We start from the raw sequence: 72,089 nt of genomic DNA on the forward strand, positions 1-72,089 counted from the left end.
AATCCACAGCTTAATTTAAATCTGTCTGTTGAGCTGAATGAAGTGGTTTATAAATCATGGTAGATTCAGCAACAGGCCCCTAGATTTGGACCTGATCTATGCATCCTCCAGTTGCTCCCCTGCTTTTCTTCTCTGATAGCAAGTGATACAACTGAGTTTACAGTCGCTCTGGGCTTGAGCTGAACCAGGAAACTGGGGATTCAAAGAGTCCTAGCTGTTTGCTACTTTTTCAAACAAAGCTTTTGAAACATCCTTCCTCTCTGACTCCCTGCTTACATACCTACTCCAGGCCAGAGGACCTGCTGGCTTATTTCTCTAATTCACATTATAGAACTCTAAACAATTCCGCAGCCTTCCTGCTTGCCGTTAAAGTCAGCTCCGGGTTATTTGTTCAGATTCTGTTTTCTCAGCATGCTTGATAGGACACGCACAGATGATGTCAGTGGGCTTGTTGAATCCTCTGCTGGGGATACCCAATTCTCCTCCCCCCAGAAGCACTGTACATAACTAGGAATGAAATTAAATTACTCTTCCAGTGTGTAAAGGCACTAGGAATCCCAAGGGGGAAAGTTGGGGTAAGATGGAATGTTTCTGCATGTTATGCGCACCGGAAGAGATAGGTCTCACCTTTCCTGTTCCCTGTCGAAATAATAGAAAATTCTATTTTCTCACCGATTGTTCTCCAGTCTTCTGTCTCTTTGACTCCTCTAGGCTCCTCTCAAGATGAGCAGAAGTAGTCTCACAACCATAGGATGTTTGTGTGAGGAGCAGAGAGAGCCTTCATTCTGAGTCTAAGCCGCCGTGACTAGGGAAGTGGTCACGTGGTGGATGTTTTAGAATGACTCTCTTCTTGCTGCACGAAAGGGTTCCTGGGCTAACTTACCTGTCAAATCTAGGCACTTTTAATTGACTCCAACTGGAAAAAGAAACTAGATAAACAGAGCTCATAAGCACCTGTATGCCCTTGGCCTAGATTCATCAATAAGCATGTTTCTAATTAGTTCTTACTAGTTGTGTGTGTGTGTGTGTGTGTGTGTGTGTGTGTGTGTGTGTGTGTGTGTGTATGTGTGTGTGTGTGGTTTTTGTGTATATGTATATGTATGTGTTTTTGTATGTGTGTGTGTGTGTGTGTGTGTGTGTGTGTGTATGTCTATAACTCATTTGAATAAATTACAGTCATCATGAGCTTTGCTCAGAAACACTGTAGAGGTGTCACATAAGAACAAAAACATTCTTGTGAGCACAGATTACAGTACCAAAAAGTTTTTACAGAGATACAATACTGTGATTTGACTTATTTATTCCATCTTTAAATTTCTTCAACTTGTTTTTTTTTCTGATTCATGATTCATTAACAAATTATGAATTGTCATGTCTTGGTTGTCATGTATCTTTCATGACATGAAAATTTCTTTCAAGAAGCTGAGAAAAATGCCATGTACAACAATTCATCGAATTGTTTTCTTTGGGTTAGATCCCATAGTTTTCCTGAAATACATTGTCCTCTACTTCCCATTATGCTGTCTTGCAAGTATAGGCTGCCAGTCATTTCATGATTGATGGGATATTGACTTTGGTCATGTGGTGTTAGGCCATGTCTGCCAGAGCTTTCCATAGGAAAAGAGGCTTTCTTTCTTCATAATTAGTAAATAATCTGTGGACTGATGCTATGAGGATTTGTGAATATTGTTTCCTGTCAATAACATGCTCACTGATTTCAGTATCCATTGATGATCATTGTCTTGGCTAATTATTAAATTAAGATAGGCACTTTCCAATTGTATCATCCTTGCCATAGATTCATAAGCTGATTTTCTTTGGTTAGATATTTTTCTCTTTTTCCATATGATGATGAATACAAGAATCCTCTTAAATTTAATAGATTTTTATAACTGAATGTATATGAAAAATGACTGTAGAACATATTTTATTAAAATGACAAATTCGGAACCTGTATAGATTCTTTTTTTAAGTCACTGTTCAGAATCACCAGTGTAGCTTCCTAAAATATGTGTCCCTTACTTCTGTCATTGCAAGCTTTTCAAAACCAATGTGAAGAAAAATGAGATTTTTGTTTCTTGGAACTTAGGACACTGATCAGATGGCCAGTTGGTTATGGAAATTTTCACTTATGGAGAAAACAGAACTAAGCATAGAGTTTGGCAGTTTAGACCATGACAGTCCTTCTGCATTTTTTGGGAAAACAAAAGTGTTCCATATTGGGAAGTTGAGTTCTTTGGAAAGATAAAATAAGAAATTGATTAGCTAAAATAAAGAAAGGGAGGGAAATCCAAAGAAACAGCCAACACACTAATAAAAGCAACCAAGCAGCAATCACAACATGTAATTGACTTGTATAGGCTCAGGGGAGGGCTGCTGGTGAGCAGTGCGTGCTTAATAAGTAAACCAGATGTGACATACATTGTATCCAATTCTCCTTTCATGTTCTTGACTTGCTTCAGTTATATAGGTCCAAGGCCAAGCCTCCTATATCAATATGGCAGCCTTCTCTCAGAAATGTTAGCTAACCCTTAAAGAGTAAAAAGGCTTTAAAAAAATGATTGCTTAACATTTATTACAGAATCAAGTAAAATTTCACAGAAAAGTTCATTTACTTTTAGAATCCAACACATTTCCCAAAGAATGTTTATTTCGCTTAAAACGATGACAGTTTAAAAGGGATGTCCCTGGTTATTACCATTTTCACCTCAGTTTTTATTTCCCAGAAGTTGTTTTAGCTTTTTCTTACTGTGAAGTGGTATTTAATGAACACATTTTTTTCTTTAAAACAAATAGTACTAAGAATAAAGGAAAAAAGAGCTAAACAAAGAACAGAATAGGATAAACAGGGAGGGTAGAAGAAGGAGGGATAAAGAAATAGTGAGAAAGGAAATCTTATGGTACCAATGAAATCAAGTGAAAATTGAAAGACCACAAATGCCTTGATTAGATTTTACTTACTCCAAATACTATGTAACATTGCACATGTGCAGAAACTATGTTTCTTTTTTTTCTGCTTCCACATTGGACAAATGGTAGGTTAATTTATAAAAAGCACAGAGAGAACAAGGAAGGAATATTTAAATATGCCCTAGGTAAGCAGATCCAACAAGAGCTCTCTCTATAACGCTAAATGAGTAGAGACTGTTAAAAGGAACTAACGGAGGAACGCTAAATGAAAAGGGGATTAACCTTTTCAAACCACTAAGAATTAGAAGAATAATTAACTCAATAACAAGGAAAGCTTTTAATTTTCTGGATGCATCCGTACTCCAGCACTTTACATGGCTATCTCACATTTATTCTCCACCACAGTTGTATACTATAGATGTTCTTCTACTTGTATACTTTCGGGTGCCTTTATTTGCCTGACTTTCTAGATGATGCATGAGGCCCACAGAAAGTATTTTCTTCTCAGAGGAATATTCTCCTTGTGAGTAATTTGAACTCAGCTATCTCCACCAACTTAAGAGTACACATAGGTGGCAGGCAAACAGGGTTCCATCCGGAGATGGTGCCAAGGAAGGGAACTTCACAGTGTAAGCTGCCCATCTGCAAGATTAGCAATGCGTGGTTATTTGTGTGCTCAGCTGGCTTCCTGAGACAATGCAAGCTACTGTCCTGAAATGAGACTCCAGAGCAGAGTCTTTAAAATTGCCTTCTATATGTGTATTTTATAAATAGTCCTAATGCACCTTAGGAGAGGCCAAATGGCATGTAATACAGTTCAAATACAGTTGTCAGTGAGAGCACTATATGATCAGTTCCTTTTGGAGATGCTTTGACATTGTACATTCTCATTACTAGCTTCTTTCCTGGGCTCTAACTGCAGTGTCCTTGTTTGAACAAATAGCAATGAATGCCATGCATTCAGGGAAATGTTTGCACTGAATTAGGGTTTAGGATTGTTCTTTGCATTGGTCCCATTCCAGGAAGTAACTGACTCGTTTTATAATGGAACCATCCTAAAAGGATAAATCAGGGTGACCCACTTGGAGTCTTTTAAAACAATGGCTACATCTGCATTTCTAAAAAAACGAAAGAAAACGGCCGGGAACGTCCCAAATCAGAACCATGCCCAGAAACAAAAATATCCTTCTCAGGAAAAAAAAAAAAAAGGAAAGAAAGAAAAAGTAAAACCAGGGAGGCATTTTAGTTCCCTGTCACGTCAAGCTGATCATAATTGGCTTTAACTGGCACTCCAGCCAGGCCCATCTTTCACGCACTTGTTAGGCTAAAGCTACCCATTTCTTGCAAGTTCACTTGAGAAGCCCTTATTGTTTTGTCCTAGCACCTCAATTTGAATTCACATTCTCTTCTTCCTACAAAATGGATGCTTTCAGACGGAATTACTGCTGGCGGACTCGCTATGAAAGTAGTAGTCTTAGAGAACTTAGGCTAGCATCTGGCTTGGCATTTTAGGGTACAGCAGTGTCTTCAAATAGTTTGAGGGGATTCCATATCATTGCCCACAGGAACAAAAAGGGCATTTAAGATGCAAAACAGTGTGAGTATGCCTCCAGTCATGACTTGTTACTGTTATCCCAGATTTTAAAAAAATAATAATAATTCAATGTTTTTTTTTCTTTTTAGAATTTATCATATCAAGGCTGCAATACACTTTGCTCCACAGGGCAATGAAAGTGTTTACCAAGTTTGAGTTGTTTTTGTGTCCATAACATGCAGTGGAAATCTGAACTCTGCCTCCTTTTCAGAGCATGGCTATCAAGTAGCCTCTGTGTAAGTCCACATGTTTGGAAAAGAACAGTGAGCTATTTAGACACAGAGCTCCTGGACACAGTTTTAACAACTGGGAAGCCTGTGTGGTAGAAAAGACTGCTGTATATGATGCTTCATGGTGACTCTGTGTCTACTCCAAGATGGGGAAGCTAAATCACAGCCCTTGTAGGCACACTCTACCAGGCACTAAAGTGATCATCACACTGGCTACCTCCTGCTGAACACATGCTGTGTGCAATGGGGTTTGCAGAGCCCCAACTGATACATTTCTTTCAATGGAGGCATACAGTTATTCCACTTTTTTGAAAGGAGAGGGATGAGTTAACCAAAGCTGTAACCCCTATGAGTTAGAAAATGATTTCAGACGTATTTACGTGTGACTGGGAATATCCTTTGTGGTATGCTAGAGTATTGTCTGACTGTTTGTGGGTGTGAACTTTCTGTTCTCCAAACAGACTTAATGGAGAAAGGTGAGGAGAGAATAGAGAAAGGGGTTTGGGATAAAAGTGGCTGCAGGCTGCAGCATATGGAGAATCACAGAAGGCCCCCAGCACGGCCAAGTCTCTGCAGGCAATCATGAGGCAGATACAGAGTGTGAGCAGGAGCAGACTAAAGGTTTATTGTTTTGTTTTTTTCTTTTTCTTTTCTTTTCTTTCTTTCTTTTATTTTGTAGTGTGCATGATTACTGTGAAGGTTCATAACTAGTCAAAGTGCTGAGGATAAATTACTGTTGAGTACTGAGTCCTAAATGGAGCCTCTACATTATCTCCTCCAAGGTTCAGGGAGCATCTTGGGGACAGAAAGAATGTAAGAGCTAGGTGTTGTGGAATGCTGTCCTCTGGGCATGGCATGGCCATTGTGTGCTTGAACTCACGGCAGCTATTGCTGCTCTCATAGATCCTGCACAGAATTGTAGTCATCACTGTTCCGTGAAGGATTAGGGAGGAACTCATGCAGCCCCACCCCGTGCTGGAGAACTGTAGATAGTTCCTGGTTCCTGGGAGAGGAAGAGTTATTTGCTTCCATGATGTAATCACTTGTAAGTTGCCCTCACATGTACTCTTTTAAGCAATGCTAATTAAATTAATTGGGTCACAGAGACATAGAGAGAGAGAGAGAGAGAGAGAGAGAGAGAGAGACAGAGAGACAGAGAGAGAGACAGAGAGAGGAGGAGGAGGAAAAGAAGGAAGAAAAAGAGATGAAAGTAGGAGGGAACTGTATAGGAAGAGAAAGGAGGTAAGTGGGAGCGAATGGGACATGAGAGGGGAATGGGGAGTCAATGCAATCAATCATGTATACATGGATGAAAACATCAGAATAACACCCATTATTGTATATAATTAGTACATGCTAATAAACTTTGGAAAAGTCCCATCAGTTGATGAGATTGCAGCAGAATATGCAGGAAGAGAATGCTCAGGGCAGCATCTTGACAACTCAGTGAGTTACTGTGATATGTGAAGGGGTTGTTTTTGTTCACAAACTACAGGCCAGAGCTAGCCATATGACATTGCCCAGTTATCAGAAATTGGTTAGAAAACTCTTCCCCACGTCAGGAAGAATTACAGATGTGCTAGAGAAAACTTTACTTCTCAATCTGTAAGCCTTTTTTTTTAATGAATTCACTATATTTACTTAAATAAAGGTAGTTAAAAAGGAACTTGGTCAATTCTTAATAAAAAATATTTGATTAATAATTATATTTCTTTAAAACATGGGAGAAAATCAAAATAATTTTAAGACTAATAGTTTATATGTCACTCAAATAATACCCCCATGGACCAACTTGGGAAATCCTATTCTAATGTAAAGCAGTTCATTTTTTTTAAAATGACCTGGTATTTATCTGCAACATTCACAGCATTTTATGTGATTTTTTTGTTTGTTTGTTTCGTTTTTCGAGACAGGGTTTCTTTGTGTGGTCCTGGCTGTCCTGTAACTATCTCTGTAGTTCCGTAGACCAGGCTGGACTGGAACTCGGAGATCCACATGCTTCTGCTTCCCGAGTGCTGGGATGAAAGGCATGCACCACTACCATGTCCAGCTCATGCGCTTGGTTCCTGATGCTGCCGATTGCCCAGGGTTAGGGACCTGGTGGCGGAGGCAGAGCAAGAACGCTGGTGCCCGGATTGCAATGAAGTTGTTTCCACTTGCTCTCCTTGGTTTGTTGAGGAGCTGGAGGGCGATGGCTACCCCCGCTACTTAGGGCGCTCTGCGCATTTATGAACTGGATTCATCGTTTCATGCTGAGTGGACTAAATATTTTAACGCTAACATGATGGTAAAACAATGGCTTTCGTTGACTTCAGAATTAAGTAAGGGATTACCAGGGCCTATAGACGGAAGTAGGGTCAAGTCAGGTGAAGGGGTTAGAAGTGGTGAGGTACACTTTATAACCATTTGTTGTTACTGAGTTCCTTTTATATATGATAGCAGTGGTCTCCATTTCATTGTGGTGACAGTTGTGCAATTCAGTCGCAATGAGAATGGTTGGGTGAGAAGCTTTAAGTGCCCGGAGAGAATATGAACTGAGTTGTATTTTAATAAAGATGTTCTAAAAGCGAGGGGCAATGGATACAAAACATATAATATTCAAAACATGTTGCCCATAAGATTTAAGTCTAGTTAAGTCAAATAATTGTGCTCCTCTCTTGATCTTAAGAGACTGTTGAGGTCTGTCTCGTGTCCCTTAGCTAATGCCTCTCTAGAAGCCATCTGGCCTGTCACTGCTCACACATAGAAAGGTCAGATCCTGATGCCCTGTGCCCTTTGGCACCCTCCCTTGGCACTGTAGACATTTTCATTCCATAGCAGAAGACTTGGCTGCATCTTGGAAAAAATGACCTGTATTCCACAGAACACCACACCACCAACTGCTCAGTTTTTCTAGAAAGTACCCAGTGCCAATCTATTATTTTAGCTTGTAAAAACAGACAAAGCATAAGCAAATGTCTAATCACTTAGCTTTTTATCAGTCTCAGAGTAAAATAGTTAAATTATTTAATACCAATTTGAAGGGGAGTTTTTTTGGTTTTGTTTTAAACTAATAGCATAAAGATCATTTGTATGGGTTTTTTTGGAAAGTCTATTTGGAACTAGGAAGGTGTTTAATATTAGGCAGGAGTATTAAATATTGGCTCATATAATCTCCTGAAGCACCCTGGGATGTGTTTAGTGCGGTGGACTGCTGTGTGTGCATGATTGTCACTGAAAGTCTGCCCAAAAGTGCACAGTAGGAGAGATCACTCTGATGTAACCAGTGTGGAGTAGTGGCCATGTGTCAGGGTGGGCTCATCAACTGTAATAAATGGACCCCTTGACTAGAAGTGACACTAACGGCAAAGGTTACATGTGTGTGGGTGTACACGAGACATTCCAGTTTTGCTGTAAACCTAAAACTCCTCTCAAAACTGTCAATTAAAATATCAGAGAGAGCATCACCTAAGCAGAGACCCCATGCTTATTTTTCTTAGTTTACAACAGCCTTCGTTTATTTATCTTTCTGTGAAAAGATTGCCTCTTTCAGTCACAGATGTGGGGTTTTGTTGGAAGGTCCTCAAATTTTATATTTAAGATTTATATAAAAATCATTTCTTTCCTTAGCAACTAGCAATGTTGAAAAGAGCCAGCCGTCTTCTGGCTTGGATCCATATTACCCATTTGAGAACATCAATGTGTGAAGCAATGGCAGTATTTGAGCATATGCAATTAGACTGAGTTCACAGCCTTCTTTCATTTCTCATGCTAGCCAGTTCAGTATGAGCTTCATCGCTATATTAAAAAAAACACCATACTTATACACACACACACACACACACACACACACACACACACACGCGCACAAGCATGCACACTCACACAAGCATGCACACTCACACATGCACACACACACACACACACACACACACACACACACACACACACACATGCACACATACCAATCTAGCTAAAAACCAGAAAAGAAATGAAGTACTATTCTTTTTTTTTTTTTTTTTGGTTTTTCGAGACAGGGTTTCTCTGTGTAGCTTTGCGCCTTTCCTGGGACTCACTTGGTAGCCCAGGCTGGCCTCGAACTCACAGAGATCCGCCTGGCTCTGCCTCCCGAGTGCTGGGATGAAGTACTATTCTTAATATAGTGTATGTTAAAGGAGGATTCTCGTACACATCTAAAATTTTAAAGGTAAATCTGGTCTTTCCAGACAGGAGTCTTTCTAAAATAGTTCCCTTTTTTTTGATGATGGTCTTCTCTTGAATGTGTTGTGAAACATTCCTGTGTCCAGAATGCCATCCGTACACAGAGTGATAAAAGTTACCCTCCCGTGTCCGGTAGAGTTTCCTTTAGCAACCAAGTACACGAGCCGCCAGGAACAACTGCTTCTTTCTAGCTATTCAGTTTCATCACCATCTTCTTTTCACTCTTAGCGAGGTCTCAAGTGTACCCGATGGTTCTCTGCCATAACACATAAGAGAGGAGCAGTTGGCCTTCCATTTTCTTCATTCTGTTCTTACCATACTTTGGTGATCACATCATAATTTTAGCTATCATTAGCTTATGTTTTGAGTGCACAGACTGAGATTTTGCTTGCTCTTTCCCTAGAGTTGTTCATCTACATTAGACATCTAAATATGTTTAAAACAAGTCTAATAAATCCTTAAAGTATCAAATTGGAACCAATACAGACAAATCTGGGGAAATTATGTAGGTGTGGTTCGTGTCTAACCTACCATCATTATGTTAAATCGTGATGTCTGAGGCAGCTGGTTGAATTTATATATTAAACATAAATTTTCTAAGTGACACTTTTACTAATACAGCATGATTTCACTTTTCTGAACTTCCAGTCTTATTTCATTAGAATGACTCAAATAGCTACACTAGAAACTCAAAAAAAATTTCATCGGATTTAAGGTTTATGGAACATGTCACCTAAAAGATGTAAAAGCTACATAGCTCTCATTTCTTTCTTTTTTTATGCTGTTATTTCAAACTCAAAAGACTTACAATGAATGGAAATGGGGCTCAGAACTGAATGGGAATATATTAAAAATCCAAATTTGGACAAAAAACATTTTATATTCTGTGTGCATAACTATAGTTTTTTTTAATTTATTATTAAACTGTTGAGAGGGATCAGTGTACTCCAGGATTTTAATGAGTCTGTGAATAAAAAAATTATTTCCACATTTTCTTTCTGAGCTAATATTAATTCAGATGATAGATGATGTATATAATTTTCCCTATGATCCTGCAAGGGAATGACCAGATTTTAACCAGCCATGACAGTGGACATGTTGGGCAGTTGCACAGTGGAATAGACAGGGCAATGGCTATGGAAAGTACAGAATGGACATACCCACAGTCGAGTGATCACTATGACTGTCATTATTTGACTTATTTAGTGGTGTATTTTTTTGTGGTTCTAACTGCCTTCCATGGATTTGTTTTAATACAGTCTTCTCAAAGCTAAATACCTGAACATGCGCCTTGCACACGACGCTACAAAAGTGGGAACGAGAAGAAAAGAATGATCCACTTAGTAGGGAAAGTCACAGCTTCGCATGGCTCCAGAATTACTGCCAATCCTACGAAATCTGTATAAATGTCGTAGCAATCAATGGCTGTGTGGCACAGACTGCTGATGGAGTGGACTGCAAGATCCAGACTGGATGTAGGATGATATAGGATATAAAGGCAAAAGAAGCTTTGTATCCCCCATTAAGAAGAAGAATGTGAGAAATGTCAAGGATCGTGAATGGGGTGGAGGTTAAAACCATATCTTCTCCAGAGTTTTTAAGGGTGGGAACTATAACTAGCATAGGAGGAATTTACAAAAGGACTCAGCTTTGACTGGTTTTGTCTGCATTGCAAACTTCAGCCTCTTGTATAAATAATCACTCTGCATTTCTTAAGTGAATAGTTCTTATTTGATTGAACTGTACAATCACTATCATAAACTAAAAGGTAACCGGCAACCTTTCCTTCCTTCCCTTTACCCTCTTTCTGCCCTTCTCCGACTTGCCATTTACTCTCTAGTCTCAAGCATGTAACTATGTCTTGACCAGTTCTCTGGGTGAAAAATTAAAAGTTCATGCCACCATGGGCTGACTATATTATAATTTAAAATAGGAAGAGTGTAGTGGTTTGAAAAACATAAAATATTTTTAGACATTTATCATTAACACAATTCTGCAGACAATGGGACCTCCATTTAATCATCCACCTCTCTGGGCTGCCAGAGTCCTTTGGGTCCACTCCCAACATCAATACTGAAAGGATCAGGCAGGCTGTTTAAATCAGTGGAGATTTAAAGCAATGTGGAAGGAAGCTGGAAAAGGAAACTCAAACCTCCACACCCGCCCACCTGTGTTTCAGCTGCAAAGCTTCCAAGAAGAAAATTAACAGAGAAAAAAAAAGAGAGACCAGGAGTGGAATGGAGAGTGAAGAGAGCAGTCAATGGAATTGCTCCCTGAATCAGAAATGGAATACCCCCTCGACTCAAGGTCAAGGTTCTGTTGCAGAGTTAGACTGTTTCCTGGTGCAGCTTTCTTCGGTGAATCAGACTGCAAAAATCCTAAGGGAAAAAAAAAAATAAGGCCAGGGAAAATGAATCAAAGACTTAAGGATTCTGTTCCATAAGGAAGAAACTGCCGATATCCAGATGAATCCATTCATAGCTTCTACCCCTCAGTAGAATCGATTGTTTAACACACGAGTTCTGTCGATTCAGTGCACTTTCTCATCTGCTGGGTTGTACACCTCTTCGAAATGAATCATAATAAAACAATAGCAAGGGGGAAAAGCACTAACATTTCAGCAATGCAATTTCTTGGGCCAGATGGGAAACCACTTGAGCTTAAAATGGACTGAAATGAACAAGGGAAGAAAATATAAAACCTTGTGTATATTTAGTTCATAACCAAAATTTCCTGATGTATGCTTCCTTATAATGTTTCCGAGTTTCAGGTTTGGCTTATGAAACATATTGGAGTCGAACTGTGGAGACTTCCATTAACCTACATACAAATGCACAGTGTGAAGTTATTTCTGGAATCTTCCACGTGACTGAACAGAACGCTCCGAGTGAACTCTGCGGCTCCCTAAAAAACAAGCCTCTGTCCTTCACGGCAGCTGATGACGTACCCTGTCCTTCAGGTTCCTCAGGGACAGCAATGTCACAAGCTCTTAATCACCTGTTTAGTTCACTGCCAACGATACTTTCTTTTGCACTTTTATGCCTTAGATTAGGCTGTCCCCCCAACCTTCCTTAAGTGACTGGCAGCCTGGAAGAATATGTTCTGGGGTTTATAAGTTGTCTGCTCATATCTATTTTTTTCATGTGAATGCTAACTGCTTTTGAAGATAATGAGATAATTTTAGACCTAAAGAGGCTTGTCAGAACAGAAAATTTCCACATACCTTTTATAATTTAATTGAACTTTAATGGCTTTCCATGAATATTCCTTTTCTCTTCTACAGTCTAATCCAAGACTCCACACTACATGTGACTGTCTTGTCCTCCCTCCATGCTTGCTCCCTTCTTCTTATCGCCCCCTCATCTCCCTCCTCTCTTCCTCCTTCTTTTGCTTCCTTCTTTCTAGTCCTCCTCTACTGCCTAGTATCCTAAGATGTTCCAAGATTATCCCAGATCTAGAATTAACCAGTTCTCCGAGTAACACACGTTTCTTTATTTGAGAATGGTATTGACAAACCAAGATTTGGACGTTAGGTATGCCTTACCGCTTCTGGTTATTGCTAATTCTCATTCCTCCTATGGATAGAGCTAGGGCCCCATTTGTTACTAATTCCAGCCTACCCAAACAAATTCACAACTCCAACCCAGAACCATGGGGCTCCTGTTAGCATTTACCTTTCCTTATCCCTCAAAATGTGTGACTTGTGCTCCCCCATCTAAACATACTCATCTTCTTGATATGCATGTAGGCATATTTTGTCCAGCAGAAAAGCACACACTTTTGACAAATGTTCAAAGTCACATCACCAGTTGCAGAGTTCTGCAGCAAACACTTCATTGCCACAAATTTGGCTCAAACTGGTCCTCTCTACAGTGTTAGTTTCCAAGTATTGTGTGAATGCAATCTCATATTCTGTAGCCTTCCAAATCTTACTTCTTTCACTTACCAATAGGCATTTGAGTCCATCCTGTTCCTGTATGCCTCAGTAAATAGTCTGTTTCTCTTCATTCTTGAATGGTGCTCCATTTTACAAATGTCCCACAAGTTTTCCCCCTCATTCACACTGTCAAGACACTTGCATTGTTTCCTGCATATAATTAAAAACACTGTAAATAAAACTGTAGTATATATAGACATTGAAGTTTTTGTGTGAGTATAACTTTCATTTCCAAGGAGCAGATGCACATAGGAACAATGTTTACAAATATTTGATAAGAATATTTAATTTAACTTTATAAGAAATTGATAGACAATTTTTGCATGTCTGTATCACCTTTATATTTCTACCAGTAATAAACATATGACCATACTACTGCTTTGTTGCCTTGCCTATACTTAGTATTATTCTCAAATCCTCTACCCTCAGGCCATTCAAATAGAGTCATTTTTAGTGTTCTTCAATACTCTGTAATAATTTTGTATCATATCTTCTTTTAGTCTTGATGTTGTTCATTCTGTCTTCTCTGATTTTTTGAGCTTTTTTATTTGATTGATTTGCCTACTGAGTCCATTGGTTCCTGAAAGTAGCACTAAAAGCTTTTGTTCCTAATATCTCATTCAAGTTTTGTGCCCTCTCTGTCTATTCCTTTTAAGATTTTGTTGTTCACACATCAGATATGCACTTTAGTTCACATATCACACATACAGATATACACCTGGATATTATTACATATTGTTGGGAAACTGATACACTTTCACTGCGTGTCTTTCTTCGTAATAACATTCCTTCTTCTGAAGACTTCATTGCTCCCATGTCACCCTGGTCCAAGAGTTTTCTTTTGGTCAAACAAAACTCATGTTTGGGATTTTCTTTGAGCCTTTACAAGTCTCCTGTTCTACTTTTTCCATCAAAGACAAAAGACAGCTGAGACTTGCTTTCTCATCTTGACAGTCTTTACCTTCAAGCTATTTATTTTATAAAATTATATTCCTGAATTTGTTTCTTGTGATCCTTTCCTACCCCCTGTTTTTTGTTTGTTCTTTACTTTATTTCTTTGTCAGTTGAACATTTCCTTCAGTTCTATGGGGTTTTTTTTGTATTAGTTTATTTTTAATATTCTTTAAATATTTTAATCTAGCCTCATAGAAGGAGTTTGGTAATGTTCCTTCTGTTTCTATCGTGTGGAACAATTTAGAGAGCATTGGTATTAACTCTTCTTTGAAGATCTGGTAAAATTCTGCGCTGAAACCATCTGGTCCTGGGCTTTTTTTGCTTGGGAGACTTTTAATGACTGTTTCTATTTCCTTAGGGGTTACTGGACTATTTAAATAGTTTATCTGGTCTCGATTTAACTTAGGTATGTGGTACCTATCCAGAAAATTATCCATTTCTTTTAGATTTTCCAGTTTTGTGGAGTAGAGGTTTTTGAAGTATGACCTGATGATTCTCTGGATTTCCTCAATGTCTGTTGTTATGTCCCCCTTTTCATTTCTGATTTTGTTGATTTGGATGCTCTCTCTGTGTCTTTGGTTAGTTTGGATAAGGGCTTGTCTATCTTGTTGATAGACATCTTCAACTAATCAAACTTACGATATTTTGCATATATCAAGATGTTTCCAATTCCTGTCTAGCATTGTTTCTGTAAACTTAATGGTACACATGCTTCAATCAAACTTCCTTGATAATATTTTTTCTATCTTCAATGGTTTCTACACCAATTAAAGATAGATAACAGCATTTTACTTTACCCTCATAAGGTTCTTTTCCAGCATTTTCTTTCATTGTTTAGACTGTAGTTTCAGACTGATGAAGTTCGTCACCATGAAGAAATACCTTTGACCTTTCTTGGAGACTATGCCCTTTTGTAGTAGATGGCCACACAGGGAGTTTGGGGGCAGCTTGGGCTACATGAGACCCTGTTTCAAACAAAGGAACAAACTAAAAGGAATGTCTGAGAATTGGCAGTCGGGGTGGGAGGTGGGTGGGAGAGGACCTAGGAGACCAGAGAAGGAAAACCAGATGCAGGTGGTGATTTGATGTTTGTTGATTTTTTTGAAGGGTCTTGGGTTTTGTTTGTCTGAGATAATGCCTGATTTTCTTCAGTTTTGAAAGATAATTTTATGGGTTACTGAATTCAAACTTAATTTTCATTTTCTTTTATCACCTTAAATGTGTTACTCCATTGTAACCTCAGTTGAAGTCTACCATAATTCTTTCTGTTGTATATGCTATATTTCCTTGCTTTCTGTCTGCTTTCAATTTTGTTTTCTGTTATTTGTTCTTGACAATTTGCATATGATATAACTATACATTTCCGTCTTTTCCTTTTCAGATGTCTTACTATTATTTTTTTTAGAAAATCTCCGCTACTATTTTCAGATATTTCTTCTTCATCCACTCTCTTCTCATTCTGGAATTCAAGTTACTCATGTATTAGAATATTGAAAATGATAGCAATTTGGAGAATCTGGGCTGTTTCCATTTCTCTGACTCTATTGTCTCTATATTTGGGCAGTTTCAGCTTCACCTTCTATTTTCCTTTGGCTGTGTCAACTAAAGATGATCTCATAAAAGGGGCACATCACAGTGGGTGATGTGCTTACTGCAATGTCAGGAGGACAGGTCCTCAAAATCCATACAGCTGGATGGTGGTGCATTTGTGAGCCAGTAGTCCTGGGAGGCAAAGATAGGTGAACCCCGAGACATTCTTGAGCCAGGTAGCCTGGCATACATCTGAACACACACACACTCACACACACACACACACACACACACACACACACACACACACACGTTTTAAAAGATGATTCCCCAGAAGGTGCTCTTCAGCTTTGATTTTTTTCCTTTTCACATTGCCATGTGATTCTTTTTCTTTTTGTACTTTCTATCTCTTCCAAAATTACCCACCTTGATATCGTGAGTCCTTCACATTTTATTTATAGTCATTTAAAATTTCAAATCTTTACCTTATCTCAATCTGGTCTTACTGGTCTCAATTTGGGGGATGTTTTTATTCAGCTGCCCTTTTTTGATGACTTACGACTTTTCTGAACATTTGCTGTCTTGTAAAGAGCGTTAGAGGATGACATGGGCAGATGTAGTTCCTGAGGACGTATATACCTTTCCATATGCAATATCTTCAGTGTGTGGGTTTGGGTTAATAATGAAGATTATTGTTGTTGGATGCTCCACTGCACAAAATTCCTGTAACGACCAAGCACTCTCAGGGGGCACTGGTTTGTAAGTGCAATGCCTGCTGTCCACTTTGCTCAGTCTCCCCTTAACACTGTGCCTTGTTGTCTTCACATGCTTGTGCTGCTTTCCTGTTTCATTCCCAGAAGCACCCCACTGTCCTTTGTTATCTGAAGTATATTAGTTTGGTGGGCTAGGGAGGGGATGAGGAAGGAAAAGAGGAAGGTACTCTACCCCATGTCTCATACATGTGACCTTTGCAGTTCATCCTCTTCAGCACCACAGTTCTGAGCTCAACACTTGTTCTCTGTTCTCCGGGAAGATGATGGGTTTTTTTCTGCTCATTTTCTTCTGCTTTCCTGAATTTTTACCAGTGCCTAAGGGAGAGATGGTTTGTTGTTTTTCTCTTTGCAGGATAGGTATATTTGTTTCGTGAGATGGAAGAAAAGTGTCCTATGGCGTTTCTCGAATGCCTTGTATGACTGCTGTTATCCTCCTTAATTTTGCACCACAACAATATAAAAAAAAAATTTCTTATGGATGTTTTTAATTTTTTTTCTCCTAGCACCCTGTAGATAGAATTATAAAGAACCTTCAAGAAGGCATGGCCATTGCTAATGTCTGAAGTACACAGAGGACCCGTACTATGTCTCAGTCCACACCCGTCTTTGTCACATGTCTGATCAAGGAACTATGTGCAAGGCACTATCTCCGGGATTTGGCCTGCTTGTTGGCTTGAACCTCAGCTCTCAGTCTCAAAAACATGGAAAAATATACAGCTGATCTGACGGTTACACGTTTTTAAATTGAGAAATAGCTCTCTCTGTTCTAGCGCTATCTCCAAAGACATGCCTGCATTTTCTCTTAGACAACTACATATTAATATACTTCTAGGAGATTTTCCCTTAATTAGAAAAACTCATCCCCATTGATTGTTTAACTTTAAGAAAGTATATACTGAAATTTTAAAAAGGAAAAGAAAACGGTTTCTCTTGTGAAAGCCGATGAAGCTCGGGAAATGCACATGTAGAAGAAGAAAATGATTTAGTTTCTTCTGGGCTGAATTGCCATTGACACATACTGCAAGGTTAAAGGAATAGTTTCTGTGGCAGAGCTGGAGCTGAGGATTGGATAAGGACAATATGTGAGGAGAGGGTTGTTTGTCCGATGTGTGAGGTGAAGACAGAACTTTCAACAGCTTCTTGGTCTCTACTACTTTCTTTGTTCCATGGGAGGCCTGGGGATAGCAAGACATTCTATTATTCCCAAGTATATTCTCCTTTCTCTTCAGGGGAGCAAACGTTTTCCAGATCATGAATTCATCTATTTTTTTTTTCTTTTCTGAACTTTTGTTTCCTATCTAATGGCACATACTTGGTTAAAAGTTGGGAATATATAGTAAAAAGAACTTCTTAAAGCAGTTCATAGACTAGGCTACAAAAGAAGATACATACTGTACCTGGTAAGTTACACATCAGTGTGTACAGAAGTTTCATTATGGCCAGAGAACGACACATCTTGGCTGTTAAGAGAGAAGGTTTTGCTTTGGGGGCCTTTCATTTGCGGAGTGTGTAACTTGACCAACTTCACTAACCTCTTTACTGCACCATCATAAAGTGAGACTAACAAAGATATCTCCTGATACAGATGTCAAATCTAATTATGTTAGCAGCAGAGTAAACTGTGTGAAATATTCAAGAATCAGCTCTTGATCACTGTGTTAATCAGCTCACTTGACTGTGACAAAACACCGCATGCAGGGTGACAGCAGCGTTCAGAAGGCAGAGAATGGGGGCACAAGTCCAAAGACAGACCAGGCTATATAGCAAAGTCCTGCAAGCAAAAAAAAAAAAAAAAAAAAAAAAAAAAAAACTAATTAAATAAATAAGCAAACAACAACAAAATGGAACAACCCTGGGTTATTAACTTGTCAAAAGGAAAGATTCGTTGTAGCTTTGCGGCTTTGGTGATGTAATCTAAGAGTGAGGAGCCTTGGTGGGTCTTCTGGAGAACAACGAAACAAAAGGCAGTTAGGTAGGGGTCACAGTCCCTTTTAAGAGCCGAACACCAACGGTCTAAAGACCTCCCTCTATGCCTTATTTCCTAAAGGTTGAACCACCTCCTACTAGGCCATCCCAGGAACAAAGGGTTTAAGACTCAAGCTTGGTGGGGCATTCAACACCCAGTCTGTTGAAGTGACACACAAAGAAGATGATTTCATACAGCTCAATTTTAGGTGCTGTGAGTGCTCAGCATAATGCCAAAAGTTAGTATCAGAAGTTGTACCACCTGCTTTACTCTAAAATGTGGAATCCCAACCTTCCGTGCCTGTAGACATGACTATCTGGAAACAAGGTCCTTGCCATGATATTCCACTGAGATAAGCCTATCATGGGTGAGCATAAACCGTAAGTGCCAAGATAAATGTCAATATTTATTTATTTATTTATTTAGGTTTTTCAAGACAGGGTTTCTCTGTGTAGTTTTGGTGCCTGTCCTGGATCTCGCTCTGTAGACCAGGCTAGCCTTCAACTCACAGAGATCCACCTGGCTCTGCCTCCTGAGTGCTGGGATTAAAAGCATGCTGGAATTTTTTTTAAAGATTTATTTATTATGTATTATGCCTACATGCCGGAAGAGGGTACCAGATCTCATTACAGATGGTTGTGAGCTACCATGTGGTTGCTGGGAATTGAACTCAGGACCTCCTGAAGAGCAGGCAGCACTCTTAACCCCTGAGCCATCTCTCCAGCCGATAAATGTCTTTATAAGTGTATAGAGACGGAGACTTGGATACAGGTCTCAGCGGAGGCACACAGACATAGGGCCATGTGGCAGTGAAAGCAGATATTAAGACCATGCCTGCAAGCCTAGGGATATCAACGGTGTTCAGCATCTAGGAAGAGGCAAGGAGGCTGATACACTAGAGTCAGCCTTGAGGAGAGGCACCACTATATTCTGGACACTTGACTTCTGAATTCTTCCCTCTGTAACCGTGAGATAATACTTTGTCTTTATTTTAGGCTATCAAATCTGTGAAAAATGTGTTGCAGCAGCTGAAGGAAATGAATGCTAGTGGTAAATGCTCAATAAATTACATCTATAATGATTGATTGAAAGTCAGAAGGAAAATAATTCATTTTGTCTGAGTAAGAACTGTTAGAGAAAGGCACCAGTGGTTATCATTTAGGGAAAAATAAAAGGCATGCCAGATGAGCGGGTACAAGAACCCAATATATTAGAAAAATGTAGCCCTGCACATGTGGTCTGTCAGGAAATTTCTTTCTGTACTAATAGGAGGTTGTAAGTAGAATCCCCAGAACCCAGACAAAACAACGAAGCGTGGTGGTACGTACTTGTAATGTCAACACTGGGGAGGTGGAGACAGGGTGATTCCTGAAATGCTCTGACCAGCCTAACCAAGTCAGCAAGCACCAGGACAATAAGAGACCTTGTCTTAAAAGAGAAGGTGGACAGCTCCTGAGAAATGATACCCCAGGTGATCTCATATGCACAGCTACACGAACCTGCACAAGCATGTACCCCAAACACACACATCACAGAGAGAGAGCGAGCGAGAGAGAGAGAGAGAGAGAGAGAGAGAGAGAGAGAGAGAGAGAGAGAGAGGAAGAGAGATTCTTGCTATTAAAACTAAAGGACCAGAAGTTCTTTTAGTCAAATCTTAATTTCTCATCTTAATTTTCAGATCATATCATACACATCACTCAGTAAATATATTTATGTAACAGAGTGTCTATAAAGGGCTGAGGGGACACAGCAGAGTTCCAGAGGTTTCAAAGAGACCTGAGAAGCAGAAGCAAAGCCATAGTGGTGAAGAGAGAGTCTTCATTGGACTCAGATAACTAAGCCTGCTAGGGGTCTGCTGGAGGTACAGCTGTAAAGTCAAAAGTGAACTGCAGAAGTGACATGTGATAGAGGCCAGAGAGGGGGAGGGCAGGAATAGGTGTGTAGACAAATGGCCAAGTAGATGGACAGAGCAGGTCCAGACAGGTGAAGGAGCAAGTATGCAGAGGACAATTTGAGCAGCCCATGTCTACAGTGGGGACAGGCTGGTGGGAGCTATTGCCATCACAATATTAGGTGTTTTCCTCTTTAGGAGAGAGTCAGACCCTTTCCTCCATCTGACATGTCTAATAAATTCTCAGGGCTAATTTTCCCAATATTACTTTAGTATGCAAATGTGTTCCTACAGTCTTAATTTATTTTGATGAATTTATGTACTAGCACCCTTGTGAGTAGTGTTAGACAGATGATGTGGTCTGTCCATGCACCTTGGTGCAGAGTAATATGGCACTTCTCAGGGCACACTAACTTTTGGCATGAAAATGTCTGAAAAGCCATTGTTTTATGCAGTATTGAATACCTTGAGCTAGTACCCAGCCTCTTCATAGCATAGGCCAATTGAAGGTTACGTTATGACTTGGTCTTTAGTGACCCCTGACCTAAAGAAAGGGTGTGGTTATCAAGTCACTGACTGTTCCCATTTCCCATTCACAGTGGCATGTTACTTTCATTCACAAACCACCAAAGCCACACATAATATCTAACATGTAAATAGCAAGTATATTTAAAATATGACAAAAGATAATTGTATCACATACCTCGGAACAAAGCACTGTTTCTAGAAAAACTCCTAATGTCGAACACCTGCATCAAGAAAATAAGATTGAGAAAAAACCGAGGGTACTGATTCCTGGCTGTCATTTCAGCACTTGAGTGGCAGAGGTAAATCTTCAGTTTAAGGTTTACCTCGGCTGCAGAGTGAGACCATGTCTTAAAGCAAATCAAAAGTGAAAATAATTGCAAAAATTAAAAAAAAAAGAAGAAAGTTCCCACATTTAAGTATTTGGAAGAACCACTCCAAGAAATAAGAGAAGTTGCGGATGAGATAAAAGCCAATAAATTGCTGGATGAGACAGAAGGCATTGGGAGATGGGCACATCCGTTTCTAGTGGAACAAGGCAACATGCTGTCAGTGTTTTCCTTGGGCATTCTCAGTGCATATTTCAGAAAAAATAAATGAGGCAGGAAGTGGTGGGATTGACTCAGGCTTGCACTTGAGCCAGAATGAGGTCACTCACCCAGGGAAGTAAGTCTATCTGTGACAAAATAAGACAAGTTCTCTTTTGTCAAAGCAAATTGTGATGAAAAACTGACACACAAAGGAATAAGTTGACCTGAGAAATAGGGAGAGGCAAAGGAATTAGGGGTCATGATGATGTTGATGTGAGGGTCAAGTGGTCATAAAAGATCAAGAAAAATACAAATTTCTTATAGCTTTCACAAGTTGAGAGGCAGGTTACAGATCTTCCAAAGGCACAAGAAGGAGAAGATAGCTATATTAAAAGTAAATGAGGAACTTTATAGCTAGTCTTTGGCTTCATTTGAGCACTTCTCTTCTGTTTTAGATCCTGGGTTTAGTTTCCATTTAGAATTTGTGCTCAACTGTACCATCAAACTTCAGTAAAATAAATGTGTTTGAATCTGAGACATTCAGGCTTTGGGACAAAAGGCCTGACTTAAATCCCGCTCTAACATTGAGTGATCATAGGTAAGTAATTTTACCTCTCTGACCTCAGTTTCTTCATGTATAAATATACAATTGGTCCAACAAATACAGATTGCTCATATGCTTAATACTGTGTATTTATAAAATAACTATCATGCTAGGCATTTTACTTAGTCTCAAAATCTGAACTTGCAAATATAATACTCTTGTCTTTCATCATGAAGCCCCAGATGAAAAGCTGAATCCTTAGACCTCTTATAATATGACACAACAAAACAATCTTCAATCTGTACAGAATTCCTGTTGTTTTAAAGGCATTCATGACCATCAGACTCAGAAACTGAACCAGGATTGATGTCAACCAGTGTTGTCAATTTGGTCCTCTTTATCACAGGTAGCTCCAAAGACAGCAGAAGGGCACAGTGCAGGCCAATGAGATGCAATTAGCATCATCTAGAAGGCTTCTAGAAATCCTTTCCCCAATGAAAAGAAAAATCCAGGGCCTGGGGACATAGTTCAGTGACCTAGCTTTAATTCCTAGATCCACAGGGAAAATTTAGAAGACTATGAGAATTGAGTTTTATTTCCCCCTCTGCTTCTTTTTTTTTACTTATTTTAGGCTCTGCCACAGGAAATCATGATGTCAGCTATATCAGCCATCTTGAAATTATAACAAAAAGCCACAAAAAAAGAAGGGGTATCTGTTGACTTTTCTAATGTTAATGAATGGTTGTATTATACATTCACAGCCAGATTTTTCCATTTGTAAAATAACTGAGTGCCTTTCAGATTTAGAGAATTAAGATTGGTACACTGATGTTCAAAATCAAGTGATGTAAAATGATAAATAATGATAATTAATTTTGCTCTCTTTGACATTTTATTTAGCTATTTATTAACTTGCCTTTACCATTGTTATCTGTGTTTTCTCAATAGAGAATGTACATTACTCTTGACTATTTCTTGTTTTCCTACAAGAAAAGAAGCCCCTCACTCTCTCACTTCATAAAATGATCTCCATCCACCCAGATCTGCAAGTCTAAACCTTCATTATCATTCTGAATTATTCAGATCCCTCCTAGTCACATTCAGTCTACATCCAAGACCTATAAGTCCTATTTCTCGGATGTGTCTATAATCCATTGGAGTTGGAGTTTTCCTGTGTCTTGCCTGGCTTTCTGCGGCAAGATAAAGTTGGACACTCTCAAAGGTAAGAATGGGCCATGGCTGTTGTGGACAAAAGTACCTTTCATGACTTTAATATGTCATTGCCCAAGTATGGTATTAATTTATTTGACTGATCTATAGGGTGATACTTTATTTAATTTGTGGGAATAAGCTATTTATAATGCTGAGCCTTGTGATAGAACTAGACAGATGGAGTTGCTCATGTGTTCAAGGTACAGAGTCATCCTGCCTTTGTATTTCTACTCAAAATGAAGCCAGAGGCTACTTGTAAAATAGAATCACTCAGAGCAAGACAGTGCCCCAAATTCTATGGTTTTACACAATATGAAGTAGCTTAGATCAGGGTCTTATCTTAATGTATACAAAATAGTAAACTATTTTCACATTACCAGGACATAATCCTCTTAAACATTTGAAATCATCTCTAGATTACTGGGAACACCTAATGAGCTAAATGCTTTGTGAATAGTTGCTGAACTTTATCAGTGTATAGGTCGGTCTGCACATTTTCAATAGATACAACTTTCCCCCCACATGTCTGTTTTTTATAGGTGGTTGACTCTGTAGATACAGAACCAATGGATATGGAGAGATCACTGTACATCCATCTCATCCAAGTAAAATAATAGTTTCACAAAAGCAAGTCTTTTTCTATCTGGTCAGTTGCATTGTATCCTAGCATTTGAAACAGTCCTCAGTACACAGTAACTGTTTTTCAATTCACTTTTGTTCTCCTTGTCCATCCCAATGTTCAAAACAGAGAATTAGGCTTTCTGGCTGCTCAATAAGTATTCATTTGTTCAAGATATTTTGAATTAGTATGGGTGGGGGTTGATTTTTTTTCTATTTCATTATCAGCAAAGTAGTTCTGACCAATTACATAATTTTCTCTAAAGAATCTTTGTATTGGTACCTAAAGTAGCAAATCTTACCATAAAAAGAGTATTCATCTTCACCTGTTGCCACTTTCCTTGTTAAAAGACAGTGTTTTTATATGAAGAGCTTTCTGTAGAGCACCAAGTCTACCCTGGTGGCAAAGAAATAATTAAAAGCCTGTTTTCCTTCCAGCTATGTGGCAAAATATTCAGGGAATCCCTGTCCACCCTTGGTGTGTTGAGAGGTCCTGGTTTCTGCTGTTTTCCAAGGTATGAATATAGTTGAAATCCAAAAGAGCTTGGATTTTTATGCTTAAAATGCATGTACTTTCATTTTTTTTTAATGTCAAATGAATCACCACAATTTCAGCACTTGATGGTCCTTATTATCGTGAAATACTCTGCAATTAACGAAAATATTTAGACAACATTCATTTGTAGAATCATAATATAAAGTATTCTCTGTTTTAAGATGAAATTTTGCCTGAGGCTAGTTCTTACAGGAGTTCTGTGCTTTCACACTACACATGCGTTAATAGTTTGTCTGAACTCGGCAATGAGTTTTAATCCTTGGCAATGCAAATGTTTCTCTTCCATTCATGAATCTCAATGATCTTCTCTAGCTGTTGATCTCACGTCCACAGCCTCTCATCTCCTTTTAACACTGCTTTCTGTTCTAACTCCTGTTAGCTCCTTATTTCCAAGAGAATCCTTTTTTTGTTTGTTGGTTTGGTTTGGTTTTGACTAACTGTTCTCCTTCAATGCTGATCATCTTCCTCAGAGAAAATCAGAGATGTGATGTGAAACAGGGAGTGCTTCCCACTGACCTCAAATAATCTAGAGGCTGCCATCTTAACAGAACAGAGGACAGAACTCAAAAATACGAAAATGAAAGAAAATTTCATTTTGTTACTCTTTTTAAAATTTATCTGTAACAGTACACCCTATATAGAATATACATGCAGAAATCACACTATGACTCTGACATACTTCCCACGAGTGTGTCTCTTGTATATTTCTTGCCCCATTGATGTTGAGCTTAGCCATGAGACATCTTTGGTCAACTGAATGTTAGTGAGTGGGTGAGACCCAGATATAAATATGCTTGTGTGATTTGGCTTGATCTTTTGTGTTACAAAAACACAAATAAGTAATCACTCCCCTTTATCCAGATCAGAGAATAAGACACAAGGGCTGGGCATGATCCTATGAAACTTACACTCCAGTTTGGCGCAGATACAGCAAGCCTGTGACAGCCAAATTATAACTGCCCTGCAGGACTGTGAGCACATAAGTTGATGTTTGTGGTAAACAGCTGAAATTCTGAAATAGTTTGTTACATGCAGAATTTGACTTCAGCTTATTTAAAACTCCTCCATGAAGAATTTTGTGTTCTTTTATAATGTGTTCCCATGGTATTTTGAATCTACATCTATTACAGTGTCTCTAAATTGGTAAACTCTCTTATTCAAATGTGTTTATTTCTTAAACACTAAGTAACTGCCATAAGACCATGTCTCAATGCATGTCTTTTTTAACTCTCTTGTCCTCAAGCTGGCACATGAAGTGGCTGAGAGTAGCTCCAGTTCCTTTGAGTATTTAAAGGTAAGAGTATACAACAGACTTAGAAACAATCCCAATATATGAGGTGATAGAGAATGCATATTCTACTCACATAGTGCTTTATTTCAGGGTTTTAAAAACATCTCCATCTGAAGAATAGGAAAGGAGGATAAACATTATGGTTACATGTTTGTGTCACTACAACAACATTCATAGGTTGAAATCTCAGTCTTCATCAAATGTGGCTGTTGGAAGAGAATTGGGTCATGAAGACAGTGCCCAATGGGGTGACATGTTATATAAAAGGGACCACAGAAAACTCTTTTGCTCTTACTCCATCACAGTAAGTACAAGTCATGAACCCTCTTCAGCTCAAAACAGGGCCCTTTGCAGAAACACAACCTTGTGATATACGACTCATCCATTAAGCTTCCTGCTGTGAGGAAGAAATTGCTATTGTCCTTGTCTCTTCATTACCCAATCTTTGGCACTTGGATATACAGACCTAAGAAACTGAGTCTTGAAGTTATGATTAAAATATGATACATACATTCTCATGTATATATACACGAGAATTTGATTTACAGCAAAGCAAATATGCTAAAATTCACAAAACATTCAGACCCTGCCTTGTCAGGGAGGATAATTTGCATTTTTAAACCTGTGTCCATTAGACTATCAGGCATGAATCTCATCTTACAAGAATTGAAAGACAATGTAGTATCTGTTGTCACAGGACATTCAAACCCACTGTCAATGAAATAATACTGTTAACTTTCCATAAATGGTGGGAGGCACTTCTCCGCTGAGCACACTGCCCCTTTAGGATTGTGTAATGTGCTTCTGGGTATTTTCTTCAACTGAAGGAGACATCCTCATTCAGCTGTAAGCTGCCCTTCTCTGTGTCAGCTGCAATGAGCCTCTCCTGTGGGTGTGTAAAATTAAAGACCCACGCCCAAAGAAAGCTGTTCTTTCTAGGGATCCTGTGTTTGCATTGCCCATGCATTCATAGCTGTCAGAACTTGGAAACAAATTTTCATCCTTATAATACAAGGGCATCTCTTTTTTATTATTTTTGGAATTAGTATAATTAAATCATATGCCTCTTCCATTTCATCTTTCCCATCACTCCCATGTATCCCTCCTATGACATCAGGCCTGGTCACTTCGTATTGAATAATCAATTGCAGGGGTTGGGGTGGGGTTCTTCCCTAAGTAAGACTGTTTCTCTCCCTGTCAACAAGGGATTCTTTTGCATTCAGGAAACTCAATGAACTTTTATGGTTGCTTAAGTCCATAGCTTCTCATCTTGTAAATGCGTCTTTTCATTTTAATTTCACTGGGAAAACTCTATTAGGCTACTTCACCTCTGTATCTTCATTGAGGTAAGCTGAGACTTCCGCTAAGCTTGAACTAAAACTCAATTTGTCCCTACAATAGTCCTTCTCCCCTCTACCATATAAGCTAATCCTTGGAGATTTCCTAATAAAGTACCTTTGTATGACTCTGTATCTCAATTTTTCTGTTTTGTGGTAACCTTCCCTAAAACACAAAGAATGTCCAATTAATGTGAATTACAACATAGTCAACTTTAATTTAACTAGGTACTTGGAGAAGCACAAAGACAAAAGAATGGGGTCTTGTCCTACAAGGGTTCTAAAAAGGAAGCAACCTATGAACATATGGTTAACATATAATAGAAACATAGTGAGGAAAGATTCATTGGTTGCAACCCCCTCTTGTAATTGTAATTTGTAGAAGTACCATTGACTCTCCATATTTTCTCTCTCCCCTTATAGTTATTCAAGAATACAAGACAAGCTCTAGTCAATGCAGCGAAAGGAGAGTAGGAAGGATGTTTAAGCTGAAAGTCATTGCTTTTCTTTTCTATTACAACAAAGTAAAAGTCTCAAGTCATTTAAGCAATATGAAAAAGTAGTAGTCATCACAGTCACCAGATGTACCCCACAATGGCCTTTTCAAAAGGAAGAAAAATTCTTATGTATAAATCTGTAAGGTAAGAGATTTGATTGTATGACACCCCCTAGCCCATCCAGATTACCATATGACTTTTATCTGTACCAATTTCAAAATACAGGTGAGAATTTGTGATGATTTGAATAATAATAGACCCATAGGCTAATTGATTTGAGTACTTGGTCACCAAGGAGTGGTACTATTTGAAAGAATTAGGAGATGTGGCCTTATTGGAGGAGGTGTGTCACTGGGGCTGGGCTTTGAGGTTTCCAAAAATCCCATTCCAAGCCCAAAATCTCTCTATTCCTGCTGCCAGTGGATCCGGATGTAGAACTCCCAGCTAATTTTCCAGTGCCTGTCTGCCTGTATGCCGCCATGTTCCCCATCATAACGCAATAGGCTAAGCTTCTGCAAACGCAAGTAAGCCCCAGTTACACGCTTTCCTTTATAGAGTTACCATGGTTATGGTGTCCCTTCCCAAATATAGAACACTGACTAAGACAGACTTGTAGAAAATATTTCAGATCTGTGACGTTTAAACTGAAAACTGAATGACTGTGGATTTGTTCCTATGCAGGGAAGAGAATAAGCCTTTATTAGGAAGTGGAAATGGACAAAGAACTCATCAAACCTGGTGAGTCAGAAGAATTAAGCTGTGATAATGCATAGATTTTGTGTAAGGGTAAACGTTCCTAGGAAGGGGATCACTGAGAAGGTTGAACACAATTCACATGAGATGGAAATAATGGAAGTGTGAAAAGAGAAAGATGGATGTAGCATGTACAGAGTGTTGTCCCTTATGTAGAATATTCAGTGTGACTATAAAAACAGTACCATGAAATTTCTTCTTAGTTCATTTTCTTTGTTTACTGTTTAGCCCAACATAACAAAGGTGCCTCATACCCTATGGGTATAGCCCAATGTCTATAATGCGGACCTTAAGGTGTTCTCGAGTTTTCTACCTTGTTCAGCTACAATATATTAGTATTTAAACCTTCAAGAACATAAATATTCTTGTGCTACAAATTGTTAGTGGTGTCATTATCATCTATAAACTAAGGGTAATAGCACCACTTACATGGAACATTTCCTAGGAAGATGAAACAAAGAAATACATACAAACTATTTGTACCTCAAAAAGTACTGACTAGGTTTCCAATACCGATTTCTTCATTGGTGACCAGGCCTTAATTCCAATTTGAGAGCTCTTGGTTACCACCAAGATATGCATGCCATTAGTACACCATTTAGGGTTATTGTACCTTGCTGTCCTTGCTGTGATTCATAGGAATTATACCTGAGTAGGACTGTTAGGTGCTTCCCTTCAATGGAAGCTTGCATGGTACCTTCTAACACTATGAAAGATAGTCTCTGGGGAGGAAGCTTTCAGGTCAGTGAACCAGCAACCAGGGGCTAATGAAGTCACAGATCTTAGGAGAGAACCTACCACCACCATTGAACAGCATAATCCCTAACTATACTCTTAACTATTTGTCCTTATACCCACAGATAAGTGTAGTCCTCCCCACTCATCAATGAAACTTTGGAACAGATAAGGAACGTTAAAAAAAAACCCACAATTGATCAAAAGTCATAGTTGTAGAGTCTAGTCCCAGTGGATCCATCTACAAAACACTCATAAACCTAAGACTCAGAGAACATTGTGGAAGAAGCAGCAGAAAATGGTAAGGGCCCAAGGAACCAGGAGTTTGCTGTGAGATAGTGTCTCCTGGAAACGTCAGAAGCTACACCCATGAAGTCTCACCCATGTGACTTCCTAAACATGAGCTGAACAAGGATGACACCAATAGACATTCTAACTTGGACAAGAGGAAGACTCAACCCCACCCAAAGAACTACAAGCAAATAAGGAAGGCTGAGAAATGATCTTTCCCAGGGGAAGAGGGCTTACACACTGACCATGACATATGTGAGATAGAGATAAGACAAGCCACACTTCTCTTCTTCCATCATGGGGCCTCAGGGATGAAACTCAAGTCCTCGGGCTTGGTCACAGGTACCTTTATCCACCGAGTCATCTTAATAGGTCTTGTATTTTTTTATAGGACAAATACCATGATATGACTGACCCAAAAGACAGAAAAAAATCAATAAGGCTGACCATGAAAGTGATAAATATAAAAAGGCAATAAGATCAGGCTCTAAAATCAGTGTCTGGAATTTAGGCAGAAGGATGGATACTTGGCTTCTGCTAACACTCCAGAGGCCAAATCTGGGGCACAAGACTGGCTGACAAGAGAGTGTGGTAGGAATTCAGGAAAGTCTTCCTCTTTGCTTTCAGAGTCTTTGTGAAATAAGAGAGGAAAAAACCCTAGACTGTCAGAGTTGGTGTCTAGGCCCCAGCAGCTGAAGTAAGTACACAGCTGACCATCAACTGCCATTTAATTAGGAGAGAGCTTATGCAGCACAATTAGTACTGTTACATTAGTTTCAAAATGAAAAATGCCCCAACTTGTGTTATGCTTTGTAGTATGACATCCCCGCATCTCCTGGCACATTTATGATTTCTATAAGAACAAATGCAGAAACTGTCTTGAAGATTGACACAGCCCATCTGCTTGAAAATAGCTGCTGGTGCAAAGTGCCATATTTTCTCCTAACATTCTCTTACACTGAAACAGACCGAAAAAACAGGTATTATTAAGATATGATCTTTTGAAAAAATGTAATTAATAAAAAAACTAAATTAGTTTGTTAATAGTAAATTAGCTAGTTCAAGTTTTCTTCCCCAATGGATGATTGTTTGAATTTACCTGCTGAGGCATACCTATTTTTTTGTTTTTTTTAGGAATGAATCTAAATTTAGTTTATAGTAGCACATGACAATAAAAAACACAACTTCTGTTTTGTAAGAATGGGCTTTCTATTCCAAAATCTAGAAATGAAATTAAGGACTGAGGCAACTAAAGGAAAGTATAAGGGTTTTCTAAATATTATGCAGGTCAGAGATTTAAAAAAAAAAAAGGCTTCCAAGTGCACAGGATTTTGTTGTTGTTTGAAATTTGACATCCATTGTTTTCATGTTTCAGGTAAAGCAGCCTCGTGACTTCTGCGCAGACAAGCCACTCGCATTTCAATTTAAAGTAATGGTGTGAGCAATTTCACTCCATTACTTCTGTCTCCAATAGGTTCACAGCATCCATGTTAATGTCTACCAACAAAACATGAAAAGAACAATGGCTTCTCATTTGTATAATGGGCTTGAGTGAGATGGTGGTTGTTCTCATGGATGAATACACTAAGTGATTAAAATAATTGCTAGTACTCAGACACGTATGGTCGAACAGCATCCCATGCTATCTGATAGCAAATGGAACAGAAGCAAAACCCTTTATATCATATGGGAAGTCTCTTATCAGTGCACTGGGGAAACTCATTCTTACTCCATGTCTACCTTTCCAAAGGTCTCAGACATCTGTGACACTGAATCTAAGTGTAAGGAAATGTAAGGTTGAAATTTCCCACCAAACATAATTTGTGTGACTCTTACTACTAATGATATCAATTAAATGAATCTTTTCAGAGTAAATGCAAAATTAAATATCTAAAAGGTCTAAGTACATCAAAAAGTCTGTGACTGAGTAGTTAAGCGTATATAAATGCATAGTAAGTATTGTGCCAAGATATTTTACAACTTCTAAGTAGAAATCTCGATTACTTCAAAGACTAACACACAATTAATATTCTGGTACATGAGTGCATATCTTAGTAAATGAATAAAAATACATAGAAATCTGCATAGTTGACTTTCCACATTCCATATTGAAATCATTGTGTGTTTTTCCTATGATGATTACTCCACTCTTTGAATATACAGTACACATACTTGTTCTTTTTAGTCAAAAATATTTTTCTTCCTGATTTTGATATTGAAGAATGCATTTTAAAATTCCTTAAGCAACAAGACCTATGGTTTATTATAGGCAAAATAAGACATTCAGCACCAAAGATATGCAAGTGTATTTGATATAAAATTTTAAAATGAGAGGTAGGTCCTGGGAACCAGCCTTGCTCCACCATCATCAGAGAGGCTTACTCCTGCAGAAAATGGGAAGAAGTACAGAGACCAACAGCCAGACAATATGCAGACAGTGAGAGACCTTAAAATACTCAGCCCTAAAAGGATGTCTCCATCAAATCTCTCCCATCAGGGCTCAGGGAACTCAGCAGAAGAGGAGGTAGAAAGAATGTAAGGGCCAGAGAGGGTGAAGGACATCAAGAAATCAAGGCCTTGTGGACAAAACAGGGTTAGGTCACATATGAACTCAAAGAGACTGTGGGAGCATGCACAGAATCAGCATGTTTCTGTATCAGATGGGGTTCTAGATTTGAAAGGCAAGATGGACACATGTCCCCATTCCTAACCCAAATGCTGTCTCCAAAAGTTAGTTTTCTCTGAAGGAGTCTCACTGGGGAAACAAACCATACCCAGGGAGTAGATGGGGACCCCATGATAAGCAGTAGATGGCCAACAGAAAACAAACACAATAGCATCTTTGGAGGTTCCTTGTCTCATAACTTTAAGCTAGGTTATTGTTTTCTACCTTAAAGACCTTTTGCATACATATTTTGGTTTCTAGTTTGTGGATAATTGTATACCCATTTTTTTATATGAAGATTTTTTCTTACATTTTATTTTTTTATTTAATTTAATTAACTTTTTTTTCATTTATTTTACAAACTCACCACAGTTTTCCCTCCCTCCTCTCTTCCTTTTCCCTCTCATCTATCCGGCTCCCCATCTACTCCTCCACCGTCTCCATTCGGAAAGCAGCAAGCCTCCCATGGGCTTAAACAAAGCATGGCTCATCAAGTTGAGGTATACCCATATTTTTAACAGCTGTTTTCAGAATAGCAAGTGAATGGGATCAGTCTAAATGTCTAGCAACTAATGAATGGATAAGGAAAATGTGGCATATCATATAAACAATGTGATTCTATTCAGCCATCATGAAATTTGAAGGAAAAATGGATAGAACTGGAAAGTATTAAGTGAAGTAACCTGAACTTCGAAAGGCAAATGCCACATGTTCTCTCTCATAGGTGGATTCTAGTTCCTAATGTTCGTATGTATGTATTTATATGGGAATGAATTTGGATAGAGGCTATCAAACTAGAAATTGGAGCATGAGAGGCAAGAAAGAAGCTTGAAGAAAAGAGTTGGGGAGGGTAATAGAACATGTGGGGCATGAAGGTGGAAAGGGAATACTAGAGGCAGAAGAGTCCAAAGGAGGAGGAGGAGGACCAGGGAAATGAACAAGGGTAAGAGGTGTTGACAAACCCAAGTGTGTATGAAAATGCCACAAGGAAACACAATACCTTACTCGGTAATTAAGAAAATACAGCCAATTTTTAAATCCTATTACCTATAAGTGTTCAGCTTTCTATAAGAACAACAAAGTTAGGTTTTCCAAAAACTATAATCTGAAGAACCAAAATCTCAGACTCAGATATCACAGCGATTAAAATGGCCAGAAAGAGAATTAAAAAAATAATAGTGCTAACATATTGAAGGTTCTAATGGAAAAAAACAACCAGTAGCAAGATCATGTGGACAGTACACTGAAATAATTGAGAGCAATTGCTGGGATAAACCTGTTGCAATAAAATGAAAAAAAAAGAAATGACTTCCACAGCTTTTCAACAGCCGTGACATCGCTAAAGAAAGGATCCATAAGCATGAACATACATCGAGAGCTATGCTGAAACTGACCGCAAGGAGAGGAAATGGTAACAGGGAGCAAAAGCAGAATTTATGAGAATTATGGACACATGTACAATGTATAATTCGCACGTAATTTGAATAACAGAGAAATAAGAAAGAGAACACAGATTAGAAATCAATGAAATATTGCTGACTATTAACTTCCCCAAATAAACAAGACACTTAAAGACCAAATGATACCAAGAATGTCAGAGAAACTCAAACAGGATAAATTAAACCAAACAAAACCAAGTGTCCACCCCCAGGCATGCCATGTACCTATTGTAAACAATCGAAGAAGAGATTATCTTGAAAAAGGCAGAGATATAGAGATATGGAAACCTCTTTAAACACACAAGAATGGAGGATTTCGTTATTCCTTGGCCAGCCTTGGAATTTGTTAAAAGAAGTTTTTCAGAAACAATGAAAATACTGTCATAAATCTGAGTCTTTATAAAGACAAAAGAAAAAAATCATAAAATAAAACTGGAAACTTTCATTCTTATTCTTAGCTGACTTAAAAGGCAACCTTACTCAACATTAGCCATGTAATTAGATAATTATGACGTAAGGATACATGAAAGTCATATTATAAGGAAGGAATCAGAAATATTCTGACAGACAATTGCAGCAAAATATGAAAACAGTGTGTTATTTTAAGATGGATTTAGGTTCATTAAAATGTGTGTTGTAGCCAGGCAGGGGTGTCACATACTTTTAATTCCAGCACTTGGTGGGCAGAGGCAGGCGGATCTCTGAGTTTGAGACCAGTCTAGTCTACAAAGTGAGTCCCAGGATGGGCCAGGGCTACACAGAGAAAACATGTCTCAAGAAAAAAGAAAAGAGTGCTGTAAAAGCCAGGATGACAAATAACTTTTTCCTTTAAACAATGTAATTTATATGCTGAGAGGATAGACAAAAGGAAGAACAAGGAGACAAAATATACAATGAAAACAGAACAGTTACAAAAGTGGTAGATACTAATCCAAACATGGCAAACAACTAATTTAATTGTGAATGGTCTAGACATTCTAACTAAAAACCAGAGATGAGAGTCAACTTAAAAGAAAATGGGAAGGGGAATTGCTGGAAAGACAGCTCAGAGGAACACTGACTGCTCTTCCACAGGAGCTGGGTTCAGTTCTCAAGGCTCAGAGGTTAAGAGCACTGACTGCTCTTCCACAGGAGCTGGGTTCAATTCTCAAGGCTCAGAGGTTAAGAGCACTTACTGCTCTTCCATAGGAGCTGGGTTCAATTCTCAACACCCACATGACAGTTCACAACTGTCTCTAACTCTAAGATCTGACACCTTCACACAGACCTACAGACAGGCAAAACGCCAATGTACATTAAATAAATAACCTATTTTTTAAACTCTTAAAAAAACCTAAAACAAGAATTCATCGCTTATTATCTACAAGCACCCAACCTAAATATAAAAACTAGAGTTGACAAAGATGAGAGAAATGGAGTAGCTATTTCTTGATAGCTTTATTAATTTATTACAATAGAAAGTATTGTCAGAGATAAAGGCTTTCTTTTCTCTTATTTCATTTGTTTCATTGTTTTTGAGGCAAGATCTCAATAGTAAGCCTGGCCTGGCCTTGAATCTGTGGCAATGCTCCTGTCTTCACCACCTCAAATTCTGGAACTATAGATATACATTATCATACATGTTCTTTTCTTCAAAAGCAAGCTATCTTAGTTCACACAGAAACATTGTCGAGTTGCTCAACGTTTGGCAAAGAAAGAGACTTACATTTAAACACTTCAAAACATGAGTCATCACACACAGATGTTTGATGTGTTGACTCTAGAAAGCATTTAAGGAAGAATAATGCCAATTCTTCATATTTTCTCCCAGAAAAAAGGAGCAAAGAGAAGACATTTTCAATTCACTCTATGGAGCCAGGATTTGGCAAAACCAAATAAAGAAATAATTAAGATTATGGACCAATACATCTCACATATATAGATGAAAAAATCCTCATAAATTGTTAAAAGAAGAAATGCAACAATGTAATTTTTAATTGCACATATTGATCACATGGGATTTATTCCTGTTATACAAGACTGGTTCAATAAGCAAAGTTCAATAAATACAATCACCTTATCAATGGCCTAAATTTAAATATAGATCAATCCATATAGAAAGCACATATATAGAAAATATATATATAATGTAAAGAAAGTAACATATTTTGCATCAGTTACTTTCCTCTTCCTGTGATAAAACATCATGACCAAGATAACTATTTTTTTTTTAAAGGAGAATTTACTTGGGCTTATGGCTTCAGGAAGGCAGAATTCATGATGGTGGAGTGAGGACATGGTGGTAGGAATAGCTAAGAGCTTTGTAGGCAGGAAAGAGACACGACACAGAGGGAACCAGTAATGGTAGGAGGCTTTGAAAGCCTCAAAGTGCACCATGGTCCACCCCATTCAACAAAGCCACACCTCCAAATCCTTCCCAGGCAGTTTCACCAACTAAGGACCAAGTATTCAATCACTGAGCCTATATGGACCATTCTTATTCAAAGCACCACATAGGGAAATACCCTGTAAGGAAAATAACCCTTATTTAATTTTGTTATTAATAAATGATATTATTTTCTTAATAAAAATTACCATGAATCTATAAATATATTCTGGAAATAATATAGCTGGAACATCCATGTAATTACATTCAAGATTAGGAAGCCTGTTGTTTTCTGAAAGGAAATGGAGGAGCAGTGGACCTGGGGAAGAGGGGAAGGGGGTGCTGGGAGACAGGGAGGCTGTAGTCTGGATGTATTGTATGGGAGAAGAATAAATTTTTAAAAATTATACGCACACAGACACATACAAAAGTCAGGTTGTTACATAAAATCTGTTAATTCACAAAATTTGAAATTTAAAAGATACAATTTATAATAACACCAAAAAGGAAGGGAAGAAATACTTAGCTACAAATATATCAAATGTAAAGGAGTCAGAGATAATATAGGATATATTCTATGATCATGGATTGGAAGACTATTACTAATCTGTCAATAGTTGATTTATGGATTGCTGCAGCCTCAGTGAAAGTGTTTCCACGCTAATTTTCATATATGAAAAAACTGATTCCAAAGTTTATGTGGAAAGGAAATATGTAGACATAACAACATGGCACTAAAAAAAGAGAAAAATTGGTAAACATACATTACCTTTTTTGAAAATTTACTATAAGACAACAATGACCATTGTAGACACAGTGCTATTGGTTGAAAAAAATAGAAACAGAGACCAGAGGAATTGGACCTATATAAATCTAATCAACTGATTTTGGCAAAGACTGTTAAATAAAGAAAGGATAAAAATCTTTCCAACTGAATCTAGCACAATAATATAAATTCATATGCATAGGTTGAACCTATGCAGACTTTCACTGCATACAAATTTGAGTTCAGAATGGATTGTGTAAAAATTTTAAGTGTCTAGAAAAAAAACATAGGAGAAAAACCGATGTGGATTTGTTTTGGTTATGTGTTTCTATGTGTAGGACTAGAAACACAATCCAAGAAGTAGAAAATGGTAAATTGGTGCTTATTAAAATTAAAAATTCTATGTTATAAATGTCTGAGAAGACAAAGAGAGAATCCAGACAATGGCAGAATCATTAGCAACAATGTATGTGTATCTACAAGTCTATAGCTAGGTATATAAAGAATTATTATAATTCAGCAGTAAGCTGATATAAAAGAAAGAAAAAATAGGGTAAAACATTTTTTAACTAATACTTCACTAAAGACGAAACATGAATGGTCAATAACTAAATGAGGAGATACCATTATGCACTTGACATTATAACAAAGTAGTTTTAAGTGGCTCCACCAATACTGTGAAGAAGGCTGTGCAGCACAGTCTGTCACTGCTGTTGAGAAGGCAAAATCATGTTTTACTTAGTTCCAGGTAGTTTTTATGAAGCTGAAGATAATCTTAACACACAGTTTGACAATTGCAGTCCTGGGCATTCAACCAAGAGATCTGAAAACTTATATTCACACAAAGGCCTGCATTCACATCTATTTAGAGAAGTTTTGTTCATAGTTGTCCCACAGTGAAAGCAGTCAGGATGACCTTGAATGGATGAATGGCTTACCATAACAATGGAATATTATTCCATGATAGAAAATGGCATGAGCTATCCAGCAACTCCAAACCACATTTGAACATTAAATATATATTGTTTAGTAAAAGAAGCCAATCTGAAAAAGTGATATATTGTATAAATCTATGAGATATTTTATTAAAATACAAAACTGTAGATACAATAGTTTATCATAAACTAGGCAGTCAGCAAATGAGGAAACATTTCAATAAGAAACACAGGGATTTTTCTTTTTAGGTCAGTGCAAACATTTTAAGCTATTCTATACCTTTGTTGAAACCCATAGAATTTTCAAGCACAAAGATTGCACTTTAATTCATGCAAATTTAAGAATACCAAGAGGGAAATCAAGAGACTCAAGAAGAGAATGCAGTCTGTTCCTAAAATAATCTAAATGTGTTATAAATATACAAACTAGCTTCACTGAAGAAGGTGACAGGAACCAGAGGAACAAGTCCTAACCCAAAGAAATTTAGGAAGATTTAGATTTTTAGGAAAATATATAAGACTCAAGACAAAAGAAAATGTGTGTAATCATTCTGATTGATTCTGTTCTGTCCAATAGGTATGAATTAAAGATCAAAGCTTCTGAACACTCTTTCTATCTCTCCCTCCACCCCCTACCTCCCCTCAAAACTGAAATGTTAAGTAAATGAATGATCTGTAGTAGCAACCCAGATTCTTTTTTTTTCCCCCAAGATACGGTTTCTCTGTGTAGCTTTAGAGATGTCCTGGAACTCGCTCTGTAGACCAAGCTGGCCTCAAACTCATAGAGATCTGCCTGCCTCTGCCTCTTAAGTGCTGGAATTAAAGGCGTGTGCTACCACTGCTTGACAGAAGCAAGATTCTTTTTTTTAATTTTAAATTTATATATTTCATTTTGTTTTCTTTTTTATTATTAGGATATTTTCTAATTCATTTTACATACCAACCACAGATCCCCCTTTCTTCCCTCCTCTCCCCCACAACCTTTCCCCCAACCCAAGCCCCATTTCCTCCTCCTCTAAGGCAAGGCCTCCCATGGGGAGTCAGCAGAACCTGGTACACTCAATTGAGGCAGGTCCAAGTCCCTCCCCCTGCACCAAGGCTGTATAAGGTTTCCCACCACAGGCACAGGGCTTCAAAAAGCCTGCTCATGCACCAGCAACAGATCCTGATCCCACTGTCAGGGGGCCTCTTAGACAGTTCAAGCTGAACAACTGACTCACCTGTGAAGAAGGCCTAGTCCAGTCACATGAAGGCTCCACAGCTATTGGTCCACAGTTCATGAGTTCCTACTAGTTTGGTCTGGTTGTCTCTGTATGTTTCCCCATGAGGATCTTGATGCCCCTTGCTCATAGAATCTCTCTTCTCTCTCATCAACTGGACTCCTGAAGCTCAGACTGGTGATTGGCTGTGGATCTCTGCATCTGCTGCCATTAGTTACTGGATGAAGGTTCTATGATGAAAATTAGGGTTCACCAATCTGATTTCTGGAGTAGACCAGTTCAAGCACCCTCTCCACTATTGCTAGGAGTTTAAGGTGGGTTCATCTTTGTGGATTCCTGGGAACGTTCCTAGCACCCTGTTTCTCCCTGTTCCCATGATGTCTCCATTTATCATGGTATCTCTTTCCTTGCTCTCCCACTCCTGTTCTCTTATGTTCTCATCCCCCATTCCCTACCCTCCATTGCCCCTCCACCCCCAGTTTGCTCATGGAGATCTCATCTATTTCTCCTTCTCAGGGAGATCACAGAAGAATCTCAAATGGCTGAAAGACATTTAAGGAATCCCTCAACATCCTTAGTCATCAGGGAAATGCAAATCAAAATGACTCTAAGATACCATCTTACACCTGCCAGAATAGCTAAGATCAAGAACACTGATGACAGCTTATGCTAGAGAGGATGCAGAGCAAGGGGAACACTCCTACACTGTTGGTGGGAGTGCAAACTTGTACAGCCACTCTGGAAATCAGTATAATGGTTCCTCAGAAAATTGGGAATCAATCTACCTCAAGACCCAGCTATACCACTCTTGAGCATATACTCAAGGAACGCTCAATCATACCACAAGAACACATACTCAACTATGTTCATAGCAGCATTATTTGTAACAGCCAGAATGGAAACAACCTAGATGCCCGTCAACTGAAGAATGGATAAAGAAAATGTGGCACATATACACAATGGAGTACTACTCAGCAGTAAAAAACAATGACATCATGAATTTTGCAGGCAAATGGATGGAATGAGGAAATATCATCCTGAGTGAGGTAACCCAGACTCAGAAGAACAAACATGGTATGTACTCACTCATAAGTGGATATTAGATGTAAAGCAAAGGCTAACCAGACTAAAACCCATGGCTCCAGAGAAGCTAACAAGCAGAATCAAGATTCTTGATATCAGACATGTAAGTCAGACAAGCAAGGGGAAAAAACTACAATGAGCCATTTGCACACACATGTGAGACAACAATTAAGGGAAAAGGAGGCCCTTAATTTGAAAGAGACCAAGGGTTTGAGTTTGTAGGGAGGAAAGAGAAGGAGAAATGATGTTTTAAAAATTGAAACATGAAGATTGAAACTTCCAGGCTTAGAGTGTGTCTTATGATTCCAAAAACTTTGAGGGAAATACTTTGCTTTGTCTAATTCCCTCCATCAAACTCACAGTAGTTCTCATAACTACTAGAAATTAGACTTTAATGAATCCTGGCTGAGGGCCTGTCCTCACCTCTGCTAAAGTGCCTGAACTCTGTGTTTGGAATTCATGACAACCACAATGACTCCTTGAAGCCTTAAATGTTTCTTGGTCATACTCTGAAAGTTACACATAAAGTTAATAAACTGATATACAAGAGTAGAATCACTGTTATATTAATTTAATCTCAAACAAAACATGCATGATACAAGTACTCTTGGAAGAAAAAACATGTAATATCTTTCCAAGCCAAATGTGTATTTTAAATTTTTGAAAGTGTTCTTCTCGTACAATCATCTGTCTGTGTTTATTTGCTTTAGAAAGTGAGCAAAGACAGGAAAGAATAGATTGGGATTGACAAATGTCACTACTTTTATTTCCTCCAAACATGATCAAATCATGAGTAATATGTTCATATTCACATGAACCACAAGATAGTAGATTTTCCCTAGGCCAATCACCCTTACAAAAATTATTTCAACAGGCTAAACTGTCACTCAGTTTAGAGCAGTGCAAAATACATTTCCCTTTTGGCAATCAGCAATTTTTTTCATTAATAGACAAGATTGATCATTGTAAAATTCCTTTATCTTTTTATACAGTACTCCACAGCTCAAGGTAGTATCACAAGGTCAGAATAAATATAAAACCCATCTTTATTCAAAATACATTAACAAAGACAGTAGGAACATTCTGTGCATAGCCCAACAATGAAACACACCAAAATGTCAGAACTGCTTTAATTATGTGAGAGTACCAATTGTTCTCAACACAAATCAAACTTGTAACAAAAGAAATAAAATTACTTTTAGCTTCTTCACACACCTACTTATCTCACAAAATTTACATCTTCAGGGGCCTTGAACTCTCAAAAGTTTTTTTTTTTTTTTTTAAATCTAGGCATGAGAGTGTGTATCTTCTCATGCCTTTTCCTTTAGAAAGGCCCTTCATTTGGCCATACCCATAGTGTAACTCCATTCTCTCAAAAATGGATCAAATAAATATAGAATATTTAGCCAAATTCCTTCTGGCTCTATCTTCGTTTTCCAAATGTAGCTGTAAAAAAATCAGATGTGCTCAGACAGCATCCACATTTCCTTAGCTTCTCCCAAAGGGATGAATTGACCCAGAATGGCAGAGGCTCGTTATTTCCAGAAGTTATCTCCACACATGCAACAGCAAGTCTGGAAAGTCAAGGGATGTATATAATTAATACTCTAAGTTTCAGTTCATGAACCTATAGAAAGTAGAAAATGAGACGAAGCAGCCAGGCAGAAACTCATATCAACAAACAAAAATAGGAAACACATGTAACTCAGTCTGCGGCAGATTAGCACTCTGGCCATCCATTTTTATTTCCAGTTTGTGGCCCCCTTTCTGGGGAATTATGTCATGAAGACATGAATGTTCAGACAGAGAGTAGCTCAGTGGATGAAGCATGGTCTGTGCAAGCTGGATCCCCAGAACCATGTAAAAGGTAGTTAGTTAGGCATGGCAGCCAATTGCGTTCCAAAATCGGAGAGGAAGAGGATTCCACTGGGCAAGCTGACTCAACTAGATGGAATTGGTAAGTTTCAGTTCCAGGTAGAGACCTTGCCTCAATAGATTAAAGTGCAGAGCTGTGAAAGAACACTCCTGAGGACAATTTCGAGTCTTCATATATATGTTCACACATGTGTATCTTGCACACAGATCTGTCTCCGCACATTAAACTCATATATACATGCATCAAACACAAAAAAAAAATTAGAAATAAAAGCATCAAATGTTTAAATTTTCATCTTCTCTTTTTCCTCCCTGACTCATCGGCTCAAGTCCAAGAGAGGCTAGGACCTTACCCTTTACCAGTACAATGTAAGAAGTTGAGACATGGGTTAAAAATTAGAGGACTTAAAGTTTGTATAACTGTCAACAAACATAAAAATCTTAACTGGTAGATTCTAAGCATGATTTCCTAGTTTTATGTGGTGTTCAAATCAGTTTCAATCCAGAAAAAAAAATACTTTTAAACACATTCTTTCTTCCCTTGTGATCAGCATTCTCATGTATGAATGAATAATCACAGAAATTTATTGGTTTTTTTTTTAATGTGATTCTTTAGAACTGAATCAAAAACTGATTTCCTATTTGAGGTTCTTCGAATTTCTTCTGTCAGCCCACTCCTGCTACAGTCAAAGCAATGGGACCGTTCAAGTGTTTGCAACAGCACATTTTGTTATGAAATTCAAAGACAAATACATCTTTATCTTTCCAACTCTCCAATTTTGTTTGTGCCAAAGAGTGGTAAAAGTGAAAAGGAAAATATTTGCTGGAAATTGAGTGAAAATATTGAGAAATGTAATAGATACAAATGGTATTGGTCAGGTTTGGATTTCCCAATGCCAATGTGGAAATTTTATTCAACTAAGTTGACTAGCTAAGCTACTTCAGGGATATCTTATACAGGGTGCTGGTTTCATAGCCTAGGGCTAACCTCAGCTTTATATCCCAGAAATGTGATCTTTATCTGTGCCACGTTAAATAAATAGGCTTCTGGGGACTGACTCAGGCTAAGAATATGCACGGAATACTTGCAATACAACCCCTGCTCTTAAAGCTCAGAGAACATAGCAAAAGAGGGAGTGGAAAACTTGTAAGAGCCAGAGGAACAGGATGTCTGATGTGAGATAATGTTATCTATATCTGACAGGGAAGATGCATCAGTGAAATCTCAAGAATATGATTGCCTCTGTCCTGCTTGCAAGATGGGCTGGGGTAATAGTGGCGCAAAACTTGTGGGAGTGAGTGGCCAACCAAAGACTGATCTAACTTGAGCTCTCCCCCCCCCCCCCCCGCCCCCCGGCTTAGAGAGGGAGTCCACGTCTGACACTGCCTGGATGACTAAGAACCAGAGGCAGGGCAGCCCAGAGACCCAGGATAGAAGGGCATATGACTTGAGGGAAAAAGGCAATGAAATGATTCCTAATACTATTCTGCTCTACTCATAAATCAGTGCCCATCCCAGTGTCATCAGAAAGGCTTCATCAGGCAACTGATGGGAGCAGATGCAGAGATCCACTGTGCCTGATTATATGGCATCATGTTAGGACATATTTGTTGGGTATTCCTGGGAGGCCTGCTTTTTTTTTTAAGAGAGACAGAAGACAAGCGGATCTGGGGGAGAAGGGATGTTGGGGGAGAGACAGAGGAGAGTGGAGGAAGGGAAAACTGTGGTTGTGATGTAATGTATGAGAGAAGGATAAAAGAAAAAAATAGGATTACCTAGACAAGACCTGAAAAATGGCAATACCAGTTGACATGCCAATGTAGATGAGTGAAATCTCACAGGACCACACCCCTAGATGAAGAGTTACAGGAAGTTAATAGCTGCTGAAGGAAAGAAAAATGGATCTTCTCCATCAGCAAATACCCTGATAAGTTATCCAGTCTCAAGAAGTCAGTTTTAAACACATAGACATAAAAAAAAAAAAAAACACTGACTGCACCCGGCATGCTATGTTTATACCTATACTTATGTCTGTTTTTCTGTCTATCTATCATCTATCTTTTTCTATCTATCTTCTATCTATAATCTATCTATCATGTATCTATGTATCTATGGTCAATTACTTATCTATCTCATCTATCTATTATCTACCTATATATACATGATACATAAAACAATGATTATTTTTAAAGAAGTCCTGAGTTTGGTGGGAGTCACACAGAAGGAGTTGGAGGAAGAAAAAGGAAAAGTGAGAATGATGTAAATATAGTACTTTTGTATGAAATTCTTTTAAACATTAATTTAAAAAGGGCCTCTGGGAACTGATCAAGGCTAAGCATATGTATAGAATACTGACCAGAAAGTTACTGAAACATTGAAAAAAAAAAGGTAGGAACATCCTGGGCTCCTGAGTTCCATCGGCTGTTTGATATATTAGTGCCTTAAGGAAAGAAATCTGTAAGAAAAATAAACTCACACAGGAAGACTACTTAATGAGCATGGGAAAGGAACAGGTGAAACTAAATTCAGTCCAGTGTTGTCTCCTACCATAATCCAAATACTGATAAGCTCTTGGTATATAGAGATAAATAAAACTCTATACATAGGAAGGCCATTTATGCAGGGAACAGGAACCTTACCACATCATTTCATACCAGTTGGAGACAGCTGTCCCTGGTCATCTAGTGACTCTAATTTATGTTTTCATACTTTTTGCAATGTTCAGCAAAGTAAGTTCATGCAGAGTAAGATTACTCAAGCAAAAATGGAGTTGTTAGAAAGTAATTATTAGTCCAATGAATTATTAGGAAGGATTATATAAGAAGGAAAGATGTGTCGGACCTCATTGCCACTACCTCCAAACAAAACTTGTACCCCTTGCTCCACCTGCACAATACTGAACTGTACCCCTACTCTGCCATCATAATACCAGCAATTTAAGATGTTTTCAAACAATGTGAATTATTTCTCATGATACCTGTCACTTTTAGACAATTAATTGAAGGAGCCCAGGTAGTCTGCCTGCGTGTTCTGTCCAAGAGAACCTGATAAGCTTACACATTGTATTTTCGGTTTTTTTAAATTCTTCTCATACATTACATCCTTATCACAGTTTTCCTCCCTCCATTCCTCCCAGCAGCCTCCATCTCCCCTCTCCCTCAGATCCACCCCTCCTCTGTTTCTCTCAAAAAAAAAAATAGTAGACCTCCCAAAGACTTCAACTGAACATGGCATAACAAGTTTCAGTAAAACTAGGTACAAACCCTCATATCAAGGCTGGACAAGGCAATCCAGTAGATGATACTTTCAACTTCTTGAGGCCAAATCTCTCAATATATGCATTTTTTCCTTGATACATAATCTCACATATCCCAGTCTTTTGTAGACATCATGTAGATATACTTTCTTCATAGTATGTTCATGATTCACACACATAAATACCACATAGACATTTTCTTTCAAAATCCATCACAATTTATCCATAAAATACACTGAAAATAGCTCAGCAAAGCATGACTGTTCCTAAATTCTCCCATAATTCAAATTTACAAAGCTTGTGACAGGCACATGTAACTCTTACCCAAATTTTATTAAGAAAAATATGCCTGGAGTAAAAGTACCCCAACTCTACCCACAACCAACAAAATCATCTGTCTGTTGCATCTCAGCTCTCTTGCTAGTCCAGATTTCTTCTGAAGTGGAGATAGCAGAACTTTATGAATTACATTTTCCAAACTATTTTGCCCAGTGGCTGTTTGTCTGTGTTTGATTTTTGGTGCTTAGTTGGTTGGTTAGTTGGTTAGTTAGATGGTTGGCTGGTTGGTTAGTTGGTTGGTTGGTTGGTTGGTTGTTGTTGAAACAGGGTTTGTCTATTCAGTCCTGGTTGTCCTGTAACTAACCATAAAGAGCAGGCTGGCCTCAAACTCACAGAGATCCGCCTGCCTCTGCCTCCCAAAGACTGGGATTAAAGGCATGTACCACCATCACCTAGCTCTCTGACATTCTTTTCAACTTTGTAGATTAATGAAACAGATGACAGTGAGACTCGGATGATACTAGTACCTCACTTCCCTTTCTTGCTTCTTCTCAGCAATTGTTAATATATAGATTTTTCAGTGTCCTCTAGTTCCCCTTGGATCCTCCATTACGATTGTAGCCAGTCACCTCTGTGTTATATTCTCTCCATCCAACTATTTGACACTAATATTTTCCCCATCAATAATCAATCTTTGATCAATTCCATTATTAACAGTGATATTTAAATTCCTGATAGAAAGAAATGAATAAATGTTGAAATTGGAATGAAGGATAAAGTGAAAATATTAAATGAAAAATAGCAAGTCAAGGGCACATGTGCAGAAAAGAGAGCTATTGTAAACTCTCCAGAAATAATCACTTTGGAATTTAAATTCTTATGTCTGTATATCTGTGGAACTGTTAATACTAATCTACAGTTGAAGAAATATAGCAAAAAGTAAGCTAGAAATAAATTTGGTTAGCTAAGGATCAGAGCTGGTAAGTTGTAGAAAGGGATAGACGTGTGAAAACGGAAAGCCTGAAAAGGGAGGAAATCGTGATGAAACTACCACTGTGAGCTGTATTCCATTGAAAGAACTCAAGGCCTGTGTTCATTTGCTATCACTAAAATAGGCAGCAATGCAGCAGGAGGGAATGCAGCAGTTGCCGAAGAAGAGATGATCATTGACAGGCAATTATCTGCTTCAATAGCTACATGAGGTAGAAGAATCTGGCCAATGCTGAGAAGACGGGGTGCTTCCTTTAAAAAAAAAAAAAAAAAAAAAGGTCAACAGAACTATTTATCTACAAATTTTATGGACATGTTAGGGGGAGCCATCCTTCACTCCTACATTTCCCCAGAGTTTTCTTGAGTAGGAACAGCAGGAAATGTTAGATAGAAGGATAGAAGGGAAAGAAACAGAGAGAAAATACAGGATAGCCTCAGGAGGGCCTGGATCCTAATCTGTCAGGCATGGACTACCTCTGTCCTAGGGTATTTAAAGGAATGCCAAAGGGTGGAACAAAAGACCTCCCCCCAGCACAGCCAAGTGCAGACCATCTCAGACACCTGCACTCAGGCCCGTGGTCCAGTCATCCTCTCTATGCAGACCTGCTGGGTAAAGCCACGAGGAAACCTGAAAATGGGCTCCAACAGATGTGACTCTAGGAATTAACTGTGAGACCAAGGACTTTCTAAAGATTCCACAGTTGGTAAAGTGCTTACTGTAGAAGTGTAGGACCTGAGCTCAGATCCCTAGCACCTATGGCCAATCTGGATGTGACTGAACATGCCTGGACCGCCCAGCACTGGTGGGGCAGGTGGATCCAGAAGCTCGCTGGCCAACCAACAGCTGAAATGGTTAGCTCCAAGTTCAGTGAGAGACCCTGTCTCAAAACATAAGGTGAAGTGATCAAGGAAGCCATTGATACCAACCTGTGGCCTTCAAATGTATGTATGAACAAGCAAGCACACACATTCTTACACTACACACACACACACACTCCTACACACTCAAATAAATAAATAAGCAATTTTTGAAAAAAAAAAAAAAAAAGGTTAGAACCTTGAATTTGTAAAGGAAAGCATTTGTGGAAAAGTACCCTTAAGATAACCCGATTTTTTTTTATAGAAAACACAATAAGAATCAAGAGCCACCACAAAAAAAAGAAAGAAAAGAAAAGAAAAAAGAACTGTCTTGCAAAATAAATGCGTTTCTGTGAACCGAACTTTCACCTTTATTACTATGTTAGATTTGGGAGCCCTGGTGCACGAGATAACTGAAGAAATGCTGAAATGATGTGGTTTCAACTGATCTCCCAGAATCCACCTTCAGTTGCAACTTTCTCATTCTCTTGTTTGAAACACAGATGAAATAATCCAGAAGCAGAATTATAAAAACCAAAGAAAACTCAGGTGCACAAGAGGTAAAATTTCAGCTAAAATTTTGAAATTTGAAAGTAGTGTAGTGAAATACAGACAGGAAAAACGGCTTTTCTGGATATGATTCAGGAGACAGCCAAGAGGCTTGAATAGTTCTAGAATACAGGGATTCAAGAATGTATCAAAAGAAGAGAAGACCCAAAGACTGAATTAGGGTGTTTTGTGTACCAACACAAGAGGTTTAGAAATGTCTTTTGATACAATCAACAATACAATAATGCAAAAATACAGATCCTAGCTGCAAAATCTAGACTCTGAGTTACTTCTGCTGTGTGGAGATGGACTCTTAATCTTAAAATATTAACTTACTGTTTTATTTAACTTATTTTTCCTTCTAGTTGGACTAGAAATTTTTCTGTGATAAAAAAGATCACTCAGTATTAAATTAGCTTTAATAATCTCCAAACTTATAACATCTTTAATGAGGCAGAAATTTCTCTGAGGCCAATGGTACATGTTTCTGCAACAACACCAAGGAAAATGTCCTTTATTTTTTCATTACTGAAACTTATGTCTAATGTAAGTGTAGAGTTTGAAAACACACTTGTAGCTTACGTAACTTGGTATAGTGAAGCACACTTGGTCTTGCCCGTATGAGCTACATCTGTGCATCAAACACATGGAGGTAACAGGACAGGATGATTTTACCTTTGTGATCCTAGCTGCTTTGACACCATCTGTCAGGCAAGAATACTGCTGTTACAGCCACATACTATAGCTATTGTTAGAAATTCTGACTGTCTGCATTCAGCAGCTGGGGATATGGAAACAAACATCCTTCCAACTTAAACAATAGAAGAAACAACCTTTTTAATGAAGTAGTTGCTTGCTCTAGTGAAACAGTGCATACCACTTGCTGAATATGCAGTCATTTCAACTTGTATTTTTCCTAACAAAAAGCCATTTTACACATCTTTAATAGAAGTCTCTTTTTAAAACTCAGACTACTTGGCAGTCTTCAGTTCCCTGTGCTCATTTATTTATCTTAAATGCCATATCTTTGAGACTTTTACTAATGCCATATCTAAGAGGACCAGAAAAAGGAGGGGCCCCAGGGACCCACAGGACTTGAGTAGGAGTCTCTCTAGGGTAATGTTCCTTTGGATTACTGACCACACCTGGCTGAACACAGGGAGAGTGTCCAAAGTCACAGTGATCTCCTTGTGTTTCCCAGCCAAGCTTTCACAAAGACTTGGGTGGTGAACTTAACAGCAAAGCTGGCTTAGCTTGGCTGGCACTTGCTATTTTGAGAAAATACTCAAAGGTCCTTCCCGTCATAAAACACTGGAGAGAGGAAAGCTAGGAAAAGTCCAACATTAATTTCTTGAATTTGCACTTACAAAAACACACATCTTCACCAAAATTAAGAAGACTTGAGAATTTGGCTCTCAGCAAAATTCCACTCCTGGGATAGCAGGATTGAATGCAGATTTCTGCTGTGGGCAAAACCTCACCATTATTTCTAGACAATGGGCTTTCTGTAGTGAACATGGTGGTACTCTGTACACAAAATGGCTATGAGCCAATTCCCAGTTTTCTCCAGTGAGTTTGCCAGATTGGCTTAAAGGGGAGAATATTTTCATACAGACTGGTAATATGTCTGATGAAACCTAGGGGAAATTATTCTAGTTCCCATTTTCACAAAGAGTGAATGACAGTCTGAGGGTTAAGAGAAAATACACTTAATTGCTTCCAAGGGGTTTAACAGTGACCCAACATTTCTTTAATATCTGATACTCTTGCAGAAGTTCCGTGTGCACTTCTGTGATCACCAGGACTTAAATCATTACTTCCCCAACTTTAACTGATTTGTGAATCACTTATTCAAACGAAGAATCTGATTCTGAATTAAGGGACAGGGACCTAAGACTCTACACTTAAGCACAAATGTATGGTATTGAGATGGCTGGCCTTCTTAGCACACTGTGAAGAGTAAGGAATGAGAAGACCACACGCAATTTGCATGAGTTATTCATCAACAAATACTCAGTACATTAAACTGAAGAGTACAGATGCACAAACTGGTATCCACACACCATGGAATTGTATGAGTCAATAAAGCATTGATACATAAAAGAAGTTGGATAGATTTCCAGGATATTATGGGAAGTGGAAAAACTCCAATCCTGAAAGTTGCATACTCTTCATCTGCGTTTGTATACTATTTGTTAAATAATCATTTTGGGAACAAAGAGTAGGTTGTGAGTGAGGAGATCTAAGCCCCAAAACACAGTGTTCCACACTTAAATGTGAGCAAACAGCAGACAAACAGACACACTCAGTTTCTCACTTCTGCAGAACTAAATCATCCTTAACTTCATCTTAACATTCAGTTAACTTTATTTCCAGTTCACCCTTTCAACCACCCCACATGGCCAATACAATTGACTAGGATCTCTGCGAATATAAAGAATCTTTAAATTTCTAACCTTATTTATTTAAAATGAACATAAACATAGTTGCTTAAAACCAACCGAAATTCTCTCCTCTGAAATGTAACCGAACTCTCTTAAGTATTTTAAATTTGTGGATAATACGTCCAAATCAAGAATACTGTCAAAAGTCAGCTACTATCTTATGTCATCTCTTGCAAGGGAGTTTTGTGAAAAATGCCCCCTCCTTGGTGCATCTACAGACTGCTGCATGGTTTATTTTACCAGCGGTATCCTCCTTCTCCCCTTGAGTAGCATATAATTTGTTCCGGTAGCAAAGTGTACAAGATTAAGCTAGACAGGTCAATCTGCCAGACAGTTTCATTTACCTACCCACATACATTCTTTCTACTCCCTCCCAGTGTTCTTCACACCACTGTGTTGACCTCTGTAGACAATAGCAATGGACTTATAATGGACTTATTTGTTGCTTGGCTTTTCAATTAGATTCAGTTAGGAGTTGAGCAAAGGGGACCCAGTAAGATAGGCGTTGTCTTGGCTGGTTCTCTCCTTGTGGAATCATTATGCCCTGGTTATCTTAAATGACCAGAGACTACATTCCAGAGCATCTGTACTGTATTGTACTCACAACTTTTTTTTTTTTTTATTTTGGTCCTTCAGTAGTTACTTCCCCACATGTCCCTTCAGAAAAGCATGAAAGTGAGAGTCCCTATTCTTCCAAGCACTCAGTAAAAACTCTATTTTTATGGTTTTCCTGCACTTCAGTCAGATCATTGTAAGTTGGTGCTTTCTTAAATGATTTTAAAATTGTTCATTTTGAGTGTGCCACCTGCTCCTGGCTGATATATAATGTGGGGACATATTTTGTTTTTGTTTATTGCCAGATGTTTACTCTCTTTATCTCTTTTTTGTCTTAAAAGTATTTCAGTAATCTGTTCCTTCCTAATGGACCACAGGGAATGTCAGGTAAGTGTGCCTGGGATTGACTAACTCCCTAACAAAAGACATCCTTAAGACGGCAGCTTATTCTTTCCCCTCCTTTCATAATTTAAATGTTTGGGGTAAATGGGCTTCTCCAAGTCAAACATCAGCCTTAACTAACACCCAAAGAAAGAAGAGGGGACACAAAACTGTCAAGAGCCTGGGCTTGGATGACATCACTGATCAATAGTACTACATTAGACCGATGCTATTTAGACTTAATAATAATGCAATGTGCACCGAGAGGCTTAAATTTCTGTTAATCGGGTTTTCTTTATCTGCAACTAAATCATTCCAAGCTGATGGAGCAATCTATCTTTATTGCAAATATAACCTTGTCACTTTCAGGCTTAACATATGCAAGTGATTCATCATCAGCTGCAGAATAAACTCCTAGTATGGCATGCAACATTTTGGGGATGCTACAGCAGCTTCTTCACTTACAGCATGCTTCACCTTGCATGCCACACTTTTCCTTCCCAGCTCCTGTAGTTTCTCACAAAGCATGATGTTTGGTCCTGTTTTTCTATAAAAGGCTTTCTCAGGAACATCTTTCTGATCATCTTTCTCTAGTGTTTCTCTTATTCATATTCAAGAACATATTTAATAGACTATGTCTGCAGATTTTTAATCACCAAGAATCTGGTGTGAGCTTTTCGAGAAGTGTGATTTGTGCAATGGATTTTGTGTGGTGTGTTGCTGTATCATGTATATGTATAACAAAATACCAGACACTGATCTACTGATAGCAAATTTCACCTCCCACTTCAAAGATAGGGCCGCACCCTCAGATTGGAACCTGTTTCCATTCTTAATCCCTTCCCCCACAAAATTATTTCCAGCAAATTCATCCTTTGATTGCTGCAGTTTGGAAGTGCTGAGTAAGAACCAACACTGTTCTTCCCAATGTCTTGATCCCATCGTGATTTGAAGATGACTACAAGGTAGATTTAGAAGTCAAAGAAGCTGAAAATTCACATCGATGCTTAAATTATTAAGGAAAGTGTCTTAGGACTGAGGCACCATGGATTTGAAGTTTCCATCCATCTAGCTCACTTTCCTTTCATTTTTAGTGAGGTTTCTAGAAACCATCCCTACTTCCTCAGCCCCCACACTCTTCTCTGAGTAAGGCAGTGCAGTGTGGCTTCTGATCCAGTTCTTCTGGTGACACTGTTCTTCCAGATGTTTCCAATTCCCTCCACAGTTGCTCAAGCTCAGGGATGTGGGCCAATCCTTATCTCACTTGACCATTGAGCATTCCCCAGGATGGACCACTTCGTCCTTTATGCAATTCCCTTCTGGTTTTTTCTTCAAACTTTCTTGGCTGATTTTTCTTAGCTTTCCTAGACTCCTCTAAATATTTGCATTTCTTGGATCCTCATACACTCTCTTCTCTTCATGTTATCACTTCTTCCTCCACATACTACCCTTGGCTCATACTCCCCAATCCTGATATTTCTGTCACTATTTACATATTAGGTCATCTCCCAATTGTCAGTACTGCCTGTTCTGATACAATCTTTGGGGGTGATCTTTGCACGAGTTGTTTGTAATCTTGATTAAAACTTCTCTCACAATCCTAGAATAAAGGCTTACATCCTCCTCCTCCTCATGTTTTCTCATAGTAGAATGTAAACTAGTCTACCCCTTCCGGTAAGCTCTCACCGACTCTCTCCCTTATTGCCAAGAGCGGAAGGGTGATTCATTTATCCTTGCTGAACTATGACTTTAGAAGCATCTGCCCCTTCTGAATCCTCATCTGACTTCAGAGATGCGCAATCCATGATCCTCTTCTGCCAGGTGGAAGGTCTCTGCCTTTATGGGAAAGTTTGAAGTTTCAGAGAAGGTTTGGAATGTTAGTAGACCACATATGCAAAACATCTACCCTGGGCTGAAATTAGCAGTCTAAAGTAATGAAGATACAATTGCTTTTGCACGTTCCTGACGCTTGGCTCCCAATAGAGTTGACATTGATAAGAAAGCCATATGCCTCTCTAAAGAATGTTTTCAAAGTTGGAGAACTTTGAAGGAAAGTCTGATCTCCTATGACTCAGTATGATGGTTAATCTCGATTGTCAATTTGACATCATGAGAACTGCCCAGGAGATGAGTCTCTAGCCCACCTGGGAGGGCTATTCAAGGTAGGGTAAAGGGTAGGCAGTGTCATTCCATGGGCTTCCGTCCTCAGGCTGGATTTTCACAAAGACAGAGCAAGCTGAGCCGGGCAGTGGTGGTGCACGCCTTTAATCCCAGCACTCAGGAGGCAGAGGCAGACAGATTTCTGTGAGTTCGAGGCCCTCCTGGGCTATAGAGTGAGTTCCAGGAAAGGCTCAATGCTACACAGAGAAACCCTGTCTTAAAAAAAAAAAAAAAAGCAAGCTGAGCACCACTCCTATGATTCTCTGCTTTCTGACTGTGGATGCAATGTGACCAGCCACCTCACGCCGCTGCCACGCCATCCCGGCCATGAAGGACTATAACCTCAAACTACACAGAGTCAAAATAAACATTTCTTCCTGAAGTTGTGTGTGTGTGCCTGGTGTTTTTGTCACAACAATGGGAAAGGTGTATCATTTCTATACACCCAGCTTCCCATTGAGAAGTTCCTCTTACCCCTTGTCTTTGCTCTATTTCTATGTCTTTACTCTCTAATGAAGGGACATCAAATCACCAGGTAAGTAGACTTCTCAAGCTCTTCCTGAGGCTTTGGATTTAGTTGCCAGGAGAGAAGAAACCCAGCCTGACATTCCATGCAGGAAGATGCCCATCCTTGTAGGAGATTGCAATTTAGAGTATCTGTTTACCATGGCATAATGGTTCTCAACCTGTGAGTCTAAACCCCTTTGGCAAACCTCTATCTCCAAAAAATATTTATATTACAACTCATAACAGTAGCAAAGCTATAGTTATGAAGTAACAATGAAAATAATTTTATAGTTGAGCATCACCACAACATGAGGAACTAATTGTATTAAAGGGTCGCAGCATTAAGATGGTGGAGAACCATTGACTCAGCTGAGGGAGTAACCTTTTCTACAATGTTTCTTAAAAGACAGAATTAACTATTTTGTGGTTCTCCCTGCTTTCTGTAGAGTTCTCCTGAATGATTTCAGGCACAGATGGGGAAGAAATGTCACTTCTTAATCGTGGAATGTTTCCATATACTTCAAATTGGAAATGGGAGATGGCTAAATTCTAAAATAAATTACTAGGGAAGCTTCCAAACCTCAATTTAACTCTAGTATCTTTTTTAAAAGCTGGGCATGACTGTGTATACCAGTAAATCCCCAGTGTTGAAAGGAAAGTCATGTGGATCTTGGGAGCAGGTTGGGTCAACCAGCCTCACTGAAACAGTTAGCTTCTAGTTCAATTAAAGACCCTATCTCCAAGAAACAAAGGTGAGACTGGAGGAGCACATTTTATGTGGCCACTAGTCTTCACGTGGCCACTAGTCTTCACGTGGCCATGCAAACCCGCACATCCATGAGTACATACTGCATGCACATCACCCTCCCTCACACACATCAAAAATTTAAAAATAATGGTAATATCAAATGCCATGGATTTCTCCTAGCATGGTTAACATGAGGTACAAAACACCAAAATCTCCGTAACTCCATAAGATTCACTTCTGGGTTTCCAATGGCATTGTAATGCAGCTTGAGAGTGTCCTGAAAACTGTAGTGACCTAGCAGAGTCACAAACGGAGGCACAGCAGTCTGTGCTCATCTCTAAGAATTGCAAGACAAAATCATATTAATCATCTTAGCCATGGTGCTATGTCTATTTTATAGGCCACAGAAAGATAAATCGGATCTTCAAGTGGATCAAGAAAAGGGCTCAGAGTAAGTAAGTTGTCTTATAATTCTGTTCAGTTAATTTTCATCCTACCACTGAAACGTGGCCTCAAATAAAATGGTGATTACAAGACTGCAAAGGTCTTTGCCTCTGAGGAGATGATTTTAAGGAGAGGGGGACCTAGTTGGCACAGCACAGCTCAAGCCAATCACCAGCTTTGGAACCAGACATCACAAGAAGGTTTTTGGGAGTTTGGGAAGCACGCTAAAGGACTAACGCCTAAATCTGACTGAAGTGAACTCTTTTCATTTTCTTTGTGTTTCTTTTTCAAATATTCTAATTTCACTCGTGTAAAGAAAAAGTAATCAAAACAGGTGATGTGACTTTTTCTATGTCTTAAATTTTAAAAGTCCCATCTGTCACTAATTACACATTTATTTCATTATGCAGTATGATGAAAATAATTACTTGAGGTTTTTTGTTGACAATTTAGAGTTTAAAGTAAATACTAATTATTTTTGTTATAACTATGTATTAAATTAAATAATTCACTGCTAGACATTTTTAAGGCTCCAAGTAATTTTATTAGAACCACATAAGAAAGCAATTATATAATTGGTGACACATATGCCCATCTTACAAATCCATCTTATAAAGTTGGAAGACTTCTTTTTTCCTTTTCCTTTTTTCTTCTTTTGGAAGCAGAGATGGCTACTTCATGTGAACACTGCAGCATTTTCTCATGCTGTATGTGGCCTAGCCGGCCAGCTGTTTGGCTCAGTCCCTTCTACTAAAGTAGTCACTCCTCACTTAAGTTGTAACTAGCATGGCCTTAAGATAAAAAACAATGTAGCTTGATAACTGCTAATTTCTACTTTCAATTCTTCTACAAATTAAAATCTCTCTCCCCAAACTCCAACCAGAAGTTGCTGTGAACTCCATTTGGAACTTGTGCTAATAATAATATTTTCTGGAATAATAACAACAGGTTTGGATTTAATTAAATATGTTGCTCACAGAAGCATCTGGTTAAAACATTCATCAATGGCAGTTCCTATGGGATGTCCAAATGGGAGTGTTTTCACTCCACGGCACTATCCTAACGTGTGTTTTGGAATTTTCAAATAATTAGTTGGGCTTTGTTTTGGGAGAATTAGCCAGGATGAAAAAGCAATGCTTTCCTCGAATTACAGTGATAGATGGAAGCCAGTTAGGGAGGGACAATCAGTCACATAAGCAGCCTTTGAGAAGCTGTTATGCAATGCACGGTATTAGGAGTCAAGTTTTTCTTCATGTTCACACATAACTCCTATTATCATTCATGAGCATTATTCACTTATCAAGCTAAGGGCACATCCCTTCCCAATTAGACTAAGCTGCTTTTGGCAGAAAGCCACTAAAAATAGCAGACATGGAGCTCCAGAGTGTATGACTAACCTTTCAAGAACTGGAAGCCACCTTTGAAGTAGCTATTATTAACATGGTTTGACTGAAAACATTACAGAGAGAAAATTTCTGAAGCTGTGACTTGTTTTGCACTCAAAGCAAATGATGACAAAGAGTTATTTGTCAAATGTCACTAATCTTTTAAAAATTATTCTTATTTCTTATTATTATTGTATGCATGTGCACATGTGTGTATGCAGTCTCGCATGTGCCACGGTATGTGTATACAGTTCAAAGAACAACTTTTAGCAGTCGATTCTCTCCTTCCACAATGTGGACCCTAGGATGGAACTCAGGTCATCAGGGTTATGAGGCAAGAGCTCTTATTCAGTAAGCCATCTTATAGGCCCCAAGTGGCATAATTCTAAGGTTTCATTTAAAGTGAACTCCTAGACTTGAGTTCCATACAATTATAATTGAGTATTTCTTACCACTGTATCCTTAGTATATAGACTAGCACAAGGTTTAAGAGGACATAGCAGATTGAAAGAATAAATGGTTAGAATATGCAATTCAACAAGCATTTGTCTTGAGTCTACTAGGGGCTAGATACCATTAGGGACAGGATAATCAAATATCTACATTTGCATATATGTAAACGTAAATGAGAGAGACTAATTCTGATGTCAAGGTGTTCACAATATCGTAAATGATGCTAGCATAGACAAAACTCATTCATTATAATGTTGTCAATACAGTGATAAAGGAATGCATAAGATGTTAGGTAGGATTGGACTTAGATTAAGTCCTATAGGAAATATGGTACATGATGTCTCCCTTAAGGCTAGATACAATACCATCTTAATCTTTTAAATTCTTTATTTAGCAATAAGTTAAGGCACATAATAGATGCTCAAGAAGTATTTAGTAAATGGGGAAAGAAATTAGGTGTCATTTATGTAGTAAATGGTGAGGATTTTTGTATTTTAGTGACAGAATTAATAATGTAAGGCATCGTCCATCTATAACAATTGCAGCTTTCCTCAGAAGACAAAGCCTTCTCATATGTAGCAGTATAAACACATACACTCACTTAATCACTGGAAGAACTATGGTGCCATAAACATAATAACAATAGCATCTGTCATTTGCTGAGTGCTTTTGATATGGCCAGCATTTTAATTGGATTATTTCATTTAATCCCTACAGCAATTAGGAAGTAGATACTAAAGCTACCTCTTCAGTTTGAAAATAAGGAAACAGAGTAGTTAAACAACTTACCTTAAGTCTCAAGTCTCACAGCTAGTAGGTAACTAAGCCAAGAGTTGAATCCATGACATTTCTTTCTGGAACTTGTATTTCAACATTGTAGCAAAAACATGTTTGTTTTCTACTGTGTGTCAAATGGGCTCTCTCTCTCTCTCTCTCTCTCTCTCTCTCTCTCTCTCTCTCTCTCTCTCTCTCATGTGTGTGTGTGTGTGTGTGTGTGTGTGTGTGTGTGTGTGTGTGTGTGTGTGTGTGTGTGTTGGGTAAGCTTTCCTAGTGGCCATGTTGAGTAACTCATAGCCCTTCTTCATCTGCCAAGATGATTGCACCAGCCATTAGTGCCCAATCCAAGAATAGCCACCGTAGAGTCTGGCTTCATCTTCTCAGCTCATCTGGAACCAGGGCTCTGTCTTCTATGGTCAATGGTGTTTAATAAAAATCATTAAAATTCTTTCCTATAGTGTAATTATAATGCTTAAGAATTGTAGGCAGAGAAAAGGAAAAATTAGAATTCACCCCAGGAAAGCATGTGGCAAAAAAAAAATTATTGCCAGTATAATGAACAAGTAGAGGACAGGGTACACTAGCTGGCTGGTTCTGAGATTAGAATTGAAAAAAAAAATGAAGAAAAGCAAAGCTAGTGAAAGTCAGACTCTTCAGACCAAGAAGAGTGAGTATCAACAAAATGCTACTGCAGTAAAGGCTGTAGAGGTAAATGAAAGCCAGAACAGTGGCAGAAGAAATTCTGCTGCATAAAAACTCAGGAGAGACTGGCCTTCCTGGACGGCTGGGCAATGTCATGGTGCTTGGGTATCAGTACTCTTGAATTTATGGATGGAATGCCCACAATCTTACTCTTACATGTATTAAACTCCTTTTATAGCAAACACATAGATTTAAAGACTTCAAAGATCGTACACTCATTATTTTACATTTCTCTAAGCAGAATTAAAAACGGTTCTTAGTAAACCAAAACCAAGGAATTGGTGGGACTGTACTTTTTTTTAGCACTCTCCCAGAAGGAGTTTGTTTTCCCTGTGATCTCTTCCTTTTGAATCCATTCCATGTGGCATATTCAGATTTCCAACACTGGCTCTCTTTCTCTCTCTCTCTCTCTCTCTCTCTCTCTCTCTCTCTCTCTCTCTCTCTCTCTCTCTCTCATCAAGGTCCATGTGATAGCAATGGTCCATGCATACAATTCAGAGCATTCTCACTGTCTCAAGGACATTCCACTTAATTCTACTTAACAGAAGGATCAGCCTATTGCCTTCTTGATATGACATCACATATTCACATTCCTGGGGGTTTAGGAAGTTGACATCCTTGAGCCGCTGTTATTGTCCCTATCATACCACTTATATTCTTAACACAAAATTCATATTACTGGAGAAAATCAGAGTAAGTCATTTCAAAACCACAAAATGACATAGATTATCCTCTGATAATTGAGTAAAGCTTCTGTTAAAAAAGTAAAAACAAAAGTCTTAACTTAGAGGGTTGCATTTCCACCTACTGATTCAATACTAGTCTACTTCCTGGTCTACCTTTTGTTCCTCAATCTATTGTTATTTCACTGCTTTAATCCTCTATTGTGAAAATTCGGCTCACTCAAGACAAGTGCTATGATGCAAGGCAGTAAAGAATAGGCAGTAAGCAAAATAGGGACAGAAGCAAACCCATGGACTCTTGGAAGAATTGCTTAAAGGTGATGTGTTCCTAAAAGGGCTCACAAAAGATGAGGTAGCACTGAGCACAGTTCTGGTCCACAATGCTCAGGTTATGAGTGCTGAGCAGACTTGGGCCTGGAACTATACTCGAGTCAGCTAAATTTTGTCTTTGATAAGTTTTCCGTATCTGTGATTATTAGAGTATACTTCATGGTTGGACTTATGCCCATTGAATGAACGGAGTTAATAAATGAATAGAAGAAGTAAACAACTAGTAGATAAGAAAATGAGCAAATTAAAATGGCAGACCCAAAGCAGATAGAGAAATAAACTAAAGCATAAAACATCAATCTCTCTCTCTCTCTCTCTCTATCTCTCTCTCTCTCTCTCTCTCTCTCTCTCTCTCTCTCTCACACACACACACACACACACACACACACACACACACACACACACACACACACACTGGAGTTCCGGATCTGTGAATAACATCATCTTGTATTCAAAAACATTCCATAAACCTGGATGTTTCATTAACCTTTTATGTCTCATATTTTTATCTATATAATGGAAATAATGATTGCCTACATATTTTATAGCAGTATTTCAAGTACAAACTAATATACTAGAAAAAATTAGAAATACATGATGAGTAGATAGGTAGGTAAATAATTAGATAAAGAGACAGAATGTTAAATCATAGTTACCATTGATTTTGTGATACTATATGTTTATTTTGTCTATTATGTGATTAAAACCACCTTCTCATGTATCCTTTTACATAATTTAATTAAAGATAACTAAAAGCAAATGTAGAAACTGAGAAATCTGAATACAAGATTAGTTAGTCATGGAAATCAAAGTGGATTCACTAATATGGATGAGGTATGTTTAAGAGGTAATGAATGCTAAGATATTTCTTAAAGACATTAACTCTCATTATCAAGGATTTTCTAGGTCTCACTGTTTTCTGTTAAGATTTATTATTGTTGACATTCTTGCTGATGTCTGATTTTATAAAAGGAATAACATCAAGCTCATAGGATTTTGACATAATTGAAAGATTATGAGTATAAAATGCTTAGTGTAGCACATGACAAATGGTTGATGACTTGATCACTGCTTCTAACATCACGGTAAGTACCAACAGAGGACTCTGTCAGTGTTAAGCATAATTTCAATCATTTAATTATCAACTGAATAACATTATCTTTACAATAGTCCTGTGAAGAATGGATAATTATCATCATTTTCTGGAGGATCTAGTTGGCAGAATAAGTAAAGGGTGAAAATCTGACTGGAGGGCCAGGAGGAGGGCTCAGTGGATAGAGTATGTACCTGGCAACTGTGAGAGCCAGAATTTAGAGCCTTAAAAAGTATATAAAAGCCAGGCCAGCAAGCCAGCTAATTGTAAAACTTGGGAGGCAGAGACAAGATCCTCAGGGCAGGCTAGCTTGGCTATCTAGACTCATGATAAATGAGTTCTGGGTTCAACTGAAAGAAAAACCTCAGTAAATAAGGTAAAGGGCAACAGAGGAAGACAGTAACTTTGCATTTCCATATGCACAAGCACACACATACCCTTGCACAAACATTCAGCCTCATTCACAAGTCCATATTCTACATTTCTGTTAAAACAATTATCACCATTACTACTGTTGTTGCCATTAGCACCATCAAACATGATAGTAATGATAGTCATATAGACTCTCACTGGTTGCTCTCTCTCTCTCTCTCTCTCTCTCTCTCTCTCTCTCTCTCTCTCTCTCTCTCTCTCTCACACACACACACACACACACACACACACACACACACACACACACACGTACTGCAAGAGACACTTATTATGATTTGCAAAGCATTTAGTATACACTCAGGAAGAGTGAGTTAATTCTCCGGAATCTCATGGCCCATAATTCTTAGAGGCAGCGGGTATTTTCAGGATTACCACTGGGACTACCATTGCATCAGAGCAACAGTGAGTGTTACTTATTGGTTTCAACAAATTTGTTTATTAGTTTTAGCAAAGAGCTGAATGTCAGATCTGTTGGCCAGAGATTTGTCAATCTGGCTTCATGACTCTATTCCAGTGAAACCTGAAATAATTTTTTTCTGAAGATTTATTCTGATTTCACTCAAACCACTTCAGTATTAAGTTGCATGTTCTATTAACTGATGTTAAAATTAATTTCTAGTAAATAATCTTAAAGCAAAATCATGGGTGCTAATATAAGCAAGGCTAGTGAAGATAATCCCAGGACTATGTGCTCTATTTTCTCACTTAGTTATAAAACAGTATCTATAATTGGCATCAGGCAAATTTTGTTTGAGTACTGATAAAGTTCTTAGTGTTTCTTTATTCTGAGCTATCATGAAAGCACTTCTTTGTCTTGAAACACACTTCTTTCCTGTTGTATAAATTATGTTATAGAAATTATGTTTATTTGCATAATGATTATATTAAAAATTTGAGTAAATAGCATGTTATGTTTAAGTACAGCATTTATGATAGCTTATTCAAAAATAATATAAATTGTGATATCAACCAAATGTAACTTTGAATCCTAATCGATCATTTACCAGTTTCAGGCATGATATTTTTTTTCCCAAGCTTGATGTCCTAATTTATAAATGGAATGTTATCAGATACATAAGATGGCTGACATAATTGGAAGATGATACATATAAAATTCTTAATGCAGCAGATGACACATGGTTGACAAACACTTGGCTAGAACTTGTCTATGCAAATTTATTTATAGATATTTTCTTTAGTTTCAATACTCAGAATTTTCAAGTAATAAATTAATTCCTTGGTAGTTATTATTTCTTTAAATTGAACTACTATTCTCCTATGTATGCAAACCAGAACCTAGCAGGCCATCCTTTACAATCCCTTTCCATGAATCCCTTCTAGATAAAATATATCACAAGTCCTGTGATTCTGTCCGTGGCATGTAATTGAGTACATTTATATTCCCTCTCTCCATTAACACCACAAAACACACATTAGCATCGGAATAACTTTTTTCATAAAAATAATTTGAAAATTACATTTTCCTAATACAGATTTTAATATTCAAATATTACTCTAACAAGTAATTCCTGATGTATATATACACGTCAAAACTAGTGTTTTAAAAGCAAGTTCAAGCACTATATATATATATATATATATATATATATATATATATATATATATATATATATGCCTACATAGAAACTTAATTCTCTGATGGACAAATACTGGGCCTCAAAATTACTATATACTTCTATCTGGATTATAACTTTTCCTTTATTTAGTTGTATTTTGATAAGATGTTCATTGGTTAAGTACTTGACCTTAAATCAAACAAGAATATTGTGCCAATTTGTGGCAGTCATTATTTTACCTCTGAGTACTCATCTGAGTTGCATTCAATTTCCATAATATGAACTCTAGCTGCATAAAGTTTCAAATGATTTCTGAATTTTATAATAGAAAAATGCACAATCCTATAATGGGAGAAAATTAGGCTCATCTTTGATCCCAATCCACAATTCCATAATTTTTAATTTTAAATTGAAATGGATGGAGAGTTCAGCTGAGATAGCCATAATATGTTTTAATTGCTTATCCCTGCTCTTGCGTGCTACAGACACTTACTGGCTTGAGCTCATTTACACGTATAAATATCCATATTCAAATACATGTAAACAACTATAGAGCTTTTGGGAACACAGCTTACCAACCCAGCACTTTGGTAACTTCTCTTATGAGTTTCTCAGGAAATTAAGCGTGTAAGAGCTAAGGGGTAAGGAAATGAGAAATGATCAGTAACAAGCGAAGTGATGTGCTAATTGATGGAAGAAACTTTATTGCATGTACCCCCTCCTAGTAATGGAAGAGTGAGGAGAGCCCAAGTTCCCCCCACCATCTTCAAAGAAGTCTTTGTTGATTCAGTGACAATATACTCTTTATGATGTATAATATAGTACAAAACAAAAGCCCTAAACTAGACTCGCTGTGCTATTCAAGCTTCCAAGAGGGTCCAAAATTACACCTAATTTGGATCCTGAAAGTTGCTGGCAAAAACACAGATGGGCAGTCCAAAGACTTGCCCTAACTTTGCTCTGAAGCTGTAAATTCTAAATCTGCTGGGGAAAAGTGGACAAAGAGTGTAAGTAGGAAGAGAGGTATTGATGAAAGAAGTTCTTGAGATTAGGTGCCATGAAATGGCTTGCAGAGCCTTCTGTCTTGGTCTGGTTTCACCTTTGATCTGTCTCTTGTTTCTTGGTGCCTCTTCAGCAGTTCCTTTTGAGTTCAATGCCTCCTGAGAATCTTTACATACAAAATTTTCTTCAGTAGTACCAGTTTCTTACACCCTTCATTTGACTTTTATTTACAGCCTTAAAATTCTCACTTCTTTCTTTTCTTAAACTGTACATAACTTGTATCTGTTGAAGAAAAATATGTGTAACTCTTGTGTTTAATTAGAAAATTCCATTAGCCATTTAAGTTACTTTTCCTCTTATCCTTTGAAATTAAAATTAGATTATGCTTCTTGTGCATAATCTCCCCCACTTTGTATATACATTTAGTGCTTTCCAAAAAATACATAGCGACTAATCCTGATCTGACCTTCTGTTTGCACTTAAATTATTTTTCATGTTGAATATATTACTTTCACTACCTCCCAACACCAAGGACGAAAACTGACTTTAGTAAAAATATTTGAGGCATTGATCTCATGAGGGTAAATAATTAGCTTACAACTTCATTTGTGAGTTTTGAAGAGTTAATTTTATTTGTAATTACATGTGTGTATGTATAATTTTGGGTTTGCTCATGTGAATGCAATGCCTACAGCAATCTGAAAAGGTGTTGTGTCTCCTGGAGGTAAAGTTACAGGCAGTTGGGAGACCCCTGATATGGATGCTTTGAATCAAACTCTCATCCTCTGCAAGAGCGACACAAGCTCTTAACCGCTGGGCATTCTCTCTAGCCCTTCATCCTTGAGTCTCAAAGTTCTTGAACTTATAAATGGTACTGTTCAATAACATATAAATGAATATATAACTAAGAACAATGATTTCTAATACATACATTGTAAAATTGTATTTCTTATGAGGACCAAGACACAAAAAGGGAACAATATTTTCCCATAAAGAAAATAGGTCCAGTACCATTAGGAAAAATAAAATAAAAGAATGTCATTGTTGGGCTTGTGAGTTACCTAAGGGGGTTTGAGCATTTGTTGCCAAGCCAGAGGACTTAAATTCAGCTGCCCAAACCAACACAGTGAAAGCTGAGAACCATCTTTCACAGATTATCCTTCACAAGCACATCTCTCTCTCTGTCTCTCTCTCTGTCTCTGTCTCTCTTTCTCTCTCTCTCTCTCTCTCTCTCTCTCTCTCTCTCTCTCTCTCTCTCTCTCTCTCACACACACACACACACACACACACACACACACACACACACACACAAACACTTAAAAATATTTTAGAGGAATATAATTATCACAAAAAGTGACTCATGAAATTCCTCACTATACCAGTTTCTGTCCATAAATAATTTCATAATTTTTATGGATTCTAGAATTTAATATAAAAATATAATTCTACTTATATGTGAAAGCACTAGAAGAGGACCATAGTAGAATCATCATTGTCATCAATGGAACTGTATTGGGTTAGCATAATGAAAGAGGTTTAAGCTGTCATAAAAATTATTTGGATTGCATATGTGCTTGTGCATATAGTGGCACAAACCTGTAAACCCAGCAGTCAGGAGGCAGCGACAGAAGGACTGAGATTTCAAGGCCAGCCCGGGATACAGAACAAAACCTTGTTTCAAAACAAGCAAAGTTATTTGGGAAAGTTTCCCAACCTTTTCGTCTCCAAGACATGTGGAGATCCCTTCCACAGCCCATGCAAGATGCTAGTAACAGAGAGAGAGAGAGAGAGAGAGAGAGAGAGAGAGAGAGAGAGAGAGAGAGAGAGAGAGAGAGTTAGATAAATAATTATGAGGGAATTTGGAAAATTCTCTAAGTGAATTTTGAGAAATGATTTCTAATTGAAACTGTTGATGAATATACTTATGGATTCACTAGTAAGTCAACTAGCAAATCAAAACTTGGGAATTCTCAAATGTCTGAAGCTAAAATATATTTGATAATGAGAATCCAATTACATTCTGCCTCCACTTATGATTATGGCCCAATTCAAAGTAAAACAAATACATTGCATGTTTTGTTTTCCAATGTATTATTATGTTAGGCTCTAAGACAGAATGCCATCCATTTTTTGTATTACCTGCAGGTTTTAATTTGCTGATTTGTATCCATAAATTAAATTAATTAAATATGATGTCCACTTTTGTGATCATTTATGGGTTAACACATTACAAGATAAGCCCTAGCCATCACATATTTTGTAAATGCCACAGGTATCTAAGGATGGTGGATCATTAATGTAAGCATTTATGAGCAAGAGATTCACCCAACTATAATTATCATAATCCATGTAAGATATGAAAATGCTTTGAGCAAGATGGTAGGGTAGAGAATTTATGTAACAAAAAATATTCAAAAACTTTTGAGAGTTAAGAGAATGGAATTCGTTAATGATTCATATGTGGTATTAAGAGAACAAAGTTCAGCATACTTCTAAAGATAATGAAAGGGTGAGATGTGAATATTGAGAGACTGAAAGTGAATCCTGGGTTCAGTTTTAAATAAGTTTATACTAGATGATTATTCAACATTGTAGTTAGAAATATCAGACAGATATTCGATATAAATACCAGAATACAAGGGTAATATAGGAACTTCAGATATTTTACCCGGAGCCAGAAATTGGGGTGAAAATATCACCACACTCCAATCTCCACAAACTCAGAGAAAACTATGCTTAGAAACACAATAAACTTCTGAAAATGAAAAATAAAGCAAAATAATGGAGATGGTAAAGTCTACAACTCTGAATAGTCCCTATTCCAGGAATACAAGGTTGGTTTTCTGTTGAAAAAGTAAGCTCAAGTGATTAGTTTAAATGACAGGACCAAAATGATATTTTCAGAGACTTCTCTTGGAATGGGTTTGAAGGAAAATATCAGGGGAAAGATGAAGGAAATTTTGAAGGAAATTGCTGTTTGTTTAAAAGGGAGGTGATGAATCTGTCACGCAATCGTAGCAATAGGAACGAAGTAGAAAGGGTGAAAGCAAAACACGCTGAAGGGCAAAGTTCAGCTAAGTGGATGACAAATTGAACGGAGGTGACTCACTCAAGATGACTGAGTTTCATTTTGAGTTGACTCATTAAGTACTGGCAAAATGAATAAGAATCACGGGCTCAGGGAGAAGGTGGGAGAAGCTGCTGAAGTCAGGCAGAAAACTGGTGAGGTTTTCCTCCACTCAGATGTGGAGTTTTAATTAGTGGTGGAGATACCCAGGAATAGTTACCATGTGATTACATTTCTGTGATTATAGCCGAGCAGAAGGCATGATCAGAATATGTAATTGATATTAGTTGTCTGTCAAATGTGTATCCCTTTTTCTAGACACAGAATAAACTACCAGCAATGACTCAGTGAGAGATAAACACTTACCATGGAACTTCAGTGACCAGTACGAACTTGTTAACTCTGAGCTGGAGGGAGGGGGAAGGCTGAAGGATTGCAGTGGAGGTATTGTATAGAAATAAGGCATTCAGAGGTCTTGGGAAGTGGCATTTTAACAACAATATTGGAAACTGTTTGATCATTTGCCAACTTGCTTAGCTCTATAGTGTATACAGACTGAAAAGTAAATCCAAGCATAAAACGGTATGACAGATGAAGTGGTGGCTGGGTCTTCTTCTCTGGACTTTTATGATTAAGAAAGGCATTATTGCTGAAAAGAGTTTAGGAGGAACATTGGAATCTGCTGAGGGTTAAGGATCTACATTTCCGAGAGGCTTTCCAGAAGATTCTAAAATAGAGAGCTTTTTGCAGTGACTAGGAAAGTTACTTGGGCTCTGCTTTCATCCACATTTAAAAAAAAAAAAGTAGATGGAAGAGTCACTCTTCACCGTCAAAAATGCACACCTGACCACAGACCAACATGAAGTTGCATTATTTACATAACACAAGTTTCTGTGTCTAGGGCTGCCTTCCCACCATGTAGAACCCATGTGTTTCATAGTAAATATCTATGACTAGTTGGCATCTCAGGAGCCCATAAAGATTATGAACTGTTACAAACAAAAGCCAGTGAAACAGTGGTGGAGTAGATTGCCTTTGCTTCCAGGGTCATCTTTTCCCAAGTCTACTCCATTTGAGTCCTGCAGCCATTTTAACATGGTGAAGGAAGAAGACCTCTCTTGAGTGTGACGCTATGTTTGTGTATGGTGTAATTAAAACACCTCAAAAGAGAGGAAAATGTTCTTTCTATTCAAAAGTGTGCAGATGTACTGGAGCTTTATACAGTCTGAGTCAATTTCAGTGGAAATAAAAACACTTAGGGTGTCATAGAAATAACATTTGCTAAGGAAAAGTTGAGCTGGCAGGCTGATTTAATTCTGATAAAAAAAATATTGGTTTAAATTTACAGGCTAAAATGGTTATAAACCACTCTGTGATCTGCCGTATTTTGCCTAAGTGGTAGTGCTTTTTTGTTTTTTGTTTTTTTGTTTTTAACTTAAAGGAGACCCAGTCCTGTGACTAAATAAATAGTCTAAATCATTTAGCAGGTCGGGGCTAATGCATTAGCAGAAGGATCCATAGGTACGACAGTACACAAGACTTGTATCTGTGCTGTGTACCTAAAACATAACCTGGAAATTTAACAAGAGCCCATCCCACCATTCAGCAGGAAATACCAAGAAAGCCTGTTAGAATCACTTAATACCACCTAAGAGGAAGGCCACACTTAAGGACTTAGGATTTTCAGGCTGCTGTTCCCAAGGTGCCAAAAGCTTATTGGCTCCATCTGAATCAAACAAAACTGCCAACCTTCCTGTTGACTCCAGCACTGCTTCCAATCTGCTTCGTTCATTATGAGTGTGCAATGCAATTTTGGAAACATAAACCTCTCCTGGAGCAGACAACCAATGGTCTAATCGTTTGTTTTTGTTACAAGAATTGAATGTATGGAAAAGGCTCTCCACTACCCACCCCCACCACCCCTTCTGACATCTCGCTCCACTTGACAGCTGACAAAAATCAGTTTTGTTCATCTTGGCAAATACAAAGAAAATAGAGAAAAATGCGTTGTAAAAAATGAGTTTCAACAGACTTGGACAGCTCCCCTGGAACCTTAGGGTTATGCTCAGACCAGGCTGGAGTTGAAGAGTCTTATGCTAATGTTCTCCTGGAAGTTATAGCACAGAATAGAATCTTATGCATTCCTCCATGTTCTCTGGGACACTGCAGATTTCTATACACTTTGTTGAAAAGTGATAATGTTTTGTTGCTGTTCTTCTGATAATATGTCAACCTGCAAAACATTATTATAAAAGAGCCTAAATTAATTCTGATATAAGTCCTAAAACTGTTGTATGCATTCACTGACATGAGAAATTACCATATGAACAGGAAAAAAGGGAGTAGTATACACCCAATAAGGTAAGCGGATATCTTAAAATTAGCAAATATTTGTCATTTGTCCTGTGGGTAACAATTGCCCCCACAAATGACAACATCATTTTGTGAGGAAACTCTTTTCCCTTGAACTTGGAGGAGGCACAGAATTCTTCTCCTTGAAAAGCCCAAAGCTGTCACTATTAATCAAAATTAGTTAGCAAAATGAGTTCAATGTTTAATCTTCAACATAACATTGTCTGTAACTGCCCTTAAGAGAAGATATTTGTTTGTTTGTTTGTTTGGTTGTTGGTTTGGTTTGTTTTTCAAGACAGGATTTCTCTGTGTAGTTTTGGAGCCTATCCTGGATCTCACTCTGTAGACCAGGCTGGCCTTGAACTCACAGAGATCCGCCTGCCTCTGCCTCCTGAGTGCTGGGATTAAAGGCGTGCGCCACCACCGCCCGACAAGAGAAGACATTTTCATTGAATTGTCTCCCAATTCTTTTCTCTCTGACTCTAGCTAAAGCACAAAATACTACAGAGGAAATATTTTATTCATTTATTAATTCTGATGCTTTCTAGAATCTACAACCTGTTGAGTGTTAAACCAATTGGGAATAAATTGATGTTTTTAAACACTGTATCCTATACTTAACTGAAATCAAAACAAGAAATTTGAACACTGTAAAGTAAAAAAGAAAAACAGCCATGTGGTCTAGAGTAAGACATCACATACACAGATTTCTATCATTCTTCCTCCTTTTAGATAAGAATCAAAAACATTAATTCACTCTCAGTATTTTATCCAATATATATCCTAAGTTTGATAGCTGGCCAACATTCATGTTATACCAAAGAAGACAAAGCATGAGATTCCTGACAGTCTGGAAACAGTGTGATAGAAAAGTTGCAAAAAGAACTCTGAAAAGGAAGTCCAGGATTGTGGGTTATGACTGTAATTCCTGCTATTGATGATGCAGAAGAAGAAAGATCACAAAATCAAAGTCCAAGAGCTCCCTGGAAAGTTTAGCAAGACTGCATCCTAACACAAACAGTAAATAAAAGTCTGGAGATATAGTTGAAGTGGGAACATACTTGCCTAGAAAGCTGTGGGTTGAGTTCTCAGTGGGGAGAGAGAGAGAGAGAGAGAGAGAGAGAGAGAGAGAGAGAGAGAGAGAGAGAGAGAGCTGAATAATCTCCACTACTATTGCAAATGGACCCCTTCCAGAGGAAGGACAACTCTGTGGTCAAGCCTGGAGTCCCTTTTCATCTTCGTGAGCCCCAGTGTGTCTCCCACAGACCTACCCTACAAACCTAATCTCATGCTGGGGTTGAGTAAGTACTTGACAAATGGTAGCTATTTTTATTCCGTGATCTCCACATATTTACGGAGCCAAAAATTAGTGGAAAAAGAAAACTTCAGATACAAGCCATCTGTCTTTGTCACTGTATTTTGCCCTTTAGACCGTCTCCCTGCCCAGCCCTTCATTACACAGCTTACTATGGTCTGTACATGCAGAAAACCATAATAAATGAGGATAGAGCAGAACAGAAACAGGGCAGTCCTGATGACAGCATTTTACTGCCAGATCCAGTGGAACCTCAAGGAGTCATGGAGGTTTAAAAACACCAATATCGACAAGCTCCATTTATATTTAAAATCCCTTAAGCTGTTTCTTTTGCCAATGAAAAAGTCCTCACATTCATATAATGGTTGTTCTTGATTCTTCTCTTATTGACAAGCAGCCACAGTTTTTAAAGAATACTATCTTTTCTAGACTATGTATTGATAAAAGTCAATACCATGCATTTCATTTTTTGGTGTATGCCTGTGGGTGTTCTGTTGTTTAATTAGGTTGAAGTCAAAAGTAGACCTACTAATGAGCAAGAAAAGGAAAGATAAAATTGGGGGCTAGAGTAAGATCAAACCCAAATTTGATTATGTCATGACAGAATTATAAATTAGGAAGTTCATTATTAAAAAAAAAAACTATAAACAAGCATGAGATTTGACTATTTCTTGTGTGTCCAGTGTCTGGTTTCTTGCTGTAAGTTTCTATGAAGTAAATGAAGGCTGGCTTTTCATTTATTTGGTTTTTGGTTTTTTGTTTGGTTTTTTAAGTGAAAAATCCTAAGGAACCATAATGACCACTCACTCCAATATAACACTCTCAGAGGAGCCATAACATTCCTTTAATCTAATAACTGTTCTATATGTATGTATTGCCATACAAATCAGTTTGTTCCTAGTAACTTTCAACATGCAACACCTCATCCTCTTTCAAAAAGTAGTTATACTTGGATGGCTCCAGAAGCTGAATATGTTTCTCTTTGTAAATATTAGTTTATGTGGAAACCTTTAATTCCAACTTTTATTTGTATATAGCTCATAAAATTTTAACTCTCAGTCTCTAGTCTATATATTTCAGTGGGCTGGCAGAAACATTGAAGCAGCAGTTGTAGACCACAACCTGCAGCATTTTTCCTGCTAAGGATGCCAGCAGAGACTCTTGTTTATGTGATGTGGACCAGCCCAGCCAAATATAATTGCTCCCTGCTTCTACAGCTAGGTCAGATGACCACAAGCCTGGGTTCCCTCCTTACCTTTAACTAGCCAGAGTCCTGACCACCTACACCCTGTTTCAGCTTGAAGCAGTCTTGAGAATCAGTGACCTTGTTCCCTCACTTGCTTCCGTAACTCATCTCTTTTTATAATAAAGAAAATGGAGGAATATTAATATTCTGACCTGCCCCTTGGGGCCACCCTGCATCCTGACATAAAGGAAAAACCCCTCCCCTTCCTCTCTCTCTCTTCTGCTCTCTCTCTCTCTCCACTCCCATGAAGTGTGCATACCTTGACCCCCCCCTTCCTCTCTCTTTCTCTCTATTCTCTCTCTCTTTCTTATCTTTCTCTTTATCTCTCTAATAAATTCTCCACATGGATGCGGCACCTGGGTGTGAAGGACTTTCCATATGCCGCCCCTACTGCATCTGCCCAGCATGTCTTCCCTCACACATGGTCCCTGGTCTGGCCAGCCTTGGGTCGTCTCCCCCCCCCCCCCCCCCCCCCGCCCCGTACATAAGTCATAACAACTTACATATAGTGTGTTCATCAATTTTATATATTACGAATTACTGTATTACATATAGTAATTAAATTACCTAAATCTGAATTGTAAAGTATATATTAGTTTCTATCTAATTTTTGTTTACTCATTTTTATAGTATTTTGTCATCTGTAACACCAAAGTCATAGAGTTAAAATTATGCTAATAAATTTGAATGTCTAACCAAAATATGAAGAGTCTAATTAATTTTAAGTTTCTTCATAATGAATGCAAGGAATAATAATGAGGATGATGACAGGTAGGAGAAAATAAAGAAGAGAAGGCGATTTTAAGTATTACTCCATTAGATATAATGGATATCTTATGAAATGTATGATTTCAACAAAGTTTGTTGAATGCCTTAGGAGAAGCATTATGTGCTCAGCTCTAGGAAGGGAAGCGTCCATGTTTGTTTAAGAAGACTAGAAAGAACTAGCGTGGCTGTGTTGAAGAAGATACCCCTTCACATGATTTTGGAGCTCCATCAAACTCCTTTGGGTCCTAAAGGGCCACCATTATCTAAGGAATGGTCCTGGCTTTTTGTCTTTGAAGCCAGTCCAAATGAAGATACCAGGTCCAAAGTAAAGCCACTGTCATCATTTAATCATTCAGGAATTTTGAACAAAGCACCTGAAACTGGGAAACTAGAAGAGGTTTTATATTATATTTAATATGTTTAATAATGTATCTAATCCTATTCCACTAGGTATAATGGAATATATCTAATGGAATATATCAATATAGATATTATTAATTTAAAATCACAAAA

Source organism: Peromyscus californicus, unplaced genomic scaffold (genome assembly GCF_007827085.1).
Source record: "Peromyscus californicus insignis strain IS unplaced genomic scaffold, ASM782708v3 Scaffold_20__1_contigs__length_68692818, whole genome shotgun sequence".
Lineage (NCBI taxonomy): Eukaryota > Metazoa > Chordata > Mammalia > Rodentia > Cricetidae > Peromyscus > Peromyscus californicus.